Here is a 72,089-nt window from a genome sequence, read left to right as displayed (position 1 = left end):
CATTCATGAGGATCGCAGGTGAGAATGCATCTATCTATCTATCCCATAGAATGGCCCAGCCAACTGCAGGGCACAGACAGTTTAAACAAACAACCATTCACATTCACAGTCTTCAATGACCTAACATCCATGTTGCTAGAATGTGAGAGGAAGTCAAAGTACAAGGGGGGCATGCAAACTCCACACAGGAAATTTGAACCAAGAATTTATCGACTCTGAGGCAGTCGTGTTAACTCCCAGCCCAACTGTTCTGCCTAACAAAGTTATTGTATTCAATTGTTGTCTTTAAGCCTATGCACACTAAATCCCAGCGCAATGTAAAAGCACAACAAATGTGTCTGCATCAGTATAATAAATAATTTTATTCCATAAATGTTTTAGTGAGGTTGACATGTTTTTTTTTACTTTGTAAGTGTCATGATCCTGCCGCTCCAGCCCGGGCTGTGCGGGTGCCTGCGCGGTTGCGCTGATTGGGAGGCGCACACCTGCGCCTCATGCGGGCTGATTAGCCTGTGTATTTATATGTCCCCGATGACAACTGGTCCGGGCCAGTTCGTTGAGCTTCATGTCCCGTTCGAGTACTCCCGCATCCCTGATCGACAACCGGTGTGTACCGACCTTCGCCTGTTCTCCGACCAACCCCGTAAACCTGACTCCTTTGACACTTCTGCCTGCTTTGATCGTTCTCCTGTGTACCGACTCCTGCGTGCCCGCTCACCTGCTCTCTTCGCCCGACGTCCCAACTACCGCTGCTGCATCTGACTCCCTGCCCGATCCCCGACCACGAAATAATAAACGTTTCTTCCCGAACTACCTTGCATCGCCCTAGTCCTGCATTTGGGTCCTACTCTCCTTCCGATGGGACGGGACAGTAAGTTAAAATAGAAGTATATCAATGTCTTGGTTGAGGTCTTCATAGTAAATAAAAAAAAACAGAACAGGTTTTATATTTTTCTTAGAAACCAGTGTACTCGGTATTCATAGGTTCAGCATATCTCCAGGTTGCTTTCCAGCTCTCCCATCCATGAAATTGTGTACTGTCGTGTCAGAGCTCACAAGTGTGCTGACGAAGAGGGTCTGATAATTTTAAATAACTGTAAAGTTCAATAGTAAGTGCTTTTTCATTTACAAAGTAGGATATCATCCCTGTAGAGAATTTTGAGACTATTTGTGAGATGATGTGTTTTTCCAAACTACTATCGAAGCCTGTTTGTTAAATTGCAAATTCACTTGAGTGGTGGTCAAATATTTGAAGCCATGATTCACTGCAGCTATACGGATGAGCAGAGGGAAAGACATGATAAGAGAGGAGGGTGAAGACAACTCAAGGAGAGGGAGAAAGCCGTATCCCCAGATGAGTCAGGAATAGAAACACCTCAAACATTCATTGTTGGAGGAAGACGGTGCTGCAGCTGGGCATTTGTGCCGCTTTTTCACTTCCATAGGACCAGAACAGACAGTTAACACAATATGAGCTATTTTGGGAAGGATATATGTCAAACATGAGTGCAGCAGTCGACGTCCTAAACCCTCAGGACAGTTGGGATGGGCCCATTCAGCATAAGCAAATGTAGTAGGAGGGACGCTGCTAGCAACAATTTCATTTGGGTGCAGCCAGTGAACCAAAACATTTTAGCACAGATTCCTTTTCTGTTTGAGTGTTAAGCCCAAGCCTGTGGCATTCAAAGACAAAATTCTTGGAGTACTGAATGGTTCCTGAATGGGAAAAGAAAAAAGTAAATGGCTGGAATGATATAAAGTAGTTGAATTCATTGTGTTGTCTCTTCAGAGCAAGTAGCCAAAAACAAAAAATATTGAAGATGTGTTTTTTTTTAACTTTATATTTTTTTAATTTCTTTAATTCAATTGATTATGATTTTTTTAGGATTAGTGTTACTGTGTACTGTGTTAAAATTGTTATTTTAAAGGTTAATAAAAAGATTGTAAATATATAAAAATATCCATCCATCTATCCATTTTGTTAGCCGCTTATCCTCACAAGGGTCGCGGGGAGTGCTGGAGCCTATCCCAGCTGTCAACGGACAGAAGGAAGGGTACACCCTTAACTGGTTGCCAGCCAATCGCATGGCACATGGAGACAGACAACAGTCGCACTCACAATCACACCTAGGGCTAATTTAGAGTGTCCAATAATGTTGCATGTTTTTGGGATGTGGGAGGAAACCAGAGTACCCGAAGAAAACCCACGCAGGCAGATCAGGATTGAACCCGGGTCCTCACGAGTGTCTGAAGACCACGCTTTATACCTGCTCCACCGTGCCGCCATATATGAAAATAATGCTTTGAAAATCATTCATTCATTTTCCATCCCGCTTATCTTCATGACGGTCGCAAGTAATTTAAAGTCATGTTTTTGGGAGGTGGGAGGAAACCAGAGCACATGGAGAAAATCCACACAGGGACAGCAGGTCATGCAAACTCGGATTTGAACCCTGGTCCTTATTATGAATTATCAGCTGGTAGCCAGCATTTGCGGTAGCCACTGATCTAAGAAATTCAAAATGGACAAGACAGTATAAAAATTGTTCACTTGATATCTGCATGGGACGTGTTTGGAATCTCATTTTATTTCCCCTTAACATTGTCCCAAATTAGACTGGCGTGTACCCTGGAATGACAGCATTTTAGTCCAAAATTACAAGAAACAAGCACCCACCGACATTCCAAACATCCTCTAAACCCTCAAAAGGCCTGGAGCCATCTTTCCATAATGATCACAGGTTGACATTGTAGCTAAATCAGACTGAAAATTAAGGCTGAAAAAATATTGAGTAAAAAAAGAAAAAACTACACATCCTTCCGTAGTACCTAATAACCTCTTTACATAAACATTGATGAGGAATGGAAATGGGGGGAGGAAGTGGAGATGGCTGCTTATTCTGAGTACATTAATCCTCTTTAATTGTCCCATCTGGAAGTCCGCTCCCCTGCTTAGCCCATCTGTTTTTCAATAAATCAATATGGAGCAAGAAAGGACATTATAACCTGTTGTCTTGATGAATGTTACACAACTACATCAATTGGTTTCCGGTGGCCAATGCTGAATCTTGAGAATATATTAACATGCCTGGAAGGGAATTTGTAAAGCTCTGTCTATACATTTTCTCAACTCCAAAAAATATGGCTCTTTGGAAAGCTTTAACACAGTTCTTGCTCATATTTACTACAACTGCAATTACAGAGCTCAACATATGCACTGAGGAGTATACGCCACTCTAGTTTCAATGGTTCAATTATATGAAGACACTGATGCTTTAGTGTCCTCGAAAAGGTACACACAGGTAACTAGGAGTAATTGACCTTGATAAGCCACATTAATGTAGTTTGCAGAAGCAATTGTGATGTACCACCCCTTAAAAAATGGAAATTGCATTCAATAAGGTATTTTAAAGTAACGGGTGGAGAACAGAAGATATGAAAATATACAGTATTGAATGCCAAAAAGTGTACAAAATACTATACTCCTGCATGAGCTGTGTTCCCCCAACCACAGCATTAAGTGGTGGAAAAACCGTGCAACAGAAAGAAAACTTGTTTAACCCATTCAATAAATCAATGCCTTTCTCTCGTAAAATTCTCCTTTTTTGGGTGCCACTGTGCTCCTGAATTTCAAACAGAAATAAGTAAACCGTCTTAACGCTGGCAGGGACGACAATCTCAAAGCCACAGAATTTGGTCTTTAGGTTTTAAATGGGTCATGTCTTGCCAACCAGATCACAAGAACCTTCTTTTAGAAAACACTTGAAAGAACTAAACAAAAGACAGATACTGCTGGAGGTGGGATTGGGAGATCTGTTTGGATGTGCACAAGCAGACGAGTTCCAAACTGCATCAGCGATTTCTGAAGACGAACTCCTTGTGCATTGTTACATACTTGGCCATTAAAGCTGATTCTGATTTAAACAAGGACCTTCTTGAAAGTAAAGGAGACATGTTAATGACTGTTCTTAGCTAATTCAATATTTATTAAGTGATATCATGCATTCACCATAATCCCTTCAAAAAATGCCCAAGTTTATACAAGAATTAAAATAAGTACCAGAGTAATCGCTAAATAATTCAGTGTAATGCTAAAAAACAGCATGTGCAACGAGGCTCTGTTTATCATGTGCAAAGCCCAACAAAAAATGTCTCTTGCTTCAACGGTGTCTGACTACTAATGAATCACTACCTTCAAAAGACAATTTATAGCTGTGTTGAGAAGTTGACAGTGCTAACCTATGAAGGACAAGGTATGGATCTTCTGGGACAGACAGCTGTTCTAAGCTTTGAAGACCAGATAAAAGCACGCACCTTGCTACATCAGTGATGTTTTTGTCTGTGAAGCCACAACCTCTCTCCCATCACAATTTTCTTTTCATCGCATCCCAGTTTGTTCGACCAGTTTTCAGAAGTGATCCTTTGGATTGGTATTTTAGGAAGTGTGTATGCTACTTGTGACAGCTTCATTATCCAGAGACGCTGTGTTCCTTTGGAATCATATTTATGCTTAATTGGTTGGGAGAGGAAAGCAAAAGGGAGTGGCAAAATGATAATGTCCAAAGTGGCTTTTATCTTCTTGTGACAAGAGGGCTGGTAGCTCTGTTTTCCCTAAAAAGATATAAATGATAACGTCCAGCCATGTACGAAGGAATAGCACCTTGACAGAAGTAGAGGCAGCATGTTTATTAAAGAATCACAATGAAAGCAAAGGAGAGGAACTTATTCTGAAGCACATGCAATCTTATTCCCACACTGACCAGACACAGGGGAGCCATGAGCAAATCTGCTTTGCAATGATGAATGTACTCTATATGGGCCCAAATTCTCACACACCCGACTATATGAGAAACGCAGCGAAATAACATCGAACAGTTGCATCTTTTATTCATCGGCACATTCACTGTGAAATAAAGACGCATTATCAAAGAACAGGTATGTATAGCGCCAGAGAAAAATTGTTCGCTGAGATGTTCAGGCCCCTTTTACTTTTCATCTCCCCTTGCATGTGTGCATAAGTTCTATGTGTGATGCGTGCAATACTAATTCTACTAATACTAATTACATTGGAGACTCTGAATTGCCCTTAGGTGTGATTGTGAGTGCGTCTGTTATCTGTCTCTATGTCCCCTGTGATTGGCTGGCATCCAGCTCAGGTTGTATCCCACCTCCTGCCCGATGAGAGCTGGGATAGGCTCCACCACTCCCGTGACCCTTGTGAGGATAAGCGGGTAAGAAAATGGATGGATAATTAGATAATAAATATATAATTAGCGTTATTAGTATTATGATTATACACTAATATATATACAGTGAGGAAAAATAAGTATGTGATTTTGCAAGTTGTGCCAATTTGAAATCATAGAGGGGTCTGAAATTTAGGTGCATGGTCATAACTGAAAGAACAAGATCCCGATACAAGGGTGAGGCAAATGAATTTTCTTCCGCAGTGTGTTTGGGCTCTCGCTTAAAGATAGGGTGAGAAGCTCAGTCATCTATCTGGGACGGGCTCAGAGTACAGCCGCTGCGCCTCCGCATTGAGAGGAGCAAGAGGAGGTGGCCAGGCATCTGTTTAGGATGCCACCCGAATGTCTCCCTCGTGAGGTGTTCCAGGTATGTCCCACCGGAAACAGACCCTGGAGACGCCCCAGGACACGCTGGAGAGATTGTGTCTCTCGGGTTGCTTGAGAACGCCTCGGGATCCCGAGGAAGTGGCGGTGGAGAGGGAAGTCTGGGCTTCCCTGCAAAAGCAACTGCCCTCGTGACCCCCAACCTCAGATAACCGGAAGAAAATGGATGAATATTTCATTTATTAAGGGGGGGAAAAAATTCATGTATCTTGCCCGGTGTGAAAAAGTAATTCCCCAAAATGCAATAAAGTGATTGGTCCATATGAATATATTTGGGCCATTCTTCCTTGCCAAATTGTTAGAATTCAACAAAGATCGAGGGTTTTCAAGCATGAATGGCCTTTTGAGGCTATGCCACTGCATTTCAATCAAGTCTGGACTTTAACTAGGCCACTCCAAAATCATCTTTTTTTTTTTTTAAACCATTTACAAGTTGACTTGCTGGTGTGTTTCTGATTGTTATCCTGCTGAAGAACCCAATTGCGGTTCAGCTTGAGGTCACAAACTGCTGGCTGAACATTCTCCTTCAGGATTTTCTGGTAATGAGCAGAATTCATGGTCCCATCAATCACAGCAAATTGTACAGGTCCCGAAGGAGCATAACAGCCCAAGACCATCACACAACCAATACATGTTTGACAGTTGGTATCATGCTGCTTTTCTGAAATGCTGCACTACATTTACGACACACACACCTTCCATTTGATTCTGTTTCAGTGATTACTTGATTGAACAGGTCTGGAAATAATCAGTCTAGGGTGTGATCAGTGAAAATTCACCCAACATTTTGATTAGCCAAAATTAATTCATGATTCACAAAGTGGGAAATTACTTTTTTCACACAGGGCCAGGTAACTTTGGATATTTTTTCCTTCATATATGAAATCACCATGTAAAAATAGCATTTTAAGTTCACTTGGGTCATCCATCCATCCATTTTCTTTGCCACCTATCCTCACAAGGGTCACGGGAGTGCTGGAGCCCATCCCAGGTGTCAACGGGCAGGAGGCAAGGTACACCTTAAACTGGTTGCCGGGCAATCGCGGGGCAAATGGAGACAGACAGGAGTCGTACTCACAATCACACCGAGGGGCAATTTAGAGTGACCAATTAATCATGCATGATTTGGGGATGTGGGAGGAAACAGGAGTGCCCAGAGAAAACCCCACGCAGGCACGGGGAGAACATGCAAACATCACACATGCGGGGCTTGGATCAAACCCGGGTCCTCAGAACTGTGAGGCCAGCACTTTCCAGCTGATCCTGGGTCATACTGTATTTTTTTTGTCCATACATAAGATCCACCTGACCACATTTATATATATATATATATATATATATTGGACCTATAGGCACTGTATGTGTGTGTGTGTGTGTGTATTATATATATATATATATATATATATATATATATAGAGAGAGAGAGAGAGAGAGAGAGAGAGCGAGAGAGAGAGAGAGAGAGAGAGAGAGAGAAAGAGAGAGAGAGAGAGAGACGCACAGTAGAAGGTATTGTTTTCTCTTTAAGAGTTTGCAATCATGATATAAAGCAAAATGTAACCATCCATCTCAATTGATATGACCTGAAATTGAGGGGACACTACTACATCTAGTGGTGCTATGACAGAACCGCAAAGACCAGCAACTCACATATGTGGGAATTTTTCAACAATATGTAATGAAAATAAGTATATAACTGGTTGCTTGATTGCTCACCATTCACATGGGCTTTGTAATTATGTAACACCATATTGTCATATATAAGACTTTCCAAAACTTTTCAAGCTTTGCGCTCTCTTCAACATACGTTGGTCTAGCGTCCTCCCCGCAGCACACCCCCCAAATCTGTACTAAATCAACACATAAGAAAAATACACAAAGCTAAACAATGACTAAAGGACAAACTAATGCTGAAAATCAGTCATCCATCTAGCAACACAAATATCACTGCAGTTTTTCAGGCTTAGCGGTATACTCTGTGAAGTAATGAGACGACAAGTTGCACATAGAAGAATCATGGGAATGGACCATAATTCCATTTTCAGCATGGAAGTCCTCTCCAGGATCACTACTCACCACACTGATCATCTCACATAAACAATGAATGATCCTCTTTTCTAAACTACGTTAAAAATATATTCTACATATCTTTGCAATACGAACTGTATATGGTACGCAAACTTTCTGTTCGAAGTTCTGTATTTCTAACCTTACTTCTGTAATTCTGGGATGTGCACATACAAATAAGACACGTTACTTAGAAGTGTACAGTACATTATCATTAATGTATTGTTGACTTGGCCATATTATACTGAGCAGCCTGAGACGTGAGTACGACCGACCAACCACTGTGCTCATTTTAATTACATCATCGCTGAGCAGTAAGCCCTTAAAACTGGGGGTCTGCTGTTGTACGTCACTTTGCTATCAGTGGGGGATTCTGGTGACTCCAAAGGTGGGCAGGTCCCCATCTCTAATCCCTTATAAATAGCGCAGGATTACTTTTTTTGTGTGAGAGCAAAATGAACGTGTTCAAACGTGATCTTTTATGAATGTTATTGTTTTACTAAAACATCAGTTTATCTTAGAAAAAGTTACATCTTCCCATCTACAAAAAAAGAACCTGAAGCATAAGAACATTTTTGTTCATTATTATTATTATTTTGTTCAACATTAGTCAATACAATTTATAACAAATTGTAACTATCAACTGTGAAACGGCATCTGCTTGAGCAACTAAACACGCTATTAGAAAAGTGTAGTGGAGAAAGAAAATTGTACATCTGACTGTCAGTGTGGCATCAAACGGTCTGTTTGAGGGAGGCCAGACGCTGCCTGATGAGCTTGTTCTCCTCCAGCATCTTGGAGATGGTCCTGAGAACAGACTGTTGTGCCTGCCCAAAAAAGCAGAAACAGAACCAAGTGTTTCATTGTCTTTTTTTAGATAGTGGTTACTATCAAAAAGTTACTCTTTTGAGTAATAAAACACTAAACTCCCAATGAAGTAATGAACATGACACATTCTGTATCTCTGTGCTTTGCAGTGTCTGCATTTATCTCATCTAATGTGTCAAGACTTAAGAGTACTGGACATTATAAACATTCTCTGACATTACCAATCAACTACTGTACCTTTGCTTTGTCGCTGGGGGGTTTGCTTTGGGATCTTTGTGAAAAAAGGAAAGGATCTTCAACAGGTGCACAGGCCATTTCTGTAACTGATGAAACAAAAGCTCAGCGTTATTGTGGTACATGCTAGCTTGTTCTTATTCTTTTTATGTAGTTATTTTTCTTATTGAAATTCAGAAATGACGAAACCGGCCAGGCTTTTAATGCATTGTTGCCTCAATAATCACTCACCCACTTGAAAAGAACTTCAACGTTGTTCAACAAAAGATATTCCAGTAATTGGCTTGTTAAATGATTGCTTGCTAATTGAAGGCTTGGTATAAAGGCTAAACCTTGAACTTAACCTAACCTGTTGTCTATTTGAACATTTGACGACCCTGTCATAGTAAAAAAGTAAGTAAAAATATATCCAGGCACACATTTTGAGGCGTGAGTGTTATGGTTGCTATTACAAATTAACTACAGTGCTGCACAACATTATTTTGCCACAATTATGTATGTATGTATTTATTATTTAGGATTTAGTAGTACTACCTTTGGGCTGCGTGAAGAAGCTTCCAGTGCGTGGGTCCTGACTGTCGCCATGTTTGACCAAAGACGATTTGGCTCGCTTTGGCAATTTGACTTTGAGAAGGCCCAAGTTTTTATCGTGTCTCGTTCTCTTTTCCTGACGCGTTCTTCGGTGTTTTTCATAGCCAACACGCCTCTCTTTCTGTTCCACTTCTTCTCCTTGACCTGACTTACAATACGAGGCTGAAGGTGGTATTTTATTTGACTTCATGAAGCCTTGAAAGTGAATATTGATCCTTTATGCGGAACTGCAGCCAGCAGGTGGCGGTAGCACCCAATCAGGACGACATAAAACAAGGTCGGAGGTGACGAAACAGCATCATGTCCGAAGGGAAAACAAATAAACCAAAATAATAATAATACAGAAATACATCTCATCTGAATCAAGCCATTCAGGATTCGAGTGAGGATTAAATGTGATTATTAAACGCAACCACACTTTCATGCTTCGTTTTATTTTTCAGTACAAGTAATATTTTTACACAAATATTTGTACATTTTCTCCTGTCACCCACCTCAATAAAAGTAACTCATAGTACGATATTCTTGCTGCAAAACAATGTATACACAGTGGAATAGTACAGTATTTTTGCAATTCTCATGAGTCACACCTGCAAAAAAATGTTCTATAGCTATTATACAGAAATCTAATGAATTCTATAGAATTTGTACAGAACAACTTGTTCTATAGAACTTTGGCTGTGATTTTCTATATAAATTCTACAGAACAATAGAATTTCTATAGAAATTGACTTGGGTCCTAAAGTTCTATAGTTCTTTAGAAATGTTCAATAGAATTTTTTTTTTTTTTTTTAAGCAGGGATCAAATATAATTTTGAAAAATAAAAAGTCCAATACATTAACATATATGAAGAATTATACAAGGTGCACTTAAATGGACTGAGATACCAATTAAATCTCACAAAAAATTGCCACCATGTTTGTTACACACAACTGGAATTAGCCACGGTGCTATAGATTACCGAGTCGCCAATCTCTACCATTTGGGACCTAGGTGGAAAAGAAAGAAGGAATGAGCCCCCAGAGTTACGTCGACTCCATGGCAATCTGCATCAATCTTTTCTTTTTTAGTAAACCTACCTGGATTCTTGTAGTCTGTTTCTGTCAGAATGTGTTTGTCTCGCTTCAAATGTAACTGTAGAGTAGGTAACCTCGTCATCATCATTGGGAATGGACAAGTGCTTATTACATGATGGTGGCCGTGAGCGTTGGCGTCTGCTTTTTACGTGTCCATACAAATGCATCACATTTTCATGTTGTTTCTTGGAGTATTTTTGTGCCGGAGGGTGAGGAGATGGGGTATGAACAATGTTACTATAAACACCGTTGGACTGATCTTCATTGGTGGCAGAGCTGACTTCTTGAAAAGGAAACATCGCCTGATAGGTCATTATTAATGAGTGGTTAGTTAATGTGCAAGACAGAAAAAAACAAATATACAAACAATGTCCTTGGAATATTCTCTCATAAGATCAGTGTTTTATTGTATAGGCTATGTTTGATCTCGGGGTAACCAAATGAACACCAACTTTTTCCCCCCCAATTTAGTTATACACTACTTAAATATTGCCAATAGAATGATTTTATTGTGCCCATTTTTTTGGCTGCAACAGCTCTTCTCTTCCCTGCTATTCGCAAATGATGAAGGCCAGGTAGTCTCATCAAGCTGTGTCACTTAAACATTTGCTGTGACAAGAAATAACCGGGATGATAATCATTAAAATCAAATTGGAGGCCAAAGGTGGCATGCACCATTCTGGTTGCAATGAAGTTCCAATATCTTGTTACCGAGTAATGGAATGAAGGAGACCGGCTTTGGGACATATAAACCCAAATTCCAATGAAATTGGGACATTGTGTAAAATGTAAATAAAAACAATATAATAACTTGAAAATCCTTTTCAAGCTACATTTAAGCGAATTCACAACAAAGACAAGATCATGTTCAAACTGATATACTTTAGTGTTTAGTTTAGTTTTTAAAATATTCACTTATTTTGAATTTGATACCTGCAAAATGTTGCCAAAAGATGGGACGGGGTCATGTTTACCTGTGTGTTACGTTATCTCTACTTTTAACAACACTCCATGTGTATTTGGGACCTGAGAACACTAATTGCTGAAACTTTGTAGTTTAAATTGTTCCCCATTCTTACTTGATATACAACTTCAGTTGCTCAACAACCCAGGGTGTCCATTTGAAAAAAATTTGCGCTTCATAATGCGCCACACATTTTCAATGGGAGACAGGTCTGGACTTATGCCAGGTCAGTCTGGTACTTGCACTCTTTTCCTACCAACCCAGTCTGTTATAAAATGCACATAATGTGGCTTGGTGAAGTAAACAGGGACATCCCTGAAAAATGCATTGCTTGGATTTCTTGCTCCAAAACTTTTTCTTGTGTGCATGACATCAGTAACGCTCTTGTAAAGAATTTGAGAATATTTGTATTCTGTTTTTGTTATTTTATGTGTTACACAATGCCCTAACTTCATTGGAATTGGGGTTTGTGTCTTGAATTTCAAAGTAGAGACATTACTGCTCTCCATTAAGAGGAGAAACCCAAGGTGGCTTGGGCATCTGTTTTTCAGGCATGTAACCTTGGAGGCGAAAAGGCCAAAAAGGAGGGGACTTCTGGCTAGACCAAGGACCCACTGCAAGGACTATAGTACCATATAGCCATTTTTACTGTCTGCAAAAGCTGGAATTTTTTCCACCATTTTGTCATGTTGTTGTTTTGTACAAATGGTACGAAAACAGAGTTGGGGGGGACTGCACCACTCTGAGGGAGTACATGGATTGGCACCGGAACCCCCAAAGCCTAAATAAAAGGCATCCCCAGAAAAGTAAGTCAGAGGTGTGACATTTCACATCCAACACTCAACATCAGCACCAGCCCTTAATGCAGATGTCAAACATCATAATAGTCTGGATTGAGGATGCCACTTCCCTGTGTCAGATCATACAGTTGGACCACTATGCCGTATAGAGGGGGTTTTGTGTAAACAAACAACAATTGGCTTTTTTTGTTATGGGGGTTGTCTGTAAAAAAGATGCTTATTTCTTACAGCTGGCTAGGAATTGCCTCTGTGGTGGAAATAGGGGAGACCAAACATAGAGAAGTGCAATAAAAGGATGAATGGAAGCTGCAAACCTTTTTTTCCATCTTCCTCTGTTTTTTCCTAGCACAAGAATAAAACAGAATCAAATCTTTTAAATATTATGAAAAGCAGCGTTTTTGGTTTTTTTTTCCCCCTTACAAATTGTTTCGGCGGGGTGATCTTTCATTGACAAATGGGCTTCTCTTTGCATGAAAAGTTTAGTTTTTAACATTATTGCTGCATCTTGGTAATCTTCTCTGTTCTATACTTTATGTTATACAGTATCTAAATATTTTTAAGCATATACTGTATGAAGCCATGTTAGGCACAGGGCCCAGAGATTTGGGAAAAAATAAGATTCTGGCCCCCACCACTTCAAATGTGGTAAATTGAAGAGAAATGTTGTAGGTTTTTTTTGGGTTAGGCAATAGGAAACCACAAAGTTGTGCAGTACTTGAACTACAAGCAAAGAGAGGAAGGGAAACTTCCCATATTTGTTAACTCTCAAAAATTGGTTACTGCTGAGTTACACAATCATTCATTATATCAGTGACCTACCATAGAAAAAGAAGAGCGAGAACAAATGTTACAAAAATACAAGCTCCAACTCCAGCAAGTATTTGGACAGATGCATGACCTGTGGAGATAAAAGTAGGTCGGTAGGTGTACGGACAAGCATGGAAAAGGACATTTCCCTATGATGTCACAGAAACCTTACATGCGGGTGGCAATAGACTGAGCTCCGTCTGATAGCGCTACTGGTAAACTAAACCTTCCATATTATTAGAAAAATACAGGCTTAAAGTGTTAATAAGTGTGGTCTTTTTCTCTGCTGCCGTATATTGTGTAAGGTGGCACTTGAAAAGAAGAAGTTACATAAAAAAACTGCTTTTAACGGCTGAGTTGCTTCAAACAGTTATAAAGATCAATGAGGGAGTGGATGATTAGATACAGGCCTATAATAGTTGAAATCAGAAGTTACATACATCAATCATTTTAATATGGTATGTCCTTTACATCATCTTTCTTTATAATGAGTGGTTTGATTTCGCAATACGGATTCGTGCAGGTATGCAAGGTATCGCAAAACATGTTCCACGTCTCAATATATCCATCCATCTGTGTTGTTAGCTGCTTATCCTCACAAGGGTTGCGGGGAGTGCTGGAGCCTATCCCAGCTGTCAATGGGCAGGAGGCGGTGTACAACCTGAATTGGTTGCCAGCCAATCGTAGGTCACATAAAAAAAAAGCCACACTCACAATCAAACATAGGGGCAATTTAGAGTGTCCAATTAATGTCGTATGTTTTTGGGATGTGGGAGGAAACCGGAATGCCCGGAGAAAACCCACGCAGGCAAGGGGAGGACATGCAAACTCCACACAGCGGGCCCATGATTGAACCAGATACCTCAGAATTGTGAGGCCAACACTTTTCCAGCTCAGCCACCGTGCCGCTCATTTCAATATATTAACTGTATAAATAAATGCTGTATATGTCGATCATAAAACTCATAAAAAAAAGTGTGGACAACCGTGGTGTATGTAAACCTCTAGTTTCAACTGTATAGTGTATTTGACGGGGGAGGAAACACGAACCGGAATGATTTTCCTCCTTTAAAAGTAGGACTTTCGTCGAGTTGATGACCTCTAGTTGGCTTCGGGCCTGGCAGAGATAGATTCCAGTGCTGGGCGTTTCCACGGAGAGAAGAGGCAGCATCTGTCCCGTACCTACTTGGAGCAGGGTGCTGGAACTCGTCCACTTGAACCAGATGTAGCTGTGGGTGGCAGGGTTGGCTGTGATTCCGCACATCATGTTGACACGACTGCCCTCAGCAACACTTGGCAGATCTGCGAAGACCAAGAAGTTTGAAGGACAGCATGAATAAGTCACATCGGGTGTTTGATGAAAAATGATACATGCGCAAGAATAAGTCAATGACTATGATAGACTGCTGTCATTCACATCCCCCGTTAACTTATATCTTGGTTCAAATATGACGATATCACAATATTTTTATGAGGACAAAAGCATTTATGGTGGCACGGTCAGCATGTCTGCCTCACAATTCCGAGGACGTCGGTTTGAATCTGGTCTCGCTGCGCGGAGTTTACATTTTCCCCTGGCCTAAGTGGGTTTTCTATGGGTATTCCAGTTTCCTCCTGTATCCCAAAAACATGTGCAGTAGGTTAACTGAAGACTCTAAATTGCCCGAAGGTGTGAATGTGAGTGTGACCAATGTGACCAATTCAGGGTGTATCCTGCCTCTTGCCTGAAGATAACTGGGAGAGACTCCAGCACGCCCGCAACTCCAGTGAGGATAAGTGGTTGGGAAAATTGGGACACCTAGCTCGCATGAAGTAAAAAAGGAAGAAAAATCTGTATTTACTAAATATCCAGTGTCGAACTCAAGGCCTGGGGGCCAGATCCGGCCCGCCGCACGATTTTAAGGCAAACCACGTGTATCATCTTCCATTATTTTTGTTAAAAATGTGAAATCATCATTTCATAAATGATAACATTGAGATATTGCAAGCATTTTTTGCGCGCCGAAACATCAACAATAGTTGAAAAATCAATTACCCTTAATTTCTGATTCCAAAACTAGTTCATAAATTTGATGTGTAAATACGATGAGGTGAAAGATTTTCACAACGGCACTCTGGCGGAATCTGTAACTACAATGTGGCCCGCGAGAAGAATGAGTTTGACACCCCTGCTGGAATTTGTCATTCCTTCAGATTTGTATCATCTTATTTGAGTCAGTAATTTAGAATGTTTTATAATTACTACAACACTGGCATTTTTTTGTGATTACAGTTGTTGAAATAACTACCATAGGTAGAAAAACCGTGACAAGATTGGATTCATCCTGTGACTCACGTCATACCAATATACAAGGTGGTTTACTCTTCAGAGTCATCGGGTCCACCAATACGTACACTGCACATCCAGGTTGATCTCAGGTGATTTCCCAAATGGGATTCCCTCCAAGCTAATGTTGTTGGAGGCTTTACAATGATACAGTCCACTGTGGGTGGGGCGAAGAAGCGAAATGGTGTGACTTGGTCCAGAACTTATCAAACGATTGCCCTTATACAGGCTGTAGCCACTTTCTGGAACAGGTGGGTTGGCATCGCCGCTGCAGCTGAGAGTTACGGAACTTCCGTTGATGACGTCTTCTGGTGGCGTAATGGACAGCACAACGTTGCTCGGAGCGTCTGATGTAAACATAAACAAAGTTTGTCAACATAGAGAATTAAAACTTAGATCAACATGTTTATTGCACGATGAGACAACACCTCAGCAAGTGTGGGACAAAATAACTGTACTGTACTGGGATATATTGTATTTTGATTAAGTGGAGTATCAATAGACAACAAATGCTATCACTGTCTGACATCAGCAATGTGGACTTGCGCTCTATTTTGATGTAAATTAAAAAAAAAAAAAACCCAACCTACTAACAAATCACTGATGAACATGTTTTTATTATAATGCCTGAATGCCACCTGAATATGAGCAAGAAATTACACGGTGGATTGGTAGGGAGTCATTTGTGGGGCACATAGAGAGATGGAGACGCACCTCAGAATCAAACCCAAAGCCTTTCAGCTTGGGAGATATCGACTCAACCAACTGAAGCCACGCCGCCGCAAACAAACAAACAAATAACTATTTATTTTAACAAATATGAGCAACTGAGTCTTCATCGCCCCAACGTGGATGTACAAAATATTCACAAGTGTAAATATGTTTTCATCCTCCCAAAAATAAAATGTTCTCAACTGTATAACAACAATGCAACCCGAATTTAAGATTTTAAGTACGCCACACTGCACGATAGATACTTTTCATTGACATATGTTTTTTTTGTTTACAACGCCAATTTGGACAGCAAGATTGTGTCTACATATCAAGGCTAGGAAGCGATAAGTGTAAACTGTAATTTTTGGGCTTTTTTTATTAATTTTGGCTACGGTTATCATTTGATCTTTTATCTTGAAAGTCCTTTGACAAACGAACAGTGTAATCGGAGGCGATTGAAGCACTTGCGGTGAAGTGAGGAATAAAGAAAGAAGCCACATGTAAAACTTCAGAGCAAGTATCGTCTCGTTATTAGATTGAGCTATAGTACTTCTCCTATATTGCAAGTGTAACATACAAGAGAAAAGAAAGATGGTTGTATCATTTTTTTTATTAATTTCACCAAAATCCCTCACATTGTATTCGGGATTGTCTGCACTATTGTAATTTTATCTTCAGTCTGACATATTTATTTTGGCTTTATACTTTATATTTCTTTTCTTTATACTTTGTCTTTTCTTTTCTTTTTTTTTCTTGTGATGCGATTGTGATTGTGTTGACGTCAGCGGGGCGTAACGAGACAGGACAATAAAGAAATGAGCGAGAGAGGTTGGTGGTAAATATCACCCACGTTAAAAAATACAGTTGGACTCACGTCTATGTTATTCAATAACACGGCAGCAAGATCATAACATGGTGTCAGAGTGACGGTACTATAACTACGGACTCATGGGGGGTGCACATGAAGATGAGGACGAATTGACCACGATGGAGGCGTATGTCCAGGGCTCCTAGCTCAAGGATGAACTGGGACTCATCCAATTAACCACATGCGTGGTGGAGATTCAAGCAACACGCCAAAATCATGTTCACAGGAGCGCTTAAAAACAGAGCTGAAGAGGAAAAGTGTAGTTCCTCATGCTGTGGGTCGGCGACAAAAGGACGGGATGTCAGCAATATGTGGATACTGACCGGAGACGAAGCTAAGTTGCTAAAAACGTACTCCGAAAAATTCTCTGATTACCTCACTCCAAAAGCAAAACCCATATTTGCCAGATATAAGTTTCATGAGAAGGCGCAAGGTAACTGTGAATCATGTGAGCACTTTGTGACCGAACTCTGAAATATTGTAACTACTGTGACTGTAACTACACAAACTGCGATGAGATGGTCAGAGACCGCATACTTTTCGCGACCAACTCACCAACTGTAAGCGAAAAGTTACTCAGCCAGGGGCCGGAGTTCACACTCAAAAAAGGCGATCGGCATAGCCCGCTCCCACGAGTTAGCAAAAGTGCAGCTAAAGCCTATGGCTAGCGACACCCACGACATTCATGTTATCCACCGCAAACCTGGAAAGCAAAGTTTCACTGGGGACGCGAGTAGGCATATTGACAGCCCAAAGACCTCCGCATAGATATGTAACAAGTGTGGAGGATACCACAGTAAATTAGCTGAATGCCCAGCAAAAAGTAAACAATGCCTGAAGTGTCAGACCCTTTTTTCTGTCTGTTCTTACAACCATAAGCCACACAATGAAATACCCTGATGAAAAGGCCCTAACACGCTTATAAGCAAGCCAATATTCACAAAAAGATCATTAAAAAACACAAGTTATATTGTAGTTTTGTCGTCCAGTATGGCATCGTAAACAAAAGTCATGTGACTCGTGACGTCACGTGAAAAGTATCTATTAAAAGGTCCACAATGTTGCCATTAATGTCTGCCTTGGAAAGAGTCTCAAAAACTACTCACATTGAACATTTAGAACCACAGGAGCCGATTTGATCTTCTCTTGTCCGAGGAGAGCACAGTAGTAACTCCCAGAATCTTTTCTGCTGGCTTGGAAGACCGGGTGCGGTACCACTTTGCCATCTCGGTACCAGACATGCATCAGCTTACCGCAGTTGCTGCTGCTGCAAGTCAGGGTAACAGACTGCCCCTCTGTCACTGTGCTTGGCTCCACAGCAGCAATCATTTCTGCCCCAGAAAGTCTCGATTAAGTGGCGTATTCAAATGGTACTCAAAGCTAGAACTGGGCAGTATGGACTTAATTTTTTTTTTTTTTTAAACAAAAATTACAATTTAAAAGAAGCCATTAAAAAAGACACAATGAACAATGGATTAATAAAACCCATTAATTGCCCAGCTCTATTTAAAAGTAAAAGTGTCTGTACCTTTTACTGACAGATAAAGTGTATTTTTGCTCGTCCAACTGCTCAGAGTGGTCAAGAAACGAAAGAGGTAATGTCCTTCATCAGAGCGTTTTATGTTATGGATCTTCAGACTGCAGTCTTTCCTGGAGTTGCTCACATCTTCGAAGTGGCTTGGGATAAACGCGGATATGATGTACCTGCCTAAACCCCACCGGGCTTTATACCAACGAGCTGAAGTGACGATGTGAAGAACTGGGTAGTCGTACTGGCAACGAACAAGGACCGTCATCCCCTCCAAAGCACACTGGTTTGTAAATGTCACCCCAAACTCTCCGCTCAATACACCTTTTGAGCAAATAAAGTCAGCATGGAGAAACGTTATTTACAAAAAATATCAGGCATAAAAGGAAGAATTATGATCATCTAGCCAGAATTCAACTTTGAACAATTTTAGGTCAGTACGGAGTTTTGATGTCCTCAAAATACATTTTTGATTTAACAGGTAAAATGAAACTTACCTGAAATGAATATCAAAATAATCCCATATTCCTTCATTGTCAAATCAACCTGAAACACACTCCATTTATTAGGGCAAGATTCAGATGAATGTAAGAAAATAAAATGAAAAAATATGTTACCTTTACGGACGTACTAACGTACTGTGCACCATAAATCAAAAAGAAACAGTTGGTGGGATGAAAAAGCAGAAGTGAGAATGGGAGGATTCCCCATCTGCTTCTGTTTTCACAAGAGCGCACAATCAACAAGTTGTAAAATAATATAATAATAATAATAATATCTAGAAAGTAATATCTGTTTTAGTAATTCAACAAGTTTAAGTCAATGTTTGCCTGACAGTGTTTTATGTTAATAGACATCGGTAGATTAAGTGTATAAGCTTTTGTTAGATGCCTTATACCAGAATCTTCTGATTGAAAAGTGGGTTTGCTTCTGTTTTTGTTACTGTCCTAAAATATGATGGCGCAATCCATTAAACTGGGAAGTTGGACATTTCTAAACTTCAGCAAGTAAAAGTGGATACAGAATAAGTAGAAATTGTCCGTAGGTGTGAATTTGGTAGTAGCCATGATTTGTAAATCGTTAACTAATTGGACACAACAGTTTCACACAAATTAATACAAAACTAATGTCTAGAAATCTTTGCAGAAGAATGGTCCATTAAAATTTCAATAACGCAAAATATTTTAATCCATTTCAGGTGATAATATTGATAAAGGTGCATGATTAATACTTTTTTGTTTGTTTTTTAGCTTGTGAGTCAATATCTTCCCCCAGAATCATCATGTCTGTTCTTCATCCTCCAGGAAGCAGAAGTAGCCATTTAACAGATTGAAAAACAAACCCAAATACCACTGTTGTGAATTGTTCTAATTTATATTGATAGTTTAGCCTCTGTAAAGATCTGTACTGTAATAAGTCGCTTAGTAGTTATACAGTGTAACAGCACTGATGGGGTGTGGGGGGAATAGCCAAGGACCAATCACAGCCTGCTTGAATGGATGCTGAGCCATCATGGCAGCCATGATTCAACGTGACTCTGTCGCTGCGCTTCCTATGCATTGGATCAAGAAAAAAATCAAATTTCTGCTATATTAATGATGGAATCATTAAAATGTCGGATTGGGAGGGGGGAAATCAATGTAAAGCACGGACCATAAAAGTAAAATGGAACAATTTAATTTCATCATAAGGTTGGTTTTAATATTTACAAGCAGTGGAAAGGAAAGACCACCAGGGAGCAGTGCGGGTCTGCCTCACTTGCCTACCCTGACCTCGCGTCACTGCCTAAACTGCTACTCGTAGCATGTAAACAAGCAATCCTTGACACTCACGTTCACACCTACTGACAATTTAAAGTCCTCGGTGAACCTACCAAGCATGTTTTGGGGGATGTGGGAGGAAACGAGTGCCTGGAGGAAAACACAAAGGCACGGGGAGAGCATGCGAACTCCACACAGTCAAGGCCGGATTAAGCCTGGGCCCTCAATAATGTTAAATAGGATTTATAAAGACAATATTTGTTTTTAGCGTTGTGAAATTATGTCATCAGCAGGTTATAGAATACAAACAGAGGTGGAGGCTCGTGTGAATGTACAGTTGGCAAACACTCCCGGGTGGAGCTGGGGGTCCTTTAGTCCTGATGAGGATAAGATGTATACAGTGGGAGGGAAAAGTATGTAAACCCGTTGGAATTTCTTACATTTCTCCATAAACAATGTAGGTCATAAATATCAGATTTTTATATAATTCATAAGAATAATCAGTCTGCTTAAATAACAGTATAAGAAATGGTCACATTTTTTGATTAAAATATTCACAGGACAGACAAGTAAAAAAAAATAAGCATACCTCTGTTTGTCTCAAAGCTGGTCTGGTTCTGGAAAATACAAACATGATACAATTGTCTCCTGTAAAGAAGTGCTGCCTGATGTATACCACGGCCCGCTCAAAAGACTTCTCAGAATACCTACGAAAAAGTTTTCTTGACTTGTATAAAGCACAGAAAGGTTGCAAAAGTATGAGGAAAGATCTTAAAATCAATTCAGCTTTGGACATTTTCTCCACAAAAGGTGAAAGTTCAGCACTGTTGCTTCTCCTTCTGCATGTTTGAAGTTTGCTCAAGAGCCATGCTGTAAATATTCCTGCAAGAGCACAGAGCAGCGTGCGGAAATTATGTAATGAGGTTTAAAAAAAAAAAAAAAAAAACATAGGAGCCCAGGGTGCCAGCTAAATACCAGCAGATATGACTGGCACATGCCAACATCGCTGCAAACAAATCATGTGTGGTAAATTTTTTTGGTGTGTCTCAGGCTGCCTGAGCCACACATGAAGTCCAATCAATGACAAAAAAAAAAAAAAAAAAAAGATTGGAGGTGTGACTTAAAGCTGCTCTGGCCACTAGTAAACACACCAGGATCGAATTGTCTCCTGTCAAGAGAGATTATTTGATGTGTGACATGCATTGTTCAAAAAACCTTTCAGAAGACCTACAATTAAGAATTGTTGATTTGTTCGAAGCTGGAAAGGGTTACAAAAGTTGACCAGTCTGGATGTTCACCAGTCCACAAACAAATTATCTGTGAATGGGCAAAGTGCACCAATGTTGCCTCTATTCCATACGTATGGATCCCATTTATTTGTTATTGTACCACTGTACAACAACATAGAAATTCTCCTAGGCAGTGTATACAGTGAAGAAAATGAGTATTTGAAGACCATGCTGTTTTACAAGTTCTCCCACTTAGAAATCATGGAGGCTCAGAAATTTTCATTGTAGGTGCTTGTCCACTGTGAGAGAGAGAGATAATCTAAAAAGAAAAAAACAGAAATCCCAATGTAAGATTTTTTTTAAATTATTTGTGTGATACAGCTGCAAATACGTATTCGAACAGCTGAGAAAATGTTAATATTTAGTACAGTAGCCTTTGTTTGCAATTACAGAGATCAAACGATTTCTGTAGTTGTTCACCAGGTTTGCACACACTGCAGGAGGGATTTTGGCCCACTCCTCCACACAGATCTTCTCTAGATCAGACTGGTTTCTGGGCTGTCACTGAGAAATACGGAGTTTCAGCTCCGTCCAAAAATTTTTTATTGGGTTTAGGTCTGGACACAGGCTAGACCACACCAGAACCTTGATATGCTTCTTACGGAGCCACTCCTTGGTTTTCCTGGCTGTGTGCTTCGGGTCATGTTGAAAGACCCAGCCCCAACACATCTTCAATGCTCTGACTGAGGGAAAGAGGTTTTTCTTCAAAATCTCACAATACATGGCCGTGGTCATCCTCTCCTTAATACAGTGCAATAGTCCTGTGCTATGTGCACAAAAACACGCCGAAAGCACGATGCTACCACCCTCATGGTTCACAGTAGGGATGGTGTTCTTAGGAACTCTTCATTCATCTTCCTCCAAACACGAGTCGTGGAATTATGACCAAAAAGTTCCATTTTGGTCACATGTGACCACAAAACTTTCTCCCTCGACTCCTCTATATCATCCAAATGGTCATTGGCAAACTTAAGACGGGCCTTGACCTGTGCTAGTTTAAGCAAGGGAACCTTCTGTCCCATTCATGATTTCAAACCATGATGTCTTAGTGTATTACTAACAGTCTTCTTGGACACGGTGGTCCCAACTCTTTTCAGGTCATTGACCAAGTCCTGACGTTTAGTCCTGGGGCGATTCTTCACCTTTCTAAGGATCATTGAGACCCCACGAGGTGATATCTTGCATGGGGTTCCAGTCCGAATGAGATTGACAGTCATGTTTAACTTCTTCCAATTTCCAATGATTGCTCCAACTGTGGACCTTTTTCACCAAGCTGCTTGCCAATTTCTCTGTAGCCCTTTCCAGCCGTGTGGAGTTGTACGATTTTGTCTCTGGTGTCTTTGGTCTTGGCCATGTTACAAGTTTTAAGTCTTACTGATTGTATGGGGTGGACAGGTGTCTTTATGCAGCTAATGACCTCACACAGGTGGATCTGATTCAGGATAATACACGGAGTGGAGGCGGACTTTTAAAGGCGGACTAAGAGGTTTTTGAGGTTCAGAATTCTTGCTGATGGACAGGTGTTCAAATATTTATTTACAGCTGTATCACACAAATGGTTAAAAAAAGACATTGTGATTTTTGAATTTTTCTTATTTAGATTGTCTCTTTCTCACAGTGGATATGCACCTATGATGAAAATTTCAGACCCCTCCATAATTTCCAAGTGGAAGAACTTGCAATATAGCAGGGTATTCAAATACTTATTTTCTTCGCTGTACATAAAAGCAAGGTAAAAATAAAAATAAAACAATCCAAACACTGAAAATAAATGTGTGAAAAAGAATGAATAAAATGTATCGCACATGATGTTGAAATCAGCGTGCCTTCACATTAATAGCACGGCTAGAGGAAAAAAAATGAGAGTTCAGGGCAGTGATTGCTCGCAGGGAAAAAAAAATGTTGGTCCTTGCTTTTGTGCATCTGTACCACCTTCCAGATGGCAGAGCTCATACAGTTGAAAACCGGGGTGCGTGGTGTCCTTAATAATGTTCCGAGCTCTGTTGAGGCACCGAGATGAGTAAATGTCTGCCACAATGGGGAGAGGGCAGCCAACAACCTCCTGTGCTGCTTTGATTGTCTACTGAAATGCTGCTCTCTCTGCCTCTGTGAACCTCCCTTAAAACATAAAACATCAAATAAGAATGGGGTAAATGGGAGAAGAGCAAGGAAAAAGCCATTTCTGTCTGTTTGTCAAACAGTGCTGCATCCTTTAAGTGTGCTAAAGATCACTTGGATGTTCCACAGCACTACTGCCAGAATATTGTCTGGACAGATGAAAGCAAAGTTGAATTGTTATTTAAGAAACACACAATGCCATGTATGGAGGGGATATGGGACAGCACACCAACATCAAATTGTGAAGCATCATGATATGGGCATGTTTGATCACAGGACCTGGACAGCTTGCCATCATCAATGGTTCACGTTTATTCACCCAGAGACAATCATTCTGTTCCATATTTTACTTTAGGATTAAATCACTGAGACAGATTCTATTCTGGATTAAGAACAAAGGTAAATTGGGTGAGGAAGGGGAGCTGCACATAGACAAATGGTTAGAACATGTGCCCCACAGCTCTGAGGGCCTGGGTTTGAATCCAGCTTCACTTGCATGGAGGTACTCCAGGTACTTTGGTTCCGCTCACATCCCTAAAACATGCATGGTACGTTGATTGAAGACGCTAAATTGGTTTGTTTATATGTGCCCTGCAATTGGCTAGATGCTCAGTGTAGCCCGCATCACACCCGATAATTGCCGGGAGAGACTTCAAGACACCCACAACCCAAGTGGATTGCTATGTGCCAAGCATTTAAAAAAAAAAAAAAAAAAATTATTTTTTTAAATCGCCACTTGCAACGTCGTTAGTTTTATGAAAATATCCAAATATGGCCATAGTGATTACACTGCTGTTAAGAGGGTCATTACAATACAGTGCTGAGAAGCAACAGTAGATGCTCAGCAGACAGATTAAATTTTGAAAACTAGTATTTAGCTTTTCACACATTACTCTTCATTGTATTGTATTTTTTTTAAAGACTTAAAAGACTATCACCCACATTGAAAAAGCCCAAAATATTGATTCTTCCTCACAGCTCTTTTATTTGTTCAACATCTCACATTACAAATACTTCAAATGTAAGTAGACAATTACAAACAAGGTTGGCTGCAAATGAATGACTTTTTCTTTTTAACGTCACTCCAACAAACCAGCTATAAAAACTGTATTGTAGTGGAAAAAAAAAAAATCAGGAAGAAAATATAACAATTAGAAGTATAAACAAAATTACTGAATAAAAATCCAAATTATAAATGTGGAATTACTAAATAAAAATCCAAATTAGGTAAAAAAAAAAGTTAATAAATAACCTTCCCAGCATAGAATTAAAAACTATTTGAACTTCTGCAATCAAGTAATACTAAGAAACATGATTGTTTTTCATCTGAAAATGCAGAGCACAAAACAGCAATTAGAAAACCTAGAAACATCAATAGGTTAAACACATCACCCCAAAAATATAACAAAAAAAATCTGATCCAAATCATAGTTATACATTTCAATTGAAAATATAGCAAATGTAATACCTTACCAACCTCATGTGTGTCACACACATATATATATTTATATATACATGTGTACACACACACACACCACACACACACACACACACACACACACACACACACACACACACACACACACACACACATTTTCAATCACAGTTGCATGGTAGTAGCAAAATAAGTACGTAAGCACAAAACTAAACGTTTAAAAATAAATTAGCTTTTTTTCATATATATATATATATCTTAGGGAACAAAAAGGAGGGACCAATAGTGTGACTGCATGATTTATGGACTTAAAGACTTTGACTGCGAAGACTTGTTTCAATAAAGAATACGTATTGCACATAATGGCTCACAGTTAACTTGCAACATTACATCACATTCAGGTTATGTCCCAAAGCATGCCACATCACAAAAGGGGTCAAGTTATCAAGTCTTCTCACCTATGTCCTACCAAGTGTCCTCTACATTACAAAAGTGTTTTCATAGTGTAGATTGCATAAACATGTCGGTGTGAGGAAGGCAGACTCTGTCATGTAGCGAGAGGTGATCTCGAAGAGGCAATGAAAAGGAGGAAGAGATCTAGTGCATTACATCATTAGGTCCTGCATTAACACTAGCCATGTAGTTTTCTGTAGTACATAATTATGCATGCCAAGTAACAGAACTTGCAGGCAGTCCCACGAAGAGGATCTAAATATTCAAATCCACTCAGGTGATAGAAGGATGATTACATGTTGACCAGAGTCAAAACATTTAAGGTAAAGTAACCTTAAATCATATCAACTACACCTAAAGAGTGAAATACCAGAATATATATGTATATATATATATATTTTTTTTTTTTGAAGACTATCAAAATCTTTTAGAAAGGTCTCGCCATGCCTTAGGATCCTGTAATAATGTTAATCAGGGCAGAGGATAATTTATGTACGATTGGCTAATGACAGCCTATTTTTAAGCTCCATAATCACACCGATACACCAGACAATGTTCAGATTGACCAGCACTTAAATATATAAAAGCTAATTGAAAATTATATTATCATTCATTTTTTAAATCTTAAATTAAGTTAACCATAATTGCAGATCTTTTCGTAACAAAGGTACAAAATTATTTTTCACCAAGTGAAAAAAATGAGGTATTGCAAAAGGAGTTCTCCCATCTGTGAAAAATGTGCCTCAAATGACTATTGAAAAAAATATTTAGAAAAGTAGTGCATAAATGTATATATGTCCATGACAAAATAATCAGCTATAAAACACTGTACAAAAATCAGCAGGCCATGTATAAAATAATATCTTTATCTCTGTGACAGCAAATTCTAGCTACAGCCATATCCATCCAAAACACGAGTGACAGAAGCTCCAATCCGGGTAGAGCGTGCAGTGGTACACCATGAGGACAGCTCAGGGAGAATGGACTGTGCATTCCCATAGTTTGTACTACATTAGCATGTTAGCTTCCAGTGCTAATATCCCTGACAATATAAAGCGAGCAAATACTACTACCTGAGCCACGAGGGCTGGGCCTAAATGAGCTGAAACTCCGGACTGCCTCCACTGCGTGAAAAGAGGACACAAAAACCCCATATTGATGGCTGCTCTTGATGATGCGCTTTAGGCCAATCTTTGGTTTGCCCTTTCCTTTCAAACTCGACACTATGACACCGAGACCTCAGAAGACAATTGCAAGGAGTCCAAACACAGCTTTTGCCAGCCGCTGGGGAGACTGATGATGACATTGGCCAGCTTCCAAACAAATCAACTTAGCATCTAAAACAACATTCCTCCTCTGATCAAACCCAACTCAAACTTTGGTAAATGGTGGTAGTTCTCAAAAATATAAAAAAAAAAAAAAAAAAAAAGGAAAAAAAGAAAAAGGAAAACGTACTCTCGTCAATGCAGCTTCCATAGTTAGTATACCAATTTAGGTATTATGATGAATCTCAATTCTTTTTTTTCTTTTTTTTTTTTTTTTAACTCTTGACAACAAATGTAAGCAGCTTCGCCAGCTAACACCAAACAAAATTACAGTCAAGTAAGAAAACATTGAAATCCAAATAGAATGCATTCATATGTTCATGCACACTAAGTCAAAACATAAAAGGGATTTTACTCTTTTGAGCAGGTACTATGTTTAGAGGGCCCAATTAAAAAAAAAATATACATAAATTAAGTCTTTTTTTTTAACTTAAAATAAAAGTGCATTTCTATTTTTCATATCATAAGTCACCCAATATCCCCTCCGTAACTATCCCTTTCTCTCAAACCATCCTCAATCCGAGGCCCCTTTCTCACTTTTGCCTTAGTTCCAGCGGAAGGAGATATGCCGCGGTCGGTCGCCACCTTCCTTCACCAGGGGCTTGTGGAATTCGCGGCCAGCCCGAGAGTGGATTGCTGCCCAGCAGTATTCACAGTAGTACTGCAGACAGGTCACGTTGGCGCAGAAGAAAGGGGCGAACTTCCCCCCACAGCGGGTGCCCTGGCACTCGTCACACAGCTGATCATCCAGCACGTATGGCTTCACTTCAACCTGGGACGCACAAATGGTAGAAAGTGTTGAAGTAAAGAACGACATACACGCTTGCTGAATTCACGCACGGGACCACAGAATAAGACTGAACTCAAATCAGTACATTCTTAATAGTACTGTTAACCCTTGCCGATTTACCATTCGTAAAATGTTTCTGTTGAACAAACGTTTTATTTGAAAACCAAGTATTTACGCCAATCCAACATTTTGGGGTTTAGCCCGATATGGACCTTGAAATGAAATAACTAAAGGGTATGTATACAATCAATAATATAATTAATGATTTTACATTTGTGCTGGCATCAGTTACTGATAGACTAGAAATTGAGGTTATGTTGCAGCTTAAGAAACAAAACCGAGGACTCCTCTAGAATTAGTTACACTGATAGTATTTCAACCCCCAAAACGATTCAATGCACCCTTGGTGATGTGAACAGTTATAGTGATGAGATCAGTGCAATCCAATCGGTCCAATAAGTACATTTCTGCAGATGATGTAACACCATTGCGGCATCATTGCTTCGCTGCTTCTTAAATTTTCAAAACAAAACATTTAAAACAGCTGCTTGGCCCTGTGGTGTGGGTTGTCACGTTTTGCACTTCAAAAATAGTAGCAAAGCAAAGCTGTAAAAACCACATGATAATGAATGCCTACATCAGATCAAGAAATATTTAAGTGAGATCAAAGGCTCATGGTATTTTCTGAGCATGTGGCTGTTCACGCTAAAGCAGTGCTTCTGAACCTCGTAAGTTTCATATGCGCATTCATAGAAATCACAACAACCGAACTTAGAATAACCATTCATCGGTTAGTGTATTTCTTTTTCAAATGTTCCATATTAACAGGTAGATGGTTTTGCATCAACACTGCCACTATAACAGTCTGTTGCAACATATGTGTCATTATATATAATGCTGGCCATCATTGACACCACGTCAATGCATGGCCGCCAAATGTCAAAGTATTGTTATTGATGGAATGTTACCAGATTCAACTTGGCTGCCAAATAAGCACATGAGGCACATGTTTTGGTTGGATCTCGTTATATTGTCCATTTATGACCCAGAAATACCTTTGTCCTAGTCTCTTGCCAATATTCCCCCACAGCACCAGTAAACAACAGGGACCAATTCTGGAACTAACAGACTTTTTCCAATGCTGGTTTAGGTGACAACTGGAAACACTTTTCAATATCCAGTATGTATCATCCAGACGATCTGTAACTTCTAATATTCATTACACTGGGGTCCATTCAATCAAGATTCGACTGTAAATGTATTGCCTTTGATGGAAATGTTCCCCTCATCAAGGTGGATGTTGCATAGGCACATCACAAATGGCTGCAACAGTGCTGGTGTATCTAGCTTCTATTAATGCCTACTTATTATTATTGGCAATGTGAAATCCCTCCGCAAACCCCTATCCTAATGGATGGGCTGTTTGATGACACGGCGATGCTGCACTTGGGTTAAACATTTCAACTCGCGTATCTTTGACATATTGTCAAAAGATTACAACTAAAAAAATAATTTCAAATTGAGGTGCAGTGGACAACACTCCCTTTGACGTGACACGACGTTCAGTCATAGCGGCACATACACAATGAACAGATCTGTCAATGATATGCCGTGCCCAGCTAAAAACTCGACGACACGACTGACGGACACACGCAGGCATGCACATACTGTATTTTCCTCTGCCGAGCCCCTGCGACTGACTCAATCAACCCCTGCAGTTTCACCAAAGCTAGGTGAAGAGCCACTACTCTAAAGACTGAGGTCCGCAAGAAAATGGGCCGCTGCAGCAGAGCAGAGACTGTGGAGTAGCAACAGTGCAAGCTAACATTAGGATCGATTTGTTTTCTTTACATGAATCCATTCTTTTCCAAGATGTTGTGATGAATCTGCTTAAAGGGAAATTCCGGTGGTTTGGATTAACAATGTATCCAATAGGTCACGTCATAGGTACTGTGCCTTGGCAATGTGATGTTAATCCTCTCCCATTTAATGGTGTTTTGAGAAGATTTTTCTAAAATCAACAACTACGAATTTTCATGGGCGCCACCATTTTGGTGAGTCAGATGATTTACGTGCACGGATGTGACATAATAGGCGCGGCAACAATGGATCGCTTACGTTGGGAAACAATTGTGGCCAGCAGTGAATTCTCAGATTTATCCGCACACGTAGGTCATGTGACTCGCCAAAATGGCGGTGCCCTTGAAAATTCATAATTGCTGGTTAGGGTTAAGGGTTAGGTAGATTTCTCTGATTTATCCGCACACATGGTCATGTGACTCGCCAAAATGGCGGTGCTCATGAAAATTCATAATTGCCGATAAATCTTCTAAAAAAACATTAAATGAGAGAGGATTAACATCACATTGTCAAGGCACAGTACTTATGACATGACCTATTGGATACATTGTTAATCCAAACCATATGAATTTCCCTTTAATTAACCAGGAGGTAGTGGTGAACATCACCTACGTTACAGCTACTTACAACAGGACCTCTAGGTACCTCATTTTACTCATTAGACAAATGGAGTGCCAGTAGCATGCAGGGGAAAAAGACATGAGAATTGAGTTGGGGTGAGGTTGAAACAAATCAATTCAAACATCAGAATGACTTACCCTTTTATCAATCTCCCCATGTTGCAGTTGAACAAATCGGGCACTGATGGCTGCAATGTAGCTTTGCTGATTGGAGAAAGCCACTCGCCCTGCCCCTTTTGGGTATTTTAATTCAGGGTCTGTGTCAATACCAGCATAGCACACGCCGCCATAGAGACGGTCCATGATCATGGCCAGCTCCACTGGAAGAACAACATACAAGTTTAGTTGGTGTGATGAGGGCAGTGTAATGCATTTGGGAGCCATGACCCAATTTTACCTGCACGTAGGGGACGAGGAACACCTCCAACAAAAATGGTCTTTCTTGGATCCAAAGGCTGGGAGCCATCCATTACAAAGTCACTATCATTGAGGTTCCAAGGTCTGATTTGGACCTAGATTACGAACATAACAGAAACTATTAATTCAGGATGACAACATGTCTAGACAAGGAATGTGATATGGAGTGTGGTTGATTGCTCATCAGATTGTCATTTCAGAACTAATAAACCCTCCAGACCCTCACAGGTTTGTCTTTGATAGTTGGGCTGGAGACACACAGGTACAGTTTGCCATCCTCTTGAATGCAAGCATCAATCAAAGCCTGAACAGAGCTTTCATCTTGAAAAAGCAGGAAGGCGTATCCTTGGAAAGGTGTAATACAAGCAATCAATATCACTGCACCGTTACATCCAAAGTAAAACAAATTTGCATCAGTCCTCACCTTTAGGGGGGAAATAGGACTTGCTCTCTGCCTTGTGAGGCCAGTCAACAAACAAGTGACCAAATCGACGAAAACTGGCAGTAATTTCATCTGGAACATAAATCAAAAGCTCAATCAGTTTATTACAGTACTGTGAAAATGCTCTGTAATTTCTTGTGTTCAAGTGTTGTTTCCCCCCAAAATTGTCCAAATTCAATTGTGTGCATCACATAAATGGGGGAAAATGAAAAACATCACATTTTATAAATGTATGCCTTTCTTCGGGGGTTTTGGAAAAGATGTACATTTTCATTCCAATATGCCACCACCACCTAGAGGTTATGAGAGCGGCGTACAGGTTCATTCTAATACAGCACTGCCACCAAAAGGTGTAAACTACACTTTCATTCCAATACGACAGGGGTACGTTTTACTGCAGGTGCTCATAAGTTTACAAACCCTGACAGAATTTGTGAAACCCCCCATTTTTATATTTTTTTAATGACTGTTAACTGAACATCAGTCATCACTCTCTTTAAGGTTAAGTTTAGTTTAATGACATTTTCTGAAATACTTGACAGTTTAATTTGAATCCCATTAAAATAAAGTTTTATGTTTCACCTGGTGTTTCATGTAGTTTTTAAGTGTAATCTTACAAATTTATTATGAGTAATCAAACGTATAAGCACAACTGTCAGTTTTCTCATTAACTAAATAATATGCATGATATAACCCAAACAATAAAAATGTGAAATGTGTTCAAGTGTTTAAATGGTGATTTTATTTAGTGAGGGGAAAAATATCCTAAGCGACCTGGCCTGGTGTGAAATACTAATATGAACCTAAAGCTAATAACTGGTTGGTCCAACTGAAAATTTTCATTGCTATAACTAGCAATAAGTCTTTCACATCTCTGGAGATATTTTGGCCCACTTTTCCTAGAATTGTTTTTATTCAGCAATAATGGCGGGATTTCGAGGATGAACAACCCTTTAAGGTCATACCACAGCATTTCAAATATGAATCTAAAAAAACCCAAAAACAATTGTTGCCCCGTGTCATCATGCCATGACCTCACTTCACTGAAACTCTCAATTATAATTTCACAGTGGTTTGTGTTGTTGAATGTGTTTCACATATCCATGTATTTTCATTTGAAAACCTCAACTGCTATTTGATAAAACAGTGTATAATTATTCATTCATTTATTTATGGACTACGCACTAGTAAACTAGTTTAAGACATTCAGGACCACTGCAGTCGGTGTACCTTCGTCTATGTCTGGGGGCAGCCCTCCCACAAACACTTTGCGAGAGTAGCGCTCTATGCGCTCTCCATTGAGGTGGGGGAAACAGTGCGCTGAGCCGAGTCCTCCGAGTCCTTGTTCACTGGTCTCATCCTCCCCGAAAGAGCGCTCATCTTCCATGGGGAAGAGAGAGGAATGACCTAGAAAGAAAATAAAAAGTATACAATTACGATGGCGAAGAAAGCTCGAATTTGACTATTCAAGTGCAGATTTAAAAGCAAACAGAGCTGTGGTGCTGATGCCATCCATCAAAGGACATTCAATAGTTAAATTGCTTCAAATGGTTAAAGAAATCAGCCTTTTTTTTTCAAAGCACAGTGGAACATCATGTTACATATGTAATTTAATCAGTGACGCCATTCTCAAACAGAAATATTCGCAAACTAAGGTAATGTTTCCCATTTGAAATGAATGGAAATGCAATTACTCTGTTCCAGCCACAGAATGTTATATTGATCTTATTCTGATGGTTGTGTGGTTAAAAAAATACTGTGCAATAAAGAAATGTTCTGAAATTGTGAAAAAATTCATGATGATTAACTCCTAGAGCCACTACCCTATCATAGGGGAGGGATTTGTGTATCCCAATGATCCAAGAAGTTGCCTAGAGGTTCACACCCATGGGAGGGTCACCCACGACAAACAGGACCTAGGATAGGAATGTCCTAAAGGATGCTCAAAGACCCCTTATGACAAGTAAAAATATTGGACCTAGTTTTCCCATTCCTGGACGCAGTTCACCAGCACCCCCGTTTGAAGCAAGCCATGGAGTTGGGGCTCGAAGGAGAGCACCTGGTGCCCGGTACAGTGTACATGGGGCCCGTCCGAGGACAGCCCATAGGGTAACGTTGGTCCCCCTTCCCATGGGAGAGCCACCTGTGGGAGGGGCCATAGGGGCCGGGTGGGCACTGGCTGACTGCAGGGACCTTGCCGATCCAATCCCCGGTTACAGAACCTGCCTCTACGGACGTGGAATGTCACCTCTCTTAACAGGGAAAGAGCACAAGCTGATATGTGACGTCAAGAAGTTCCAAATAGATATAGTCAGGTTTGCTTCTACTCACTGGTTAGGCTCTGGTACCAGTCCTCCAAGTTGGACTTTCTTCCAATGGAGTTACCCATGATGACAGGCATTGAGCAGGTCTGAGTATACTAGTTGCCTGGCTCTGCGCCTATATATTCGGGTTCAATGAGAGGGTAGCCTCCTTGTGACTTCCGTCCAACTAACTAACTAACCAAGTAACTGTTGTTTGTGCCAATGCACAAAATGAGAGTTCAGAGTACCCACTTTTTTTAAGAGTCCCTTTTGGAGCTAGAAAGCGCTCCTGATGCCGACCATATCATTGTGATGGGAGATTTCAATGTTCACATGGGCGATGAGAGTGAGACCTGGACAGGAGTGATTGGGAGGAACGGACACCCTGCCCATCAGTAGCAGAGTGGTACTCTGTTATTGGACTTCTGTGGTCATCACAGATTCTCCATAATGAACATCATGTTCAAACATAAGGGGGGCTCCATACATATGATGACTTTCTGGTTGTGTCATCAGACTTGGAGCCTCATGTCTTAACCACCCGGTTGAAGAGAGGGGCATAGCTGTCAACTGATCACCACCTAGTGGTGAGTAAGCTTTGATGATATGGGAAGACGTCTGTCTGACCTGGCAGATTCCAATGTATTGTGAGGGTCTGCGGGGAATGTTTGGCAGAATCGCCGTCAGCAGGAGTTTGAACTCCCACCTCCGGCAATAGTCTTGTTCAAGAATGGACCAGGAGATCAACAGGTAGATCGGTGCAGCACCTAGAGTAATGCAGAGTTTTTAAAATCAGCCTATTGTGGTGAGGGAGCAGCTATCACAAAAGGCAAAGATCTAAATTCAGGTCGATCTGTTTCTATCCTTACCAGTGGTCACGAGCTATGGGTCGTGCATGAAAAAACAAGATCACTGATACAAGCGGACAAAATTAAGTTTTCTCCGCAGGGTGACCAGGCCCTCCCTTCGAGATAGGCTGAGAAGCTCTGTCATCTGTGAGGGGCTCAGTGTTGAGCCACTGCTCCTCTACGTTTAGAGGAGCCAGAGGAGATGGCTCGGGCATCTTATTAGGATGCCTCACAGGCACCTACCTCACACCAGGAAGAGACCCCATTGATGACACAGGACAGTGATGAGAGACTGTCTTCCAGATGACTTGAGAACACCTTGGAATCCCCCTGGAAGAGCTGGATGAAGTGGCCGAGGAGAGGGAAATCTGGATATCCCTGCTAAAGCTACTGCCCCACAACCCAGTCTCAGATAACCAGAATAAAATGAACGGATGAATGTAATTAACAGTGGGTTTGCTTGCAAATCGCTGTGCAGTGTCTTAACCTTGTCAGATAATGTTTACGTTCCCTGAGGTTTTTCCGAGCTCTAATTGGCCAGACCAATGTTTGCATATCATTGTGCGATGCTCCGGCCAATTTAGGCAAAACTGAAGCCCAGAGTAAATGATGCCTACGCAGCGTAAAACCAAACCAAATCAAAATTAGTGTGTATGCAGAGGTAATCTTTCTTGAAAATTTTTATGCAGAATTATTTATAATCCCAGTCCTTCGTAAACCGATGTTCCATCTTATATTAAAAGCTTTACCTCGTCTTCTGCCATAGCTTCTCGCTGCATGTAAAACAACACAAAAACATTTACATTGATCTGGAGTTAAATACAAACTACCTCAAATAAAAAAAATATCTTTAAACACAAATGTACCAAAGTCAACAAACTGTTTCAAAGTGTCAGATATACAGTGACGAAAGTAAGTATTTGAACACCCTGTGCTTCTGCAAGTTCTTGTACTTTAATCATGGAGGGGTCTCAAATTTTCATCTTATGTGCATGGCATGAGAATCTAAAAAAAAAACATCTGGAAATCGATCCATCCATCTTCTTAGCCGCTTATCCTCACGAGCGTCGCAGTAGTGCTGGAGCCAATCCCAGCTGTCATTGGGCAGGCGGCAAGGTACACCCTGAACTGGTGGTTGCCAGCCAATCAGAGAACACATGAAGACAAACAACAGTTGTACTCACAATCACACCTGGGGGCAATTTAGCGTGTACAATTTATGTTCCATGTTTTGGGGATGTGGGAGGAAATGGGAGTGCCTGGAGAAAACCCACACAGTCGGGCCGGGATTGAACCCGGGTCCTCTGAACCGTGAGGCCAACACTTGCCAGCTGTACCACCGTGCCATCATGGAAATAATTTGTGATTTTTTAAAAATAATTTCTTAGTATGTTAGTGCTGGAAAAGAGTATTTGACCACCAGTGAAAATCATTTTTAATATTTGGTGGAGTAGCCTTTGAATTACAGAGGTGAAATGTTTCCTGTAGTTTTTCCCACCAGGTTTGCAAACACTCCAGCAGGGATTTTCACTCATTCCTCCACACAGATCTCTAGATCAGACAGATTGACTGAGCTGTGTTTGAACAGAGAATGAGCTCCCTCCCCCCCAAAATTATTTATTTTTTTTTTTTAAATTCAGTTTAGCTCTGGACACTGACTAGGCCACTGCAGAACCTTCTTACAGACCCACTCCTTGGTCATCCTGGCTGTGTGCTTTGGCTCATTGTCATGTCGGAAGACCCAGCCACAACATCTTTTATGCTACGAGGGAAGGAGGTTGTTCCCCAACATCTCGCAATACATGGCCCCGGTTATACTCTCCTTAATACAGTGCAGTTGTTCCGTCCCATGTCCAGAAAAACACGCAAAGTATGATGCTTCCACCCCAGTGCTTCAGAGTAGGGATGGTATTCCTCATTTCTTCTTCCTCCAAGCATGGTGAGTAGAATAAAGAGCAAAAAGTTCTGTTTAGGTCTCATCTGACCACATCATTTTCTCCCATGTCTTTTCTGGATCATCCATGGTCACAGGCAAATTTAAGATAGGCCTGGACATGTGCCGATTTAAGCTGGGAAAACCTCCGTGCCATGCATGATTTTTAAACAATGACGTCTTAGTTTATTACTCCCAGTCACCTTGGAAACAATGATGCTCAGCTATCTTTAAGTCAATGACGAGCTCCTCCCTTCTTCCATTTTCTAATAATTGCTCCAACAGATGAGCTTGTCTCACCAAGAAGTTTGGCAATAGCCCTATAGCCACCTCTACCCTTGTGGAGGTCTACAATTTTGTCTCTGGTGCCTTTGGACAACTCTTTGGTCTTAGCCATGACAGAAGTTGGAGTTTTACTGATTGTGTGGGGTGAACAGGTCTCTTTATGTAGCTAACAATCTCAAGCAGATGCTTCAATTCAGAATAATAAGTGGAGTGTAGTTTGACTTTGTAGAGGGGGTCTAACATGTCTTTGAGCGATAGAATTTTTGCTATTGGCAGGTGTTCAAATATTTATTTGCAGGTATAACATTTTTAAAAATCATATATTAAGATTCCATTTTTTTTAAGATTGTCTCTCACAGTGGACCTGAACCCAAGATGAATATTTCAGACCCCTCCATGATTCCAAAGTGGAAGAACAAGCAAAATCACTAACTATTTTCCTGAATGCATTTCACTTAGCCCATGGTGCTTTTTATGCATGTTCCGTAATTTACTTACCATTCATAGGCAGAGGTCCGTCTCCGCCCTGGTGAGAGAAGCTGAAGCGTCCTACAGTAAGTGACAAAACAGGAAAGGCTTTAGACCTGGTTACTAACTATATTTTTTAAATCCAGGTTGGAAATGCTTCCTTTTCCACTTTATATTTATTGCACAATACACTTTTTAAATTGTAGTTTTATTTTAATCTAATTTGATTTTTTTCCCCAGTTTTAAATGTTTTATTTCTTTGTATTCAAATGCTTTTAATCCTGAAATGCGCAATATAAATTATATTATTATATATTTGCTCTCCTAACAGAAATTACTTAATAATGTCAAGGGACTGTTTCCAGCATGATAGTGTACAATTTGTGATTACAAGAAATTTAGAAGACAAATCAAATAGTGCTTCATTTTACATTTTTCTTATATGGATATCCATGCATAAAAAGTGCACAAATAAGTGTTCAACACAACCACAAAATAGGGAAGAAAGAGAATTGACAAAATCCCAATAATCATGGCATTAAAAGCTCCTTGAAATTGTCGGTGTCTTGTCAGTATAAAATATTGACCCATTGGGCCTAAAATTTAAGGTTTGCATTGGCTATGGTGAACCATAGCAGATTAAACTGCAAGGACCTGTGGCTGTTGCAAGGATTCCGCACAAACCAACTGAGGTGGGGCACCTCCCCAGTGGAGTTGCAATGAAGAATGACGTTGCTGTGGAGGAGCAACCAAGCAACCAGGACAGCTCCTGAGGCAGGACCACTTTCCTGAAGGCTTCATCGCTTTAATTGGACTCTTGTGCAATTTTAATTATCATTGTACAACACCAAACTATGTGATAAATGTTGCCAACTTGACATCCATTGCACTCTGGTTCGCTTCATCTGTGGTCCCATCTCCTTTTCTCCCCAAAATGGGCTTTTGAGATTTTCCTTGCCCAATTGGGAGGTTTAGATCAGGGGATGTCATTGTCACTTTGCAGAGCTGCTAACTCGATTGGGCAAGCCTTTGTGGTTGCCCTCCCCAATGGCTAGGGTAGTAGCAAGATGACCACCGGCCCCCATCCCAACAACCCCAGTGGCAGCTCTACAAGTCAGCCTGCTGCCGTCACCTCATCACTGAACTCCGATCAGATGATAAAACCTGTCATATTTAAACACATCACTAAGTGGAGGAAAAGAAACTAGCTAGAATTCGCACGATTACTTTATGCATTGCTACTTAGCCGTTTCTGGAGCAGTGTGTGTACGGGGGTGAACGGTTTGGCATTCCTTGCATTTTTGCATAAGTTGGTCATAAAATTTGATCTTAGCTTCATCCGAGTCACAAGAATAAACAAAAACAGTGCTTAAACTAATCAAACAATTAGGTTGATATTTTTATTGAAAATAAACATTCACAAGACAGCTGAAAAAGTAAGTGAACCTCGTAAGGTTACAGATTCGCCGTGAGCTAATAAGTGAGAGTTCAGTGAACCAAGGTGAGAGCATTATTCCACAAATAGAGAAAACATGGAACAGAAAGTAGTGTACTTTCCCAGGAGTGGTCAAATTTCCCCAAAGGCACAGAGAGCTCTCATCCAGGAGGTCAAAAAGAAACCCATTAGAACATCTAAAGAATTGCGGGCCTCCTTTGTCTCAGTGGAGGTTAGTGTGCATGACTCAACGAAGAGACCAGGCAAAAACGGCATCCATGGTTCCAAGTTGAAAACCACTGCTGGCCCAAAAAAAGGGCTTTTTTTATTTTTACAAAAAACAATGAAATACTTGATTCCAGAGGCAAGACCAAACTTGGAACTTTTTGGAAGGTGTGTGTCTGTGTTAATTACATCTGGTATAAATATAATTTATATGGCATTTCAGAAAAAAAATAACATACCAACTGTCAAACATGGTGCTAATAGCGTGACAGTCTCCGGGGTTTGTTAACTACTTCAGGACCATAACGACTTGGTGTGACCTCAAGCTGAAGAACAGGTTGGGTCTACAACACTAGGAGAATGATCCAAAACATGCCAATAAGTCAACTTCTTCATGCCTTAAAAACAAATAAAGCTGCAAACAGCTTGATTGGTATTGGCCAATAATTAACATTTTTTCCTGTTTGGCATTCATGTAATAATTCGAAAATCTATCAATCTGCTCTGCAAAAGACCTTTACTCTGTGTCGCCGTCCAATATGAATCCAAAAGCTAGTTTATCTTTAGTCACTGTTACTGCAACTATCTGGACGGCCAATAAAGATTTTATCAATCTTGTCAGTGAAAAAACACATCCACGGTGTGGGAATATTTTGAGGCGTCTCAGTGTGGGAGTATTCTGAAAGCTCAAAGGAGACAAACTCTGGACAACACCTGTCCATATAGCCGGCACAGTGAGAAAGTTGAAGCAAGCATGTCATTAATAGTATGTGTTCAAGTACTTTAATTGCAGTAAAATAATTTAATTAGTCAAATTAAAACCCAATTATTTCTATCATGTTGCAATATTGATTTGACCTGACCTGATCCTTGAATGCACTCTGGGTGTTATTGATCTTTTTTGTCTAAAATTCTAGCCAATACTTTTGAAGATATTCTGTTTACAGAACACAAGTATGTACACTAAATGAGCAAGTCATGTGAACAGACACATTGGTCCATCTTCTGATCCGATCGATGATTGGTTGCTTTTTGTTTTCTTTAAATTGCTGATCGGTGATCGCCCCAAAAAAAACTCAATGAAATCTAAATCAAATTGTTCGGGATTAACACACAACACCACGGCACAGCGGACAATTATCAAAATCTTATCTTAACTGTGAAGCATGCGCTAAATACGTCACCATTTTTCCACCCTTTATTTGAAAAGAGCGAGCCAAGTTCTACAACCAGAATCTGTCTGTAGTGATTGAATATTAATGCGTTTAATAATCACTGCCTCTGGTAAATCTTAAAGTTTTTGTCATCTTATTAAATATTGTTTCTGAAGGCCCTTGTTGCAAACACAAGGCCTGACACTAACTCAGTTACCTACCATAACAACAGCAACTATCAAAGAAGTTAATCCTCAGATTTATTCAACTTTGGAGTAGTACCCATTTCCTCTCAGATGCAACGAAATTCCCTGCACAGTATTAAACCTGATTACTTGTGCTGGAACAGTGCGTTTTGCACCTAGCATTCCAGTCACCTCCGTGCTTACTCCACAGTGCTATGTGCCACCATTTTTATGTGGCCGTATTCAACCACAAATCACATTATTTATTTAGCCTAGTTTGAATATCTAGGCTTCCTTGACTGTAGGTAATAGTCCCGAATTATTTTAAACTAGTTTATGCACTGTAATATGTGAATCAAGTGTCTTTTTGAAACTAAACTGAAGTTTGCCATGAATAGAAAAAAAAAAAAAAAAAATCTGAATCACTAACACACTCTGATCCCCCCCAAAAGTTTGAATTGCCTATAGAGCTCGTGCACCTATGTCATCGAAGTCACATGACTCGCCATACTGCCGGTCAAGCAAAGCATTGTTCAATGCTAAATCGGTTGGAGACGACTTGAAAATACATCTTATAGCACGACGCCCAGAGTTTTGTCCAATACCATTAAACATTTAGAAGGTGATAATAAATGAAGGTACGTGGAAAAATGAGACACTTGGCATAGAAGACCCATATTTAATGCCGAAGTTGATGTTTTCGCCGATAAGCAATTGGACCGTTTTGGACCGATTACCCCGATTCCGCTCATCTTGGACAACTGGACATACACATGCATCTGGTGAGTAAATCTTCGAGAGTTACATGGAAGAGTTTGAAAGCGTACAAAAGTTTGGATGCATATAAATACTTCGTTGCTGGATTTGTTCTCAATCAAGAATAAATCCCACATAGCGATGGAGCCACTCAGACTTTTTTCAATACAAATACCAATATTTAGATAAATGACCCATGGTTTTACACAAACTCACATTCATTAAAGGGGAAATCCAGTGCGTTCCATGAACAGTGTATCCAATAGGTCATGTAATATGTACCCTATTTTGACAATGTGATGTTAAATCCTCTCTCATTTAACAGTGTTTTGAGAAGATTTTTATGACAATTACAAATTTTCAGGGGCGCTGCCATTTTTGCGAGTCACATAATCTACGTGGGCGTATGTGACATGTACCGTGCCATTCCAAATGCTGGATCACACGGGACACCATTACACCCAGCACTGATTTCTTGGATTTATCTTCATCTAATGAACAAATAGGAGTATCGGTTGATCGGGAAGACGGAGGAATACTTCTATATAGATTTGAACCTGTGGCTGTAATTAATGTTGAATATTCGGATTGTTCTTCAGGCGGAATAACGCTGAGTCTGACTACTCAGAGGCCTACGCGCGACATAAGTGCGTAAACAAAGCCCCCGGGATCTCCGAGCTGGCAGACGCGGACGGTTCTTCGGACGTGAATGACACAGAGCCTGACGAGCGAGCTCCAGCGGTGGCCACGAGCCGAGGTTCCAGACGGTGGAGGCCATTAGCCCCGGACGCCGAAGCTAGGCTAAAGGCCTCCGCCTCCACCGCCACCGAAGGCAGACCACGAGCTCCACCGGCGGCCACAAGCCGAGGTTCCAGGCGGCGGAGGCCGTGAGCCCTGGATGCTGAAGCTTTGCTAAAGACCTCCCCCGCCACCGAAGTTGGGCCGCGAGCCGAGATTCAACATAAAGGCCTCCGCCGCCCGCTTTGTTAGCAACGGATGCCGAAGTACATATTACATGACCTATTGGATATACTATTCATGCAAAGCACTGGATTTCTCCTTGAGCTATGATTGGGGGGGGGGGGGGGGGGGGAGACAGCGAGCCGACTCGTCCGTACATAGAAGCGTGTTGCAGCCACACGTTAAACTTCGTAAACTTCGGGAAACCTCTCCGTGACAAGACTTTTTTTTTTCCAAATATGCATTGTTCTCAAATGAGTCCAATGCGTATTTAAAAAAAAGAAAAAAACACTTGAGATAGGCTTCAGCCCCCATACACGGAAGTGTGTTGTGGCTACACGTTAAACTTCGGTAAACCTCTCTGTGACGGACGGTTTATTTTCGGTTTTCAAATACGCATTGCACTCATTTGAGAACAATGCATATAAAAAAAAATAAATAAAAAAATAAAAAGTCTGCCGGGGAGAGGTTGACCAAAGTTTGTGTGGCCGCAACACGTTTCCGTGTACGTTGGAAACGACTGTAGTTTTTTTTTTGCTTTTTTTTTTTTAAATGCATTGTTCTTAAATGCGCCAACTTGGCATTATAAATACTACTTGGGAATTTGAGATTGAGAAGAATAATTCCTCCCTGAAATGAGGTGATCGCTACACAGTCGTGTCTATTTATCCATTGATCTTTTCAGCTGATATTCTATAGAATGGCCTCTTTGAATATCTGTCTTGTCTGTTGTAACAACCAACAGATACAAAAAGTCTCGGGCATTGTTAATATTCTGCTCCGGTTCAAAGTCTCCCCACACTGTCGAGCAGCTCTTTTTGACCAGCAATATGGCGCCGTGAAAATGGTGACGTCACGTGCACAAGCTATATAGATGCCATAAAATGGAAGTAACAGTACCTTCGCACCAAAATTCTAGTAAAGCAATACTCACTATGTAGTTACACTTATAATATGCGCAAAAACAATAAGGGATGATAGGTTCTAAGAAAAAAAAATAGATTATGTGCATTTGAAAATTCCATAAACTGGGTGGGGTTCACTCAAATTTAAAAATGGACAACACAAAACACGATAACCGCTTTCATATTTTTGTCTGATGTGCCTGTACTGTAAAGTGTATGCTATGTGAAGACGCCCAATGACTTCTGGCTGTCAAATAAGGCTGGCTTTATTTACAGCCTGTGCCAACAAAGCTCATCCTGACTATTCACATTGTAATAACTAACCTTTCAAGGAATCCTGCTCAGCCCTCATAATGTCGATCAGGGAGTTCTCCAGAGAATGCATGTTAAAACCATCAAAAGAGCGGGTTCTCTCCTGCTAAAAGAGGAAGACAACAATAAGACTTCTCACAGCCTCCCTATCACCATCTGAGGTACCGGCAACCTGACATTTAGTCATGATGCTAGTTGCTAGACCTGATCTGCAGGATACACTGGGCACAAACTCCTAGCAACAATTCTCAAGCTTTTCACATCTTCAGCAATTACCTTCAAACATATTTAATCTATTTAGAAACAAAGCACAAAAATGATTGAAGAGGATTTAACAGTCAGAGAACAAAAGGCTTATGAAATGAAATGAATGGGATAATTGTTGAAGCCTCACCTGGAAAGGGTAAACACTATCACTGCGGCTGACTGCATCATCCACCCAGCCCTTGTGAGGGAAGCCAGAGCTATTTCGGGGAAACTTCTGAGAAGCAACCTGGGGACCAGCAAGAGTTTTATCTACAGGCCAAAATTATTTTGTGCTTACAGCAGCAGCTAATATAAAAATACAGAGGTAACTTCATTTTATTCAAGGCCATGCTTACATAAACAGTATTTAGCCGAGAGCAAAGTACCTAATGACTAACATGAAAATAACCACAGAAGCTCATCAACAAATATCCTATTTTGCTCCTTATTAGACCAATAAACTTTGCATACCGGGTAAATTTACATTTGAAAATGTTTTTTTCATCTGAAATAACACCCACAGGTCAACCTTAGTCCTCTGCCACATTACAAAACCTAAAAATTTGTCTGGCATCATCTTCATCACTACAGGCTATGATTTGAGTCTTCTCTCTCTCTCTCTCCATTGGACGGACGGACGGACACACACACGGACACACACACACACGGACACACACACAAAAATGGATATGTGAGCAGACAACTACTGCTCTCAGAAATGCTACATACAACAGTAATACTAACCTTCTGAAATGCTAATGTTAGTTTAAAAATGGTATAAAACACCGACAAAATTACCACAAAATTAGCGCTGACTCAATGACTGAAGCAAAATTAATTTCAACAATTCATATAAAATACCACTACATGACAGTAGCTTACTGCTCTGCCATCCTCCTGTTTGCACTCCAATGTGAAAATTGTCAGTTGTCTAAAAGGGTGAGTAGTAGTTGATTTGAGTTACACTACACATCTTCTTTGTTGAATGAGAGTTGAGAATGTGCAAATGTCATGTATAAATATCTGACCAATTAATAAAAGTTTTGATGTTTAATGGAAATTTGGAGGATCTACATTACATGAGAATAAGTGTTTTGATGAGTCATGACGTGCATCTACCTGACTATTGGGGAAGGACTTCTTCAGTGGAGAAATTGAGTTAAGGCCAGTCATTCCTCCACCTACCCCACGTCGGTATTCTCGAACCCCATGTGTGCCCCCCCAGCCTCCATAGCCGGCAGGGCTCCAGGTGGTTGATGTGGGTGTGGAGGGGCTCTGGTAGCTTCCCCAGGGTGAAGGGTGTTTGCTCTGGGCAGGAGTTAGGTGGGGCAGCTGGGGGAAGCCTCCAGTCCGATGAGCGTGGGGAGGGAAGGAGGGCTGAGGGGGTTGAGGGCTTGCCGGGGAACGCCGGTGTTGTGGCGGAACGCCCTGGCCATGAGGGTGATAGGGCTGGGGGTGAGGTGTGGGTGGATGGTGCTGGGACACCGGCCCAATCTGCGGGGAGAAATTGCCACCTGCACCAAATCCAGGCCCGGCATGGTGGGAGAAGCTCTGGAACAGCAGGGGAGGGGCATTGCCATTGGAGCCAGCAGGACCGAAGAAACCTCCAACGTCATCACCTACCACAGGAGACTGGGTAGACGGAACAGCAGGGGACCAGTTGTTGAAGCTCGTCAGTGAGGATGGGGGTGACTGTGTGCACCCTGTACCCATTCCTAGTGTGTCCTGATAGTCAAACCCACTCAGCACTGGAGACTCTATCCTTAGCTTCTCCTTCCCACCACTGCTCTCCAAAGAACTTTTCTCCACCAAGTTGTCTTCAGGCAGAGCTCCCTCCAGTTCTAAGGAAGCGCCAGCCTCCTGCTGGGCTGAAGAAAGGGACTGAGGCAGGGCCTGGACCTGAGACTTTTCCTGCATTTCCTGGAGGTCTAAAGCCTTGGACTTGTCTGAGTTCAGAATCTCATCTTGCATGTTACTGTGTTGGGCTACTGTGGGGAACAGCCAAGCACTGCCCCCATTGGTGGAGCAAGTGTTGTTTACAAAGGAGGGGGGGCTCGGGGGGTTAGAAGGGTGGTGAGGGTGCTGGGGTTGGGGTTGGAGGTGAGGAGGGATCCTTACAGGGAGAGCAGATTTGTTACCACCGCTGTTCTTCACCAGAACACCAAACCCGTAATCCCCCATTTAGGACACACAGTATATATTCAGTTGCTTTTGGCTTTCACCGTCTTTTTTTTTAATCCTGAAAAACAGACAGACAAATTTAAATGCTGACGAATCTAACTTTAACGTACACCTTGAAAAAGTCTGGGCAGTAAAAACAACAATTTAGCCACACACATACACAACTTACAATTTAATCATGTCTTTTTTTAATACAAGCACATAAATGAAAGTGCCTCGCCAGGATAATAATGCTGGTAAGAAACCAGGGAAAACACGCAGCCGAACCAGCATAGGCAGCAGCTAAACGCCCAGTTTGACGCCTTCAAAGGTCGTTGCGCAGCTAGCAGTACAGCTAACATCGACTCCACCACCTTGCATGTGTCCTTTTCATCATGCAGACACACAAGGCTATTTTAAAGCACCTCAGAGCATTGCTCCGAATGTGAGTCGGCGCCGAGGCAACAGCGTGGACACCTACCGAGAAATCCTGCTGTATGAGCAATGACCTCCTCACATGAAGCCATTTAAATACAGGAAAATGCTGATGACGTCTATCATCGGTTGTTGTAGGGTAGCTCCCCTCCCGGAGCCGCTAAGCTAGCATAAGGGACGTTGGAACGCTAGCATATTTGCAAAGCAGCTGGCAAGCATTAACGCGCTTTCGGCGGATAACAATGTAAAACGATACGAACGAACGTACGCGACAACATTACAGAGAAGAGCTCGGTGGAAATTTCCAGGGGATGACATGATGGAAATGGAGCTCGGCTCTTTTAACGACCTCGTCTATTTCGTGCCCTGATTGTTCAATGTCACACAGTAAAGCCATCAAATTTTCACCTCGAAAAAACGTAACCCAAACACATCCGCATTTCTGAGTCATTGAGAATGAGAGTCATTCTCTAGCAACTCGGTCGTAACTACCTTCAATTCGGCGTCATGACCTTATCGTTTTGATGTTGCCATATTTCAGCGTTTTTCCTTTTTCTGCATTTCCCAGACGGCCGGTGTAAATGGTTTCTCCTTTCATCTAGATGACAGCTGAGCCAGTCGGCGGACACTTCCGTCTATGGCCCCGCCCCTAGAACGACCAGTCAGCCAATGGGCGTCTGGAGTTTCATTATAGTCCCGCCTAGTCACCCCTCAATCTTCCATTTCATTGGCTAATTATTGAGTCGCCGCGCCTATAGCACGCCCTTATTCAATGAATGGCACGCGTTCTCCTCCCAAATAAGGATGAGTTGAAATCATTGGGAGGAGTTGTTGAGGAACACGTTCAGAAGGGGGACAGTCAAAGCCCTTTTTGTAATAGGATCATTTCAAAGCTTGGTAATTACGATCAGTGTTTAAACGGGTAAAAAAAAAAAAATATATATATATATATATTAATTTCCATATATCCATATATCATTTCCAGCCATTCGGTCGAAAATGCAGATGCTAGAATTTGATGAATTAGATCACCAGAAATGTTTTAAGCACACTCCTGAAGGGTTGGTCAAATCTGTTTGGTCATAATTGTATTGCATTATCCATTGTTAGATTAAGATACATAAAAATAACTTGACCACAAATAGAATGCATATTGCATATTGCTAGTCTTGATTCTCATTCTTGTAGCAGAAGGACGAAGAATTCATTCAGATAGTGCCTGCATTATACATTCATAATTCAAGTAGGAGTAAAATGACTACTCTTAAACCTGTTTAACCAAAACAAGTTTTTTTTTCACCAGTTCCAGTTGAAGTCATTGGCGAAAACCTTTGCAATTCCCCCAAAATGCTTTGGAATGTTGGTCTGACAAGGTTAAAGTAAGAATGTCTGTACTGTATAAAGTACTGTATACCAAATTTCCATGTGACAAAATGTTTTGATAGAGGATTTTCTTGACCTAGTTTGTCTCAGTATATTTACGATGTACAATACCAGACCCACCCCTCATTTGCGTCCTCTCTAAATTGCATTTAGCACCCAACCCAATCTCTTGTGCTGCTCGGCCTGTTGGGGTGGTTTAACAACACAGCCTGCTTTGAGCTTATGGCTTCCTTTAAGAACTAACAAGCTGGAGGTCCAGATGCTTCCTGGTTTAATCATCACAGAACAAAGTTGTTGTTGGCGTCTGAATCTTTGTTTGAATAAATTGTGATTTAGATTTATGGTTAATGCATGGATGTACACCCCTGTCTCATGGCTTTTTTTTTTTTGGGTCCAAGTTACCCTGTGTTTAGAAGAGAAGAAAGAAAACTGAGCTAGTCTATTAAAGATAAACAGTTAGTATTGTATGCAATGTTTATTACATATTTTTGTAAAAATTATGGCATTATTTCCAGGCTCAACATGAGATAGTCTTCATCAATTCATTACGGAGTGATGCACCAAGTAATCCATACATTTGTTAGTTCCCACAGAAATGGTCACAGTGCACAGAAAGCTGGTTATCTCAGGGTTGTCGTTTCAGAGGACACTTTTTTTGTGGTCTCTGCACATCACAATATTTATAGCGCATAGTTGCCATACCAACCGAGTATAGTGTACTTGACTCCAACCAGAATCATGCTGTTTTGCTACATACCTTGCAGAGTAAATGTGTCGATCCAACAGGCCACAATTCTGTATTGACTGCTATAATGACAAATTTATTGCATGACACTAATTAAAGACAACACCACAATTCTGGCTTTCCTTTCTGCAGATGCTTTTCCAGGACTTTCCCTTTAGTTGCTCATTTTTGTGGGTCTTCCTGCATCCACCTTTGTTGTATAGGTGTTTATTGTTTATTGAAATGACAAGTTAGTAACAATTTGGGGTGTATCGGGCAATGCTCCTGTGCTTGCAGGGTGCTTCACAGTGCAAATAAATAATAACCGAGAAGCAAGTAAACACAATATGAAGCCCCATGCATCAAAAATTAATTAATGGCCAAGTCAGTGCAGGCCGAATAGAAAAATAGAACCTCAATAGAACATCTATTTGGCTTACTACTCATAGATGTGAAGAAAGCTATACTATAAACAAGCAGAGCCGTAAGGTAACTGCAATTAAGACCTGTCATACCATTTGATAACTGAGCTGTCAGACATCAGACAAAAAAAAAAAAAATCACTAGAAATTATATTCATTATTAATCCAGTAGTCAAGATAATTGTTATAGTTACAGTTATGTCAGTTATCCAAACAATACTATTAAACCCAGTAGACGGTCGTGCATTTGGTACCAGGTCTGATTGTGGGGACTTTCTCCACTTAATCCACCATCAGAAATGATTAATATACAAAATAACCACCCAAAACTGTCACTCGTACATCATAATGGATAACAGCTATAACCGGAGATACCTACTAACCCTTGAAAATTAAATATAAATGCAATAATTTTGAAAGACATCTTTACCCATGATTGGTTTGGTTCAAATTCTGTACATTGTCGAATTGTGTAAAGGCAAAATCACAACTCCTGCCTCTGTTCAACTCCTTTCGGAACTAATTTAGTTTGAACTTCACCGCTTCCCGAGAAATATGAAAGAAATGTCACCATCCAGTGGTTATTTTGTATAACCACAATTCTCTTTCATGACGTGACACCGAAACGGTGGAGGTCACCGTGTTAGTGTAACATAAACTGTGTATGCTATGTTGTGATTTATAATGTTCTTCTTTCCTCCCATTAACTCTGTTTGAAATGTAAAAAAAAAAAAAGACAAATAAGCGTTATTTGTTAACGTGACAAGTTTGTCGCAACTGCAGATACGGGCCAAGTAAACTAGCTCAGTGCCGCATGGGTTAATAGCAAGTCAGTCCATCAAATTTATGTCCTTTGTGTAAATGTTTTGTGCCATGGCGTTCTCTTGCTTACAACTCTTAAAAAACTACACTATGAACACACCCCTAAGCAGATGATGTCAATGTTTTGATCCCTCAATAAGCAGCTAGTTCCAATACAGTGCGTGACACTTTAAAACTTTAAACACAGGCTGTGTAAACACTGCCAAGAGATGGGGCAGCCAGTCAGATGAGAACACGGTGTCCTTTAACATGTATGCACACCTGAGACGAACGCTCGCTGCTGAGCCGATGTCGTGACCGCTGATAAAGTACAACTGCTCTGCTACTACTCCATATTGTACTTATGTAAAATAGGAACAAAAGTAATTAACATTTTGCCATGCAAAATAAAGACTAACATTTTAATGACTGCAAGCTCTAAATGACCACGAATCCTGAAATATGAATTGGGTCACAAAACTTGTAAACCACATTTGAATTGTAGAGGCTACGTGCAGAACATAAAATATGAGTACATCATTGGGTGATGAAAAAAGGAACAAGGTTAGTTTATTGTTCTGATACATAAAGACAAGTCACTACATTGAACAAAATGTTACGTTACACATTTACAGTACATTTCAATAAAAATAGCTTATGTCTCCTTAGGTCTCCAACCTCTGTAGAAAAGGGAATTTTTTTTTAATTTTAAAATGGAGATTGTAATGGTTTCAAAATTACAGGGTCATACATCTTCAAACAAAATTGAAATTTATGTTGCTATATTGTCCTCATGCTTTAGAGGATAGTTTGTCATGCATACCTTATTTTTACTGTAAATGCATGGCTGGGCTTAAAAGGTCAACAGCAGATGTCAATAACCTGAGGGAAGACTTGTATATTTAAAAAAAAAAAAAAAAAAAAAGGCCTTTCTCCCATCTACTTCCTACACAGGCCTGCCTCTTGGAGTTACTGGCTCTTGGCCGAGGCCCAGAGGAATGCTCTAGTGGCCTCTGTAAATATAACATTTATAATAACATACCCCATGAGTGGACGAAACCCACTTCCTGGGTCCTTGCTGTATCGCCTGCAGCTCAAACAGCCGCAATAACAGGAACTCACATCGCTGCTGACCGTGGGGAGGGACTTTTGAGGAAAAGGACTAATTTCAAGGGTGCGAGCAGGCATGGGACACAAAAACAGTGGGAAACATGGCTCAACCCAGTCCAGAACAATGAGCATAAATACCATATAGAATTTTGTGATGTAGGTGAGACTTGGTCAAATTAGGTATCCTGTATAAAGTGGTGTGTTTGGTGTAGATGGCGGGTCAGATGTTTTTTTTTTTTTTTTTTAAACTTTCAGCAGTCCAACAAAAGCTGACAAAAGTGCAACAGCAAAGAAATTTGTGGCTCAACATCATAAAGACAGAACATTCAATAACCTCACTTCTTGGTAGAAAACATGCTTGCTGGGACCCTTTTCGACAGTACTCATTTGCTGATGGTAACACTGAAACATTTGCCAGTGCACAAGAACAGCTTTGGACGTTACATCCGTCACGTCTGTTCAATTGATTATTTCGTGTCTGCACTGTTAACTGGCCAACAATTTTCAGATTTGGGTGACATCCAAACTCAGTTTACCTATTATTAATATGTTCATTTGAATTCCTAACTTTTCTGTTGGCCTCGTGGGTGTAATAATGCACTAAAATTAATATGTGCCAGAACTGGACTTCAAACTTGTACAATTGGTATTTCACTATCAAGTATCTTTATAATTACAATACAGAATCCCATTTGCATACAACAAATGGTGTATGTTTCCTATCTACAACACAATATGAGATAGGTGCAATACTGTGAGAAAAACAGCATGCTGTATACTTCCTCAAACGCATAACTATTTAATATTTGTAACTATATTTATACATGTTCATATAAATATAGTTTTTTCCTATTTACATTTTAATATTTCAACATTTCAGAGAGAATAAAATAAATACAAATAATCACATTTTACAGTAAGTATGATTAGAAAAAAATGCTAGATTAGCCAAAACAGTCCTAAAAGTAGAAATAATCACCATAATAATAATAATCATTATTCATTACAAAAAAATGTGGCCTGTAGTCAGGCGTAACAATGCATGCTATGCCACAATTACCCTGCAAGTTTATCATGTGGGACTGCTGGAATGACTGTAAAAGGTAAAAAAAGAACACAGAAAAAGTTTTTTTTTTTTCCCCCCTCTGTTCAGTTTGTGTCTGTGTGTTCATGTGTAAATGTCCAAGTGTGCTATTAAATGGTGTGGGGATATCAGTGTTGTAACCACTTGTATTTTCACCTCCTAATGTCAGTGGCCTCGGGGTCTTCTTGGTCCACTGCCACTCCAGTATCTGGACCCTGGCGGCGCAGTCCCTGGCTGCGACCACGAGGGTGGCCGTGGAACCCAGCCTTACCGGGTTTGTCCCTGTCACCGTGGCGTAGGTGGCGAGGGTGCTCAGGCTGGGGTTGAGACGGCGAGGGGCGGCGTTGTTCGTCAGCTGAGGGTGAAGGCGTCAGGGTGGAGCAGAGGCTGAGACTGTCGCACAAAGCTCCCCAGTTCTGCTCGCACTGAAGCCGCACACTACGGGTTAATGCTTCTTTCACTTCATCTCCGCAACCCAGCAAAATATTCACGAGCTCCACATAAGGACTAAGCAGATAGAAGTCCATAAATTACATGATGTTTGGACAAATAGAGGCAAAATCCTTTGACTAAACAAGGATGAATGGCAAAAAGATATCTTAGAAAGGCCAAGCTTTTTTTTAATAACACACTGTCCAGATGCTTACCCTTTAGGGAAGAGATCTTGGAAATGGATCATCTCCACCATCACGGCCACGTTCTCCTTAGCAGCTGAGCACAGATTATGTTTGATGTAACACTCTCTCTGGAGCTGGAACACCATCTCCTTAATGGAAACACACTTCCTACTGATGCAGCTAAACTTGTGCCGAAGCCCGTGGGCCATACACTTCAGCGCATCCTTGATGAAAGATTTTCCCTAAACAAAACAAGCACAAGCACAACAAAACCTTTTGGAACAGAAGCCAAAGTATTTTCGCTCAACGCAGTGCTGACACTGCAATTCTTGCTTCACACTAGGATTCGATTGCAGGGTGTTAAAACAAACGCCACAGCAATTGGAGGCGCTTGGAATGGCGAGGAAAGCCATATTTGGAACAATTACAATGAAAGCAATCGTGACTTGGAGAAAAGAGATTTATGTGAACTAACAGTAAATTCCAATACATGTCAATATAAACAATAAAAATTTAACCAACACTAGAGCTGCACGTTTTCGGCCCAAATCACAACCATGATTATTCCTCATGTTGGATATTAAAAAAAATAATAAAAAAAAGAAAAAAAAATCTAACTAAATATATGTGACAGTTTTGAGTTCAAAATTATTTTTTTGTATAAGAATAAATTATGGGAAATAAATAAACATCCCCCACCCCAAAAAAAAATCTATTTTAGGGCTAACTGAATATATGTGCAATTACGAAGTGCAATCATGAATTGTAACTCAGTGGAAGCCAAAACAATTAATGCATCGAATACGATTGACTGCAACCATTTTCATTTGAAAATCCCCATTGTCAGTAAAGCATAATGTTCAAGGATGGTGTAACTTTGTTATTCTGTTTGATCATCGTTCAGTCATGCATGGTCACAGTCTGCAAAGAACTTGACAGTTGTGATTTTCTTCTGTACATACTCCCGTCTTATTTCATTGCATTCAGGCCAGCTAAAAAGCAGAAGTCAAGGCAGCTACTACCAAGATTTCTAATCGTGTCTTTCCATGACATGCCAATCTCTGCTAATGTGTCAAGAGGTCCACCTTCAAAATTAGAGCTTAATGTATCACTACATTGAAGAACAATGCCATTTGATGGCTATTATTTTGAAGTTTGCATCAGAATGCAGTGCCAGGGCTTGATGAAGCTTTAACCATGCATTTGCGTCTGATGGCTGGCTGACTAGGTTGCGGGCACTGCTCCAAATGAAGCACTTTTCAGATGCAGCAGCGCCCGCATTTAAAAAAAAAAAAAAAAAAGAAAAAAAATACTTGCTGATAATAAGGCTCATTTAATTGTGGCAGGCAACATTGTAACCACAATAAAAATGTGATTGTGTAGACCAAAACGTAAAGTCATGTCATATAATGACAGGAACTGCGGGAGACCAAAACCATTAGATAAAGCCCACCATGAATACATGAAAGTGTTCCAAAAAGCTCAAAGGGGCTTGAATAAAAAGTGTTTTAATAGGCTTTTGCCCAGACAGTTTGAGACTCTTAGTCCTAACTTTTATGTGCATCGAGCAGTTAGTAGATGTGATGCCATAATTGCATATTTACAAAAGCTTGTCCTTTTGGAGGCATGCACAAACAGAAATAAACAAATCTGTTCGCAGATGAGTCTGGAGAAGCGAGTCATCATAAAGGAATGTTGCCCTCTGGTTATACAATTCTTGCAAATGGTCCGGTAATACCTGAGAGTCAAATTTGCCAGCATTATGCAGGAACGTCATGCAGATCTCCTGTAGCCCGCGTATCTCGCAGGAGTTGTTCTCAAAGCACTCGAACACACCGCAGCCGACATCACCCGCACTCGTAAGACAATGCTGGATCTCGGCTGAAACGCAGTGTAGAGAACAGGTTGGAAGAGGCAGTTGCAGCGATGTGTTGAAGAGAAAGCTGCTGGATACACAGCATTCAAATTTTACACAAACGCAAGGGGCTGTTAAACCAAAGAGAGAAAAATGCAAGTAGGACACATGAGGGGGTGAGGTCTCGTTTCCCTATAGGTGGCACCACGGTCCATCTGAAATGCTTTGAATTGAGCATTGAGCTGGTGCATTGCAGATGTGGGCTTCTTGTCGTGGATTCTAGTGCAGTCATTTATCTTGCCTGAACAGCAACATGTGGAGTACATTGAGAATACCGGGACATGCAAATGCAAACATCAAACCTTGTGAATATTTGCTTCCGGTTATTTCTTTACAGTCAGACTCCAGTCATGAATGACAAGGGGGGAAAAAAAACACAGAAAACACTGATCAATGTGAAATTGATGGCAGTTGCTCACGTAAGGATTTGGGTTTTGCAGTTCTACAACACACCTGTTGGACTTTAGTAAAGCATCATCCTGGGCGTGCTACCTCAAAGCTAATTTTTTTTCCCCCTTCCCTTTATGTGCAAAACCGCCAGACAAGCCCCCCGGATAGTATGCCTTAGTTGAACTTAAGTGCACAGGAAAAGTGAGCCGCTGACGGCAGTGCTTGTTTTGGCATCAGAGGAATGTGCTTGGATCGTACGAGCTTGGCTGCAGCATGCATTGAGTTACACGCTGCTGTTACAGGACCGGGAGGGGAGGGAAGAGGGGTTTCCACTATTAAAACTGTCAGGGAGCTTCATCAAGGAAATCAGCAACTAATATTTTCAGCCTGACAAACCGGGGCTGTCTTTGACAGTAATACAGGTGCAAAATCTAAAGAAAAGCAGTGCATTATAAGGAAGCAATGATGCACAAGTTGTACCATTGCATTACAGATTATTTTATGTCAGTTATTTCCAACCATTGTGCCAAGAGAGATCATCCAGTGTGCCGTAGGAAACTATCCATTCCCACTTAATTGATCAGATAATGATTTATTTACTACAAAACAACGATTCCTTGTTCCTCTATCTATGCCACCAGTGTATAGTGACAGGCAGAACAATTAAATGCGCTTCCACAGAGGCAGAGGGTAAGTAATTAACCTGTGGAGCCACTTTTCCTGACATTTTTGTTTGGTGGTGTGCACTTGATATCTCCCCTGTCCACCTCCACCTCCGCCCCCATGCAAAATACGTGTCTTGGCTCAATAATTGTTGGGAAATATTGCCCAAGACCAAACTATTAATAGTTTACCAACATACTGGATTCCTGTCCACGGTTACTTAGGTACTAAGATATTTTTTTTTTCGTAAGTACGTCTGGCTGCTAGATTTATCGTTTATAGTTTGAAGCAGAAGCGGCCAACAACAAATATTTAGATGGCTGGAGGTGACCCCCCCCCCCCACGCGCACACACAGGCGCCCATGCATGCATACACGCACGCACGCACGCACGTGTCCCACTGACACTGTGCTGTGTAGCTAACCTGTATTCTGCAGCGAGAGGCGTCCTTTTGAGAAGACGGGCTTCTCAGGCGGCGTGTCGTAAATGTCGCTACTATCCGAGGCGACCACTTGCTCCAGTCCAGAGAGAACCAGCAGCGCAACGGTCACTTGAAGAAACATCGCGTCTCTGCCCTTTCTCCGGCAAAGATCCGCCAGTGTACGTGGAAGGCGTGCGTAAACGCGTGCGTAGATGGCGCGTGATGGTTCACCGCGGATTGGCTGCAGCTCGGTGTCGAAGTGAATGCATGCGCCGCCGTGGATGCTGCCTATATTTCTCAGGGTCCCGGGTGTCAATTTGGATGAAGGAGTTAAGCAGGTGTTGTCGCTCGGCGCCTCTCAGCCAATCGGAGACGCCGACATCCAAGTCCTTTGCTTTGAAGGGCGTGGCCAGACAAAGTTCCCCCATTTTAACAAAAAACTGTCGAGCAATAAACGAAATATTCGCGACCGATTCTGAACTGGTATTGGTGGTTCTGGGACCATTAAGCAGCGTTTGGAACACTTGGAATCTAATACACGAGCAAAACCACAGCCACTAGTTGCACGACTTGCATTCAAGTGCTAGAAAAGCAATGTTGTGTCAAAGCCCGACAAAGAACAGTTAGGCCCATGGTCCTTGCTCAGGTTTGACCCTTTAAGCATATCACCCATCAAATGATCAGGCAATGATTGATTCCACTTCCAAATAAGTTACATGAGCCATTTAAGTGTCAAAACGTCTTGGATTTAACATAGACCACAAACAACTCAGTAATGTCCCAATAGAATTTTGAGCGCACACTGGTGAGAGGTGGTGTAAAAAGTATTTTACCATGTGGGTTTTCAGGTTTCATTTTTTGAGGGTGACAGGGAATAACTGTCAGTGCACCAAGACTCAAGTTCTTTGAATGTTTCCAGTCGTCATGGAAACGGTGTTTTCACTTATAGGTGTTGCATGGTGTAAACCCCCATATCCCCGTCTCTCTCACCCAAGTGCCAGGGGAGGCTGCTTGTGCGCTACCAAATGGAAACGAAGTGTCAACAAAATTGAATGGTTGGCAACGTGCACTTCGGTTACAATCCTCTAGGGGGCCCAACAGATACACATTGTTGCTCAATTGCCTCAATGCAGAATGCAGTACTGTATGATGAGGCTGAGAGATTTATGGTGGAAGAAGGACACTTCGAAGGCTCCCACAAACACACTCCGTGACTTCTCAAATGAAATCCACGCAAGCTTCCTCAACTCTCTCTCCTGCTCTTCTTACTGTGTGACGACTGTAGGAATGCACACAGTCAGTTACTGTTTCGGGAAATGTATTTATATTTTAAGCGTCTTAAACATTTAATAATCATACATTTGTATAATATTAAGGAGTCTAATTTACGTAATTGCGCCTGCGCAGTGGCACGTGTGTCTGTCTGGAACACGGTCTGGAAGATGATTTATACGAATAGCATTGTGAGTTCTTTCGGCAGTCTGTGCCAATGATGATTCAGTAAAGTCATCCAAATAAACATGCATGCAAACGCATTGCTATGATTACACATTGCCTTTTTTGTGTTAAGTGATTATGGGATGTTCAAATGAACCCTTGACCGTGTAGTGTTCATCAAGTTAGCGGTACTCCCGCACCACAAGTGGCGCAATTATGAGATTCAAAATAAGAAAACCGGAAGTATTCTGGTAGCTATTTGTTCACCGTGATCATATGGTGTTTTGTTGGTGTTTCCGTTAGCAGAATAGCCAATAATAACCAATTCACGTTTATTTCCAGTAATTAATAAATGGTTGATGTGTGCGCATTTTGGGCTGCAGATACAAATTATCACCGATGGATTCCGAGAGTTTTTACGGCATCCCAAAGACGTGTGAAGCGCATTGAACGCTCACATGAAGCCATTACGTGACACAAGTGGAACCATACTTACCGACCATGTTCGCTTTTAGCACTTTATATTGCCATGGTAAAACACTTAGCTTATAATGATTTGTTTTATAATATACTAATGACATTATGATATTGGATATCATATTGTTTAGGTTTCATGATATTTGGCACAAACTAAGATACATCTTACATTAGCGAATAACCTGCATCTCACGCTTCCATACTGCTTCTGTACTTATGGCCCGTCTTAAGTTTGGCAATGACCATATGGATGATACAGAGGAGTCATGGGAGAAAGTTGTGTGGTCAGATGAGACCAAAATGGAACTTTTGTTCATAATTCCACTAACCATGTTTGGATGAAGACGAATGATGAGTTCATTCCCAAGAACACCATCCCTACTGTAAAGCGTGGGGGTGGTAGCATCATGCTTTTGGGGGGTGGGGGTTCTGCACATGGGACAGGAGGCCTGCACTGTTTTAAGGAGAGGATGACCACAGCCATATATTGTGAGATTTTGGGGAACAACCTCCTTCCTTCAGTCAGAGCAATGAAGATGGGCCGTGGCTGGGTCTTTCAACATGACAATGACCCGAAGCGCACAGCCAGGAAAACCAAGGAGTGGCTCCGTAAGAAGCATATCAAGGTTCTGGTGTGGCCTCGCCAGTGTCCAGACCTAAACCCAATAGAAAATCTTTGGAGGGAGCTGAAACTTGTTTTTTGTGTTTTTCAGTGTCAGGCCACAAACCTGTCTGATCGAGAGAAGATCTGTGTGGAGGAGAGGGCCAAAATCCCTCCTGCAGTGTGTGCAAACCTGGTGAACAACTACAGGACACGTTTCACCTCTGCAATTGAAAACAAATGCTACTGTACTAAATATTAAGTGTTTTTCTCAGGTGTTCAAATACTTATTTGCTGCTGTGTCACACAAATCGTTAAAAAAAGCATACATTGTGATCTTTGCATTTTTGTTTTTAGATTATCTCTCTCACAGTGGACATGCACCTATGATGAAAATTTCAGACACCTCCATGATTTCTAAGTGGGAGAACTTGCAATATACCAGGGTGTTCAAATATTTATTTTCTTCACTGTAGATGTGAATAATAATATAATAATAATAATATACAAACAAGTCACGTATGGAGACGTCGGCCATCTGAATATTTTGCAATCAGCATTTGAATGATTAACTCTTATATGCATCAAGAGACTTAAATCTTTGGTCTTGGCCGAAATCAAAAGTTATCGATCAAAAATGTACCCCCAAGTCAGGCCAGCGGGCAGATTTGGGACGCATTTGTCTGTAACTTCGTATTGAAGACAAATTCTGGTTCCTGAATTGTATAGAAGCTTAGCTGCACACCTTTGTTTGGCATCAGCCGGCCCAACCTTGCATCCTCTGATGAAATGTTAAACTGTGGGCTGGATGGTGGTGACTGGTTCGAGCGTCTGCCTCACAGTTCTGAGGACCGAGGTTAAAATCCGGGCCCCGCTTGTGTGAAATTTGCATGTTCTCCTCATTGATCGTTGGGTTGGCTCCAGCACCCCCGTGACCTTTGTGAGGATAAGCAGCTAAGAAAAAGGATGGATGGATGGATACAATGTGACCCTAACTTATTAATTTTTTGTACAAAAACTGAAAAGTAAAACGTGGTTTCTTCACAGCATTCACGTTTTTTAAATTCCAGATTTTTTGGGGTTTTGTGAGCCGGCCATTTTTCTCACTACTTATACTTCCAAAGGTGCTATTAACATGAAAATGTCACCAGATGCTGGGAACAACACAAGTATTTCATATATAATTGGAATCTATAAACTCAGAAATTAAGTTGTGTGGAAAAATGTGAAATGATACGGACAAAGTATTGAACACATGAAGGGTGGAGCAAAAAGGTATAGAAACACAAGACAACACCTAAAATCTATCCAGCCTCTTGAAAGTGAAAATTAATATCAGCTGGTTCAGTCCTAATTGTAGAAATACGTAGAAAAAAAAAATCCAGTATCAATTCAGTCTCACATTTTTTATCTCAGTCATTCTTGATAGGTTACGATACTTTTGAGACCCCATCCCACCCCCAACCATAAAAAGAGTTCCAGTCTATGTACCACAAAATGGTCAAGGTTGATGGGAACAGAGTGGAAATTGCAAAGCAGCAATATTTGAAGTCTGCTGATTTGGGCAACTCACATGGGGGGTGTAACGCACCATGGCACATGTCTCTGGAGAGTTTGCATGTTTCCACTAGAGCTTCAACCACAAACTGGAATCTCCTGCTAAACTGAAGTCAGTTGAAACCCACCCTCGCTGTAAACACACCCTCAATTTGATCCAATCCGTGAGTTGCATTTGACCACAGGCCACTAATGTGAGTCACCATTCACAATCCATGGGAAAAAATGCAGTCAAACCCAAACTCATGTGATGCTTATAGACAAGTATGCTAGTCATTTAAATCCATGCTCTATTAGATGCCAGAGGAATTAACATTTTCCCACTCAGAGTACAATTTGCATTTAAACCACAATATACTGGTAAAATATGAATTGAAGTTCAAATACAAAGAGAGGTGGAACAGTGACTGTATGTGACATTGCAAAATGGAAGCAAGTCTTGTGAGACTCTGCTCATTGAGCAGTTAAATGAATAACTCCAATTGCCGTTTTTGCGTGTGTGTGATGCCAACATACAAGAGTACCAGTTATGGTAAAGAAGTAAAATATGAGACAGAACTGTATTATACAGTATGTAGGATGAGCAATGCAACTGTTTAAATGGTAAATACATATACAAATTAATTTTACTCGGCAGATCCTAAAATAAATAGCATCTAGTTGAAACATAGTGGCTAATGACTACCTTTAAAAACGACTAGAGGTTTGCCAACAAATCGCAACATTTTTACAGCGCTGAAAATGTTTTTTTTCCACAGCTAATATTTTCATCCTCCTCTTCCCTCACCACAACTGCACGATGAAATGGTGAGTAGTTTTATTTTCACTGTTGTATTTAGTTGTTAAACACTGTATGACTTTACACTTAAAAATGCTTAAATAAAACTGGAGAAACAACTCCTGTACAGTTGTTGTGATGGCAACGGTATGAGTCCTCATACAAAACATTACATTTTACGTTATGAAAACATTATTTTAAAATTATAAAAACTTGGAGGTAAACCAGCTTCAAGGAACAGAACTTTGTTTCACTTTCGAGGTTCCACTCTGGTCTCATCTGTACCTGCCTGTAAAATACTGTAATAAGTCTGTAAACTGGTAATAGTTGCATTCTCTCTCTGGGAGGGCGAACCTCGCACTCTCACCCTGCCCCCCCTTACATACAAACATACACCCATTCGGCCTCTCTGTTGTGGTTTCACTAGTTGAGCACGCAACAGGGGTCCCAACTCAGAACATGTTTGCTTTCTGGGTACTAGACTACAACAAAATGAATGAATGATACTGCTGTCACAGCACATTTGTTAATTATCTGGAGAGTCATCCAAGGAAGCCTTATGCAGCACAAACAAGGGATGGCCAGTAGTAACACCGCTCGCTGCTATAACTCGCTAAATGAAGCTTGGCCAAAGTTCAGCGTGAATGTCAACATTTTTTTCATAAACTTTCTAAATCACAACACAGCTTTCCTCCATTCCTTCTTCAATCACTAGCTCCCGTTGACTCAGGATACTGATTAATTATTCTCATGTGCGTTCTTTGGGTCTCAATCACAAATAAAGGTGTGGAAATGTTGCAACTGTGTACAAATATTAAGAGGTATATTCAAATCAATCATATTTGTGATGTGTCCATCCTGGTCAATTTTCTTCTTACCACCGTTCGTATGTTTGTTAATCAGAAGTCACTCCACATGATGAGTTTGTGCCTGGGAGCTGCAATCTGCATAAACCACCCCCATTTTTCCCTATAAAATAATGTCCCTTCGATGCTTCTCAGCCAATGTTCAGAGCATCAAAGTAACAACAAGTTAAAGAAAAAAAGTCACAAAAGATATATATATATATATATATATTATATATATATAAATATATATATATAATATATATATATATATATATATATATATATATATATATATATATATATATAATTGGAAAGCTTCCTGAACATAGAAACTGACGACATATCCTGGTAATAATCATGCTAATCATGTTTAATGGATTCCAGAGTTGAAGAACACAATGCAAGTGCATAAAAACGCATAAACAGCGATCTCGTTTGATGTGCGTCCCGTATTGGTGCCGCACGAAAATGAGTACGGACGCACAAAGCACATTCATTCATATTCATTCTCCATCCATAGACTAATCATTTAAGACCACACCTTCCTACACTGTATGGCCTTAAATTTTTTGCTCTTTCTTTATATTACACCCATTTTCTAAAATCATTTGTTCATTTTTTCTTCATTAATGTACACAAAGCACAACATATTGACAGAAAAAAACTGAATTGTTGAAATTTTTGTAGATTTATTAAAAAAAGAAATACTGAAATATCACAAAATCAAAAGTATTCATACAATTTAATCGGACACATATTTAACTTTGGTGCTGTCAATTTCTTCTAATTATCCTTGAGATCGTTCTAAACCTTCATTGTAGTCAAGCTGTGTTTGATTATACTGATGGGACATAACCTTTTCCATATAAGACCTTAGAGCTCACAGTGCATGTCAAAGCAAATGAAAGTAATGTGGTCAAAGGAACTGCCTGAAGAGCTACAGATACAATTGTGGCAAAACACAGATCAGGACAAGGTTACAAAAAAATTATCGTGCTCTTAAGGTTCCTAAGAGCACAGTGGCCTCCATAATCCTTAAATGGAAGACATTTGGGACGACCAGAACCCTTCTGAGAGCTGGCCGTTTGGCCAAACTGAGCAATCGGGGTAGAAGAACCACGGTGAGAGATGTAAAGAAGAGCCCAAATATCACTGTGGCTGAGCTCCAGAGATGGAGTCTGGAGATGACTGAAAGATTTAGAAAGTCAACCATTACTGCAGCCCTCCACAAATCAGGGTTTTATGGCAGAGTGGCCCGACAGAAGCCTCTCCTCAGTGCAAGACACCCTGAAAGCCCACATGGAGTTTTCTAAAAAAATATCTGAAAGACTCCAGTATGATGAAAAATAAGATTCTCTGGTCAGATGACGCAATGATAGAACTTTTTGGCCTTCATTCTAAGTCCCAACAGTGAAGCATGGTGGCAGCAACATCATGCAGTGGGTTTTTTTTTCACCTGCAGGGACAGGAAAACTAGTTCCAATTGAAGGAAACATAAATGCAGACAAGTGCAGGGATATCCTGGATGAGTGCTCAGGACTTCGCACTGGGCCAAAGGTTTACCTTCCAATAAGACAATGACCCTTAGCAGCTAAAATAACGTCAAGTAAAGTGGCATCATCACAACTCTGTAAATCACTGTTTTTGAATGGCCCAGCTAGAGCCCTGACTTAAACCTAATTCAGTATCCCTGGAGAGACCTGAACAAGACTGTCCACCAATGTGCAGCATCCAACATGATAGAACTGGAGATTATCTATAAGGAGGAATGGTAATCCCCAAATCCAGGTGTGAAAAATCTTCTATTTAGTACTGCGTAAAAGGTTGGAATACTTATAGCTGTGTGATATTTTAGTTTTTCTTTTTAAATAAATCTTCATAGATGTAAAGATGTGTTTTATTTGCTGTGTGTACATTAATGAGGAAAAAAACTAAATGATTTGAGCAAATGACACTAGTATAACTAAAAGTAAAATATTTACAGGAGTGTGAATACTTTCCATAACCACTGTACTTTACAGTGAGTTTGGTTAGAGCTGTTATGGAGTCTTGTTACATGGGATGTGCTAATTGAAAGCTAAACCTGGGTGGCCCATCTCTTTTTCTCAGCCCTAAAGCCTCCCAGTCAACCAATCACTTAAGGTCATGACCACGCGGACAGACATTCAGAATCCTGGCCACGGTGTAGGAGGAATACCCACTGGTCATCAGGGAAGAGGAGGGAATGGGTCCAGGTGGGGACAGTGAAGTGGGCTGCATTTGAAAATCTGTCAATTCTAAGAATTACATTGTTATCTTTAAGGTAATAAAATCTAGGGCAATGGAGGCCTGGCGGTAGGGTAGTGGATGAATCAGAGCAGAACTGGCTTTGGAGGATGACTGATTTTGAGGACAAACTGTGCAGGTTGAGACGAATGATCAGGTATCTTTCTCCATAGTGAGCCAACAGAACGAAGGAAGGTCAATGTTTGTTGGATTCCGGGATGATAGTTGAGTAATGAGGTCCAATTACAGAACCTGAGAGCGGATAGAGTCAGGGACAACCAACAAAAAGGTCTATGAGGATTTACCTCCTACCTGTACCCAAGTCATGGTGAAAACTCTTCTAAAACTCTTCAATCATTAGTTAAAACATACCAGCATTCTCACATCACTTCATTATAAAGCTTTCAAATAATCACATGGGACTTTTGATTTGTCGGACAAATTTTTTGGAGTAGTTGAATGAGTAACATAAAATTGATTGGTGATTCTTGTTTACATGCTCACAAATTGCGAGTGGGAATATTGACCCCGCGTCCGAACCTTGTGAAGCACAATTTTGCAAGCATTGGATTGTTGGCCCACTAATAGGGAATGTGATCTGAAAGATGACGTGGATGAAAATTAATAGACTGAAATTTTGAGGTTATGTTTGACATTCATTGGAATTGAACCTGCTGCAATGATCATTGGTGGAGAAAGATTACAGTAAATGTTTACAGTGAAAATTGAGATCTGTCCTCTGCGAGCTGGTTGAACGTTCTGCACGCCTGATGTCATGTAGTAAGAAAGAAAAGTTTTTTAACTCCACATCAAATTTACTGTGGCGGGTCCCATTGCGTTTGTGTGTTACTGACGTTTACGTACACATACGCACAATGGCAGAGGCACGACAACACAGTTGCTTTCATGGACCACAGTCGGCGGTGTACCGAGAATGATGTGCCTGTTTACATTTAGAACTTAGTCTATTGTGTTTGCATGGCAAGTCTGCACTAAGCAACCTTTTATTGGTTTGTGATTGTTCTTGCATTGTCTTTTTGTCTCAAAAGTATTCTCTGTCAGTTGACTGTCTGTTGTCATAAAAGAGCGGCTCCAGCTACCGGAAACAAATTCGTCATGTGTTTTGTGTGGCAAAATAAAGATGATTGTGATTGAGGCATGCTGGTTTGACCTGCTTACTCACCTGACCAGTGAAAAAAAGAGGTTTTACTGGCCCTGCTCTGCAAGCCACCTCTGTGACGTGTGAGAGCACCTCATCCCGTGAACCTCACTTTTCTTGCTTAAAACAATGTCCTTTTATAGCCTTTGCTTTGTGCGGGTTAAAATTGCGCTGGCAAATTGCAAGTCTCATTACTGTCCATGTAAGCCCGCAGGCCTGGCCTGCACAAAGGAGTGATTGAGTGATAAGGGGAAAGAGATGGCCCATAGAGAGGCATCACCTTCGCCTCGATGAGGAGGTGATGTCATCGTCACTAGAGACAGGGGTCGACCTCTCTGATAGGTGGGCACGCTGGGACAAATGAGAGCAGCTTGTAGACAAAGGCCCCATTTAATGAGCCTGAGACAGGAGGCCAAAACTTACTCTGTGGGTGGCACATGGTGTCATAGCTCCTGAAAGACCAGTGAGCAATTAATCATGTGATTCAAACACTGGGCAAAGGGCTTATTATGTAAGGTCATTTCAGATCACACCACTGAGACGAAAGGGCCACGGTTTACACTCCTGTCACACATGAGCCCTCAAATTTTCTCCGATCCCACAACATTGTAGCCAGAGGTACTATATTTATCATGGTGGTCCGAGCCAACAATTGTGTAATATAATATGACACACTTACTCCTCATTAAAGCTGAAGGGCCCTTTGTGGCAGCCTGACAATCATTAGAAGCTCTTCATTGGCTTGGCTTGTTTACTCTCTTGTAATTACCAGGTGATTGTGCGGCCTGTGACCCACATTGAGAGTCAGGTCAGCCAAGCCATGGGGGATAATTGACAATCTTCAGGGAAGTGCACGTAGAGAAAGAGTGTTAGTGGAGAGATATTTGTTCCTGCATCATTAGACAGTGTTAGAAGACAAGCCAGCTCACAGTATACTTGCAGTGGAACAATACCTCTGTCCTCAGACCAAAACGGAGGCGATGTGATTGGTTGATAGGGATTTGTGATGAAATCAGCAGTCTTTGCATAGTTTCTGATGATAATGTTTACGATCAGAAAACAAATCTAAATATCAGATGAAGATAATCCAAGTTAGTATTTATTACGGTTTTCAAATCGTGATTTCATTTAAAGAAAAAAATATTCAAAGCTATCCGGCTTTGTATGAAATATGGAGAAAACAAATTGAGAAAATTTACTCCAAAACCACATCGATGACTCATCTGGGAGGTCACAAAGGAACTCAGGGACACATCTAAAGAACTGGTCTCCCAGATCAGTGTTCATTACTCAACAATAACGAAGAGAAATTTATTATGCCAGAGTTTAGAGGCTGCCTATCTGTAAACTGTGAGAGCAGGTGCAATGTGCGTCACTGGGATTCTCCTCTTCTCGCTGCTTAAGGAGCTAGGAGAGAAATTCTGAATTCTTAAATTCTGGGGGAGCGAGGGGAGAGGGTATTTATTTTATTTTTTTCTTTCATTCATTCATTCATTCATTCATTCATTTCCAGAGAATTAGCTGACATGCCCACAGTATTTGCAACCTTTAAGAATGTCTCAATACTTGACCATTTTGAAGCGTAATCTCAAAAATTTTGCAATTTTTTCTTCATGACTCAGCAATAGGGAAGAGAGAATAGGCAAAGTGCCAGATTTTCAAAGCAGAAAAAACACTGATGACTGAAAACCATACAAAGAGTGTGTATCTCTTTACATCTAGTGCAAAAGTAACAGAGTATTTCAAAAATTTAATATTATACCAAGAGTCACACGACTGACTAGTTCAGTGTTGAGTCGCATTTCGCAGGTTGCGTCTGTCTTTAGTTTCATCTATGGGATTGTCCCTAATCCTGCCATTTTGTATCACTGAATTACCGTATTATAGACAGGTCTAAAATATTCCAATTAATGATGCAATTTTTGCATTAGCTAATTTATGCTCGTTTTGTGACTTAGAAAACAGTGGCTAAAGTGGGCATGCAGCAGATCCTAAAGACACTTGCGGCCAAGACTTTGGAAATAGCTTCGACCATGTAGTTGTGCTTTACTGGTTGGCCTATGAAATTTGAAGACTTGATTCACTTGTGGTTTGTGTTCTGATTTGATTGAGTGAAACCATTTTAATGAATTGGTGTTTCAGTCCATCTTTCAGCACGATTTGCTGATTTAATCTGTCTGTCATTTTGGTGTCTGGAAGCTTGTGCTCGTGGGATTTTTTTTTCTTTTTAATTACACTGTAAACAACTGCTACTTGACTTTGGTATTCTCCATATATGATCTTTCCGTTCACAAGTAATCATATACCCACAAACTATAATTCTACTATTAATCCTGGCTATGGTAAGGAGAAAAATATCTCCATTTCCTTAAAAATGCTGGGATGGTTAAATGTTTTGACAGGCTCCTCACTGCAGGAGGAGCTGGGGACACAAACCCTCCAGTGTAAACCTCAGGATATGCACTAAGAACGTTTTGTTCCTGAGGGAAATCTCACTGATTAAATAAAACTATTTTGACAATACATCAAGTGACATTGCGAGAAGATGGATTTATGATCTTAAAAGCTGACCAACATATACCCAGACTCTTCACAACGCTGTCTGGAAAAAGCGACTATTTTTAGACTGTTGGTGTTATAATGTATTGAATCGTTATAATGAAAATGCTGTGTTTATTTGCAAACATGCAATCTTCTTGAAACATCTGTGAATGCATGTGAATTCACAAGTGTGCCAACTGCTAAAATACATATGCATATGCCTATTTTTAGCGCAGAGCCCCATACCAGACCATTCGGGGAGTTGTGGGGATAAAAGGACCCTTTATTAAAGATGGCATACAGGTCTCCTTCATAAGGTCCATGTGGGAAACGTAGAACATATGACATAAGCATTTGTGAGTATAGCTTGTGGTTCTGTCCCTAATATGGTGCGGCTGATGGATTCTTGTCTTATCGAATTGGAAGTCCCTTTCCTCCTCCTTCACCAATGCTCTTCCAACTAAAAGAGAAAAAAAGACAAGCATGAAATTTATATAAGTAATCCTATACTGCGCCAACTACCATCAACCACACTTTTCATGGAGTAAAGTGTGGAGCATGCTCATAACGCAATGATGCATCAAAATTGATTTGAAAATCAGTCTTGGGAAGTAACGGAATTCAAATGCTGGCGTTGAGTATTCAGGGTCCAAAAAAATGTAACCATAAACTGGTATAGAAAAAAAAAGAAAACTTGCAAACTAGTGGGCAAAGCAACATTTTGAGTAGTTTAGCAGCGCATCAAGAATAAATAGTCCCACAATGGAGTGCACAGAAGCACGGCCACCGGATGGCCATGTTGGCTCAAGCCGACAGTTTAAATCCGAGGGAATAAAAAAGTGTGAGATGTCAAAGTCATTCAACTGCTGGTGACAACAGGCTATGGAGGAGCGAGCGAGCGAGCTAACCAATGAGCCCCTACTTTGTAGTAGATATTTCAATATTCATCACTGAATCATCCGTCGCTTCTACTATTTCAACACCATATCACCATTGTAGCAACTAACCCTGTGACTGCGAATAAAAAAATATGTTTTTCCAGGTTGACATCATATATCGTCATCACTCAGGTTGCCACTTTTGAGAAATGAAATAAAGGATGCCCACCAAAGCATCACGGAGTCATGGCCCCACAGGCCTTGTCCCTGTGAAATGGGATTGCCACAGGAGTGTTTGGATGTTTGGTAGTGGCTGGTGGGTCCATAGGCGCAGAATGGCAGTCATGCTTCTGTCAGGCTACACCAGGATCTGCTATACCAGGTGTGACTGAAGAGTGAGTCAATAATGTTTGCAATTGTGAATTGAATTATTCATGTGCAATTGTAAAGAAAAAAAACCCCTCTGCTTTTAAAGCAGAAGTAACTGTAAAGTTTACTGTTATAATACTGTTTTGTTTTATATGAGTAGTGTTACATATATTGGGAGCAGTAAAGATTCAGTAGATATGATGGTTTTGTCCATACCTACAGTATTATCCTTGAGAAATTGAGTACAGTATCATGAATTGGAAATTATCCAGTACATATTAAGAGTTAGTTTTTATAGTGATCATATTAAAATTAACATACATTGCTTTTTTGCCTCTTTTTTATAAAATACAAAATACATTTTAAAAAATCTATCAATCTATCTATCTATCTATCTATCTATCTATCTATCTATCTATCTATCTATGACAATGGTAGGCTAATTGAAGACTCAAAATTGCTTGTATGTAAGAATGTGAGTGTAAATGGTTGTTTCTATGTGCCCTGTGATTGGCCAGCAACCAATTCAGGGTGGACCCCGCTTCCTTCTTGAAGATAGCTGAAATAGGATCCAGTACTTCCGCAAACCTTGTGAGGATAAGTGGCCCAGATAATGGATGGATATTCTTGCATTAATGTCGTATACAAAAATAAACAAACTCAAAACTCAGTTTGGGTGGGTGCAGTACGTAGGCTCCATTTAAAGAAATACAAGAGATTATCATTTACCTTTTTGTCAAAAACATTTTAAAAGTTTTTTATACATACATTTTATTTGCTGCTTATCCTCACAAGGGTCACAGGGAGTGCTGGAGCCAATCACAGCTGTCAATGCGCAGGAGGCATGGTACACCCTGAACTGGTTGTCAACCAATCGCAGGGCAAATTGAGACAAACAGCTACACTCACAATCACACCTAAGGACAATTTAGAGTGTCCAATTAATGTTGCATGTTTTTGGGATGTGGTAGGAAACCGGAGTGCCTGGAGAAAACCCATGCAGGCATGGGGAGGACATGCAAACTCCACACAGGTGGGACCAGGATTGAACTCGGGTCCTCAGAACTGTGAGGCAAAGGCCTTACCAGCTGCGCCACCGCGCCGCCAGTTTTCATTCAATTATTTTTTAAAAATTAGACATGTTACTATTTGAGTTTTGGATTATGGCAAATACAATAAAAGGTCAAATAAAAAAATGAACACAAACTATAAAGGGATCGTTATTACCCATACAAACACTCTACGTAGGACTTACCAAGGAATGGCGGGTACTTGGGTTCAGTTGGGTTCAGCTTGATGAAGAAAACTTTACATCTTGCACATCTTTGACTCTTATAAGGAATAGTTCCGATAAACAGAAATGTCTCTTGTTCTTTGTTCTTGTTACTTTGTTCTTTATTCTGAATGTGGTACCAGGCAGTACCGACTGCCGGAGAAAAATTCTTTGCGTGTTTTAACTTGGCCAATAAAGCTGATTCTGATTCTAATTGAAGGTCAGGTGGGTACCATAACAGTGTTCCTAAAGAAGTGAAGGCATTTTGGTGAAAAAGTTGAGCCAGTATTTTCCATTCTCAAGTGAACATGTGCGTGGTGTTTCTTTTTTTTATTTTTACTGATTCTAAATGGGCATGAAATAAAATGAAAATATATGCAAATAAAAATGATAGTGTTCTTTGGACAGAACAATCCAATAGGTATGCACACATTGCATTTTCCGGTTGCATCATTTTACCCTCTGGCGGGGTCATATGCGCTTAGTGAAATAATGGTGACAGAACCTAAAAATACAAAACATACCAGACAGCTTCACCAACCAAATTGATTATTGTCCAATAAAAACACAGAATTTAAATATATGTATCAATTTGCTGCGTGATTTTCTTCTGCAGAATGTGGAAAAAGGCTGTTTTACAACACTTGTCAGACATTTTGAGGGTTGAAAGGTATTTATTGTTTTTTTTTCTGAAACTATTATCAACACTTTAAATGAATTAATATTATGCACAACTGAGAGATCTCATGAGGACCAGTGATGCCAATACTCCCAGAAACCAGCATTTCCAGTAACAAGTAAAGTAACATTACTTTTCCCAGGAAAGTAATTAGACTACAATTACTATTTCAAACCAAGAATTGTTACTTTTATATCATCAATCCCGCTTACAAAACACTAATTCGTTTCTGGTGATTCGACTCAAGAGCACTCCAACTGTGCAGAAGCATTCAACCGAGACCTCTAAAAGTGATCAATTTGGGTGGTATCGTTTATTACACAATGCACAGTGACAATACCATACCAAATGTCCAATTTCACTGCTGTCACATTATATTTGTTACTTTCTTTAGTAAAAAGTGTATTTGACTATTAGTTTGTTAATTTACACTTTGAGAATACAGTTTTACTGGCATGTTAAACATGCAATGCATTCTGAGTGAATTATTCATACCGAGGTGCGCGGTCATAAACGGTCACAGAAGATAAGGACTAACTCACTAAAGGACTTCCATCCATCCATTTCCTGATCTGCTTATCCTCACAAGGTTGGAATGCGGGAGCCTATCCCAGCTATCTTCGGGCAGGAGGCGGGTACACCCAGAACTGGGTGCCAGCCAGCCAATCGCAGGGCACATAGAAAGAAACAACCATTGACACTCGCACCTATGAACAATTTAGTCTTCAATTTACCTACCATGCATGTTTTTTGGATGTGGGAAGAAACCGGAGTGCCCGGAGAAACCCGCGCAGGCATGGGGAGAACATGCAAACTCCACACAGGCAGGGCTGGAATTTGAATCCCAGTCCTCAGAATTGTGAGGCAGGCGCTCAAACTAGTCAGCCCAAGTATATGTCTTGGCTTGGAGCCGCTGGATGGTGGATCCTGTCCATTTCACAAACGGCAGAGATGTGTTAGCTCAAATAACACAAAACACACTGCACTTCAGGGAGTATTTTCTCTTTTTGAGTTGTGGGCATACTTTGATGGGCAACACCACATTATACTGGCATGACTGGGTACACTATGAATAAGGAAGTGGCGAAAATCACTTGGATGGCCACTGTATGGAATAAGGGCGCTGATGTAGTACGGGATGGAAAGTATACACCCAAACCTCTTGATGTCACGAGGATAGTTTTTACCCCTGCCTTCAAAATCAAGAAACTTCAGAAGGTGAAAAGGAGTTTTAAACCACATTGCAACAATTCAGTGCTAGATTTTTCTCATTCTTTGCACTCTTCAAGCCCTTTTCTTTAAACATACCTAATGTCTTTAGAAACAAAACCTCATGTCTTTAAAAACAAAACAAGCCCTTATATTTTTAGTATTTGAACTTGAATTGTTTTAATAAACATGTGTTTTAAATTGTTTACAATTGTACAATATTTTGAAAACATTGGCACCACAACTCCCGTCACTTTCCACAACATACCTTTGTAAACATTCTAAATCCCTGGGTGATATTCCCAGGCTGGCATTGTCATTAATTATAAGGGTTCTTCCCCCCCCCACACACACACACACACACCCGCCTCTTTTGCACCACAGTCAAGAAAAAGAGCTCACATACACACACACACGAACGCGCACTCACACACATTTTATTTTTAGTATTTGTTACTTTTCCATGAAAAATACATTGTGTTTAATCAAAACAATCATTGTTGTTTATGTGTCAGGTTCACCAATCAGACATTATCAGATATTATAAACACCTGGAGAGATTTGGCTCCCTTCATAGAAATCAAAGTATTCTTATATCTCCAGCTGTCTCCAAGAACACAAGAAGATTACGAATTTGGAAATGGCCCGATCTGAGACTTGTTTTTTCAGAAAGAGGAATAGTAGGTAATGATTGCCAAGTCAAAATATGCCTTGTTGACAGACTGTCAGTTACATTTTTCCAGCTGAGCTGTAATCATGTTCTTTTTTTTCAGAAATGTGTTCATCATCTATAATTCATGTGCACTTTTTTCTTTTATATAATCACTGTATGTCTAAATCCAATATCCTTAACCACTTTGGCTGGCTTGCAGTCCTGGACAAAAAAAATATAATGACTTCGCATTTATAAATTGTTAAATTATTAGGGACAAATATTA

General features: G+C 40.5%; 3 protein-coding genes across 12 annotated transcripts; all 3 read right to left on the bottom strand.

Annotated features, from left to right (window-relative positions):
* Positions 1-9,770: 9,770 nt before the first annotated feature.
* LOC133508648 (B-cell receptor CD22-like) lies at positions 9,771-19,536 on the bottom strand. 6 transcript variants are annotated; one of them, XM_061834900.1, is made up of 11 exons: positions 19,049-19,525; positions 18,929-18,977; positions 18,432-18,755; positions 18,010-18,234; positions 15,390-15,668; positions 14,182-14,300; positions 14,046-14,112; positions 13,008-13,086; positions 12,503-12,530; positions 10,428-10,726; positions 9,771-10,337 (listed from the first exon to the last, which is right to left on the bottom strand). In XM_061834900.1, the coding sequence occupies exons 2-11, from the start codon at positions 18,963-18,965 to the stop codon at positions 10,271-10,273; spliced, it is 1,524 nt and encodes a 507-aa protein (XP_061690884.1). In that variant the 5' UTR covers positions 18,966-18,977; positions 19,049-19,525; the 3' UTR covers positions 9,771-10,270. The 6 variants fall into 6 exon arrangements, with proteins under 6 accessions (XP_061690884.1, XP_061690886.1, XP_061690887.1 ...); XM_061834901.1 differs by having other exon boundaries at positions 9,789-10,337; positions 14,182-14,297; positions 19,049-19,515; XM_061834902.1 differs by lacking the exon at positions 12,503-12,530 and having other exon boundaries at positions 14,178-14,300; positions 19,049-19,536.
* Positions 19,537-25,083: 5,547 nt separating this feature from the next.
* On the bottom strand, positions 25,084-46,161 carry LOC133508602 (cytoplasmic polyadenylation element-binding protein 4-like). 5 transcript variants are annotated; one of them, XM_061834830.1, is made up of 12 exons: positions 46,043-46,161; positions 44,075-45,194; positions 43,104-43,202; positions 42,722-42,815; positions 36,808-36,858; positions 34,841-34,864; positions 32,171-32,347; positions 30,923-31,012; positions 30,725-30,843; positions 30,479-30,593; positions 30,220-30,401; positions 25,084-27,583 (listed from the first exon to the last, which is right to left on the bottom strand). In XM_061834830.1, exons 2-12 carry the CDS (start codon positions 45,134-45,136, stop codon positions 27,356-27,358), a joined length of 2,241 nt encoding a protein of 746 aa, XP_061690814.1. In that variant the 5' UTR covers positions 45,137-45,194; positions 46,043-46,161; the 3' UTR covers positions 25,084-27,355. The 5 variants fall into 5 exon arrangements, with proteins under 5 accessions (XP_061690814.1, XP_061690817.1, XP_061690816.1 ...); XM_061834833.1 differs by having other exon boundaries at positions 42,722-42,812; XM_061834832.1 differs by lacking the exon at positions 46,043-46,161 and adding an exon at positions 45,959-46,004.
* A 3,264-nt stretch (positions 46,162-49,425) lies between these two features.
* stc2a (stanniocalcin 2a) lies at positions 49,426-55,432 on the bottom strand. The gene is made up of 4 exons (XM_061835921.1): positions 55,084-55,432; positions 53,430-53,572; positions 51,722-51,933; positions 49,426-51,581 (listed from the first exon to the last, which is right to left on the bottom strand). The coding sequence occupies exons 1-4, from the start codon at positions 55,220-55,222 to the stop codon at positions 51,227-51,229; spliced, it is 849 nt and encodes a 282-aa protein (XP_061691905.1). The 5' UTR covers positions 55,223-55,432; the 3' UTR covers positions 49,426-51,226.
* Positions 55,433-72,089: the final 16,657 nt, after the last annotated feature.

The sequence above is a fragment of the Syngnathoides biaculeatus genome, chromosome 11 (genome assembly GCF_019802595.1).
Source record: "Syngnathoides biaculeatus isolate LvHL_M chromosome 11, ASM1980259v1, whole genome shotgun sequence".
NCBI lineage: Eukaryota > Metazoa > Chordata > Actinopteri > Syngnathiformes > Syngnathidae > Syngnathoides > Syngnathoides biaculeatus.
The sequence above is the reverse complement of the archived record's forward strand: the minus strand, read 5'-3'. Positions and strand labels throughout refer to the sequence as shown.

What these genes read in the sequence shown, in the direction of transcription:
- LOC133508648 (XM_061834898.1), bottom strand. Translation starts at nt 18,965, where the DNA reads ATGAAGGAATATGGGATTATTTTGATATTCATTTCAG. An exon ending in GATCAACCTGGATGTGCAGT is followed by an intron (nt 14,301 to 15,389) that starts GTACGTATTGGT and finishes TCTTGGTCTTCG; the next exon opens with CAGATCTGCCAAGTGTTGCT. An exon ending in AGAGGAAGATGGAAAAAAAG is followed by an intron (nt 10,727 to 12,502) that starts GTTTGCAGCTTC and finishes ATGACCTATCAG; the next exon opens with GCGATGTTTCCTTTTCAAGA.
- LOC133508602 (XM_061834830.1), bottom strand. Translation starts at nt 45,136, where the DNA reads ATGGGGGATTACGGGTTTGGTGTTCTGGTGAAGAACAGCGGTGGTAAC. An exon ending in AAGCTATGGCAGAAGACGAG is followed by an intron (nt 32,348 to 34,840) that starts GTAAAGCTTTTA and finishes TTTTCTTTCTAG; the next exon opens with GTCATTCCTCTCTCTTCCCC. An exon ending in TCCTCGTCCCCTACGTGCAG is followed by an intron (nt 30,402 to 30,478) that starts GTAAAATTGGGT and finishes TTGTTCTTCCAG; the next exon opens with TGGAGCTGGCCATGATCATG.
- stc2a (XM_061835921.1), bottom strand. Translation starts at nt 55,222, where the DNA reads ATGTTTCTTCAAGTGACCGTTGCGCTGCTGGTTCTCTCTGGACTGGAG. An exon ending in CCTCTCGCTGCAGAATACAG is followed by an intron (nt 53,573 to 55,083) that starts GTTAGCTACACA and finishes ACTGCGTTTCAG; the next exon opens with CCGAGATCCAGCATTGTCTT. An exon ending in CAAGATCTCTTCCCTAAAGG is followed by an intron (nt 51,582 to 51,721) that starts GTAAGCATCTGG and finishes CTATCTGCTTAG; the next exon opens with TCCTTATGTGGAGCTCGTGA.